This window comes from Pogonomyrmex barbatus, unplaced genomic scaffold (assembly GCF_055798465.1).
Source record: "Pogonomyrmex barbatus isolate J1 unplaced genomic scaffold, ASM5579846v1 scaffold3, whole genome shotgun sequence".
NCBI lineage: Eukaryota > Metazoa > Arthropoda > Insecta > Hymenoptera > Formicidae > Pogonomyrmex > Pogonomyrmex barbatus.
In genome coordinates, this window is record NW_028297127.1 from 12,583,355 (window position 1) to 12,648,001 (window position 64,647).

At 34.4% G+C, this 64,647-nt stretch overlaps 6 protein-coding genes and 2 long non-coding RNA genes across 14 annotated transcripts in view; 7 read left to right on the forward strand and 1 right to left on the reverse strand.

Annotated features, from left to right (window-relative positions):
- The window catches only part of LOC148936080 (uncharacterized), a 4,338-nt gene extending 2,466 nt beyond the window's left edge, over nucleotides 1-1,872 (reverse strand). Inside the window, exon 1 of the long non-coding RNA XR_016139914.1 lies at nucleotides 1,830-1,872. This is a non-coding gene — a long non-coding RNA (uncharacterized LOC148936080). The remainder of the gene's footprint in view (nucleotides 1-1,829) is intronic.
- A 13,627-nt stretch (nucleotides 1,873-15,499) lies between these two features.
- Nucleotides 15,500-18,437, forward strand: LOC105422491 (uncharacterized). The gene is made up of 2 exons (XR_967260.2): nucleotides 15,500-16,586; nucleotides 16,718-18,437. It is a non-coding gene; the product is annotated as an uncharacterized LOC105422491 (long non-coding RNA).
- Nucleotides 18,438-30,792: 12,355 nt separating this feature from the next.
- Nucleotides 30,793-33,059, forward strand: LOC105422490 (heat shock protein 83). The gene has a single exon (XM_011631872.3). The coding sequence runs from the start codon at nucleotides 30,802-30,804 to the stop codon at nucleotides 32,725-32,727; it is 1,926 nt and encodes a 641-aa protein (XP_011630174.3). The 5' UTR covers nucleotides 30,793-30,801; the 3' UTR covers nucleotides 32,728-33,059.
- Nucleotides 33,060-33,898: 839 nt separating this feature from the next.
- LOC105422489 (alpha-ketoglutarate dehydrogenase component 4) lies at nucleotides 33,899-34,804 on the forward strand. Of its 2 annotated transcripts, none has more exons than XM_011631871.2 (4): nucleotides 33,899-34,056; nucleotides 34,185-34,242; nucleotides 34,334-34,509; nucleotides 34,684-34,804. In XM_011631871.2, exons 1-4 carry the CDS (start codon nucleotides 33,901-33,903, stop codon nucleotides 34,699-34,701), a joined length of 408 nt encoding a protein of 135 aa, XP_011630173.2. In that variant the 5' UTR covers nucleotides 33,899-33,900; the 3' UTR covers nucleotides 34,702-34,804. The 2 variants fall into 2 exon arrangements, with proteins under 2 accessions (XP_011630173.2, XP_011630172.2); XM_011631870.2 differs by having other exon boundaries at nucleotides 33,900-34,056; nucleotides 34,337-34,509.
- A 627-nt stretch (nucleotides 34,805-35,431) lies between these two features.
- Nucleotides 35,432-42,618, forward strand: RIC-3 (RIC3 acetylcholine receptor chaperone). 4 transcript variants are annotated; one of them, XM_089078826.1, is made up of 8 exons: nucleotides 35,432-35,810; nucleotides 36,116-36,469; nucleotides 37,079-37,341; nucleotides 37,422-37,608; nucleotides 38,414-38,466; nucleotides 39,148-39,308; nucleotides 39,383-39,569; nucleotides 41,294-42,618. In XM_089078826.1, the coding sequence occupies exons 1-8, from the start codon at nucleotides 35,669-35,671 to the stop codon at nucleotides 41,771-41,773; spliced, it is 1,827 nt and encodes a 608-aa protein (XP_088934952.1). In that variant the 5' UTR covers nucleotides 35,432-35,668; the 3' UTR covers nucleotides 41,774-42,618. The 4 variants fall into 4 exon arrangements, with proteins under 4 accessions (XP_088934952.1, XP_088934951.1, XP_025072974.2 ...); XM_089078825.1 differs by lacking the exon at nucleotides 38,414-38,466 and adding an exon at nucleotides 37,929-38,068 and having other exon boundaries at nucleotides 35,439-35,810; XM_025217189.2 differs by having other exon boundaries at nucleotides 35,439-35,810; nucleotides 39,383-39,630; nucleotides 41,294-41,455.
- A 143-nt stretch (nucleotides 42,619-42,761) lies between these two features.
- On the forward strand, nucleotides 42,762-45,169 carry LOC105422560 (mitochondrial inner membrane protease subunit 2). 2 transcript variants are annotated; one of them, XM_089078829.1, is made up of 2 exons: nucleotides 42,762-44,862; nucleotides 44,993-45,169. In XM_089078829.1, the coding sequence occupies exons 1-2, from the start codon at nucleotides 44,536-44,538 to the stop codon at nucleotides 45,167-45,169; spliced, it is 504 nt and encodes a 167-aa protein (XP_088934955.1). In that variant the 5' UTR covers nucleotides 42,762-44,535. The 2 variants fall into 2 exon arrangements, with proteins under 2 accessions (XP_088934955.1, XP_088934956.1); XM_089078830.1 differs by having other exon boundaries at nucleotides 42,762-44,841.
- On the forward strand, nucleotides 45,074-51,150 carry LOC105422486 (KICSTOR complex protein ITFG2). Its single transcript, XM_011631865.2, has 7 exons — nucleotides 45,074-45,214; nucleotides 45,278-45,365; nucleotides 45,440-45,659; nucleotides 45,731-46,014; nucleotides 49,721-50,469; nucleotides 50,538-50,772; nucleotides 50,848-51,150. Exons 1-7 carry the CDS (start codon nucleotides 45,156-45,158, stop codon nucleotides 51,025-51,027), a joined length of 1,815 nt encoding a protein of 604 aa, XP_011630167.2. The 5' UTR covers nucleotides 45,074-45,155; the 3' UTR covers nucleotides 51,028-51,150.
- Nucleotides 51,151-51,453: 303 nt separating this feature from the next.
- LOC105422487 (sodium-coupled monocarboxylate transporter 1) lies at nucleotides 51,454-58,432 on the forward strand. Of its 2 annotated transcripts, XM_089078828.1 has the most exons (10): nucleotides 51,454-51,606; nucleotides 51,737-51,809; nucleotides 52,391-52,621; nucleotides 52,809-53,154; nucleotides 54,717-54,871; nucleotides 55,528-55,668; nucleotides 56,023-56,131; nucleotides 56,798-57,019; nucleotides 57,247-57,752; nucleotides 58,118-58,432. In XM_089078828.1, the coding sequence occupies exons 3-10, from the start codon at nucleotides 52,401-52,403 to the stop codon at nucleotides 58,209-58,211; spliced, it is 1,794 nt and encodes a 597-aa protein (XP_088934954.1). In that variant the 5' UTR covers nucleotides 51,454-51,606; nucleotides 51,737-51,809; nucleotides 52,391-52,400; the 3' UTR covers nucleotides 58,212-58,432. The 2 variants fall into 2 exon arrangements, with proteins under 2 accessions (XP_088934954.1, XP_011630170.2); XM_011631868.3 differs by having other exon boundaries at nucleotides 51,454-51,809; nucleotides 52,282-52,621.
- Nucleotides 58,433-64,647: the final 6,215 nt, after the last annotated feature.

Here is a 64,647-nt window from a genome sequence, read left to right on the forward strand (position 1 = left end):
TCTTCTCTTTTTTTTTTTTTAGCACAAACCAATTTGCCTATTATTGACATAAGTACTTTGAATATAATTTCGTCGCGAGTCACTATTCAAAGAAGTTTCGCAACTGGTCGCGGCTGGCGGATCAGCTTTCTGCTCGAGCAACGCCTAAAATTATTCCGCAAGCGTTCTGTGCATTCGAAAGGCACCATGTCGTCCACGGAATATTACGTGATTTCGGCAAGCAATTTTTGAGCGCGAGACTAGGGGCAGTTCTCTAATATGATAATACGGCAGCGTACAAACAGAATGATAACAATAACTGTTGGTTATCATAAATATTCAAAGTGTATCACGTGATATGTTGTGTACTTGATATAAAATGCCAAGAATATTCTAAACAATGATAAGACTCTTATTTTAAAAAATATTTGATTTTTCAATAATTTATAAGAAAAATAGATATGCTCTTAAATTTATTTTTTGCCACAGAATGAGTATTTTTTGTCCCATTGGTACACCTGAAATCCGATATCAATTTGTATGCTTAAGCATTTTAAGCCTTCTTGGTATTATTATCTTTTCTATATACAAAATTTCTTAAAGATAGAAATAATCTTATTCGTCCATCTATATGGATCTATAAATAATATGTCGCAATTTTAATCTTTCATGTGTCTCTTTTGAACAAATTGTATCATTAGACGATAGAAAATTTTTTAATTTTATTCTTATATATTATTTTAGTCTTGTCTGAACACCGAATTGCCTATAATTATACCAATAGAAGTAAATTAAGAATATATGAAAAATTGTATGTCGAACATTTGGTGAAGGAATATATGGACGGACGAGTGCTTCGATAAAGCGCGAGACATTGGTATGTTTTCATCCTTAGCGCGATCGATTTGGAAAACAATATTTTCGCTTGTCACTTTCGCTGGTTTTTGCGAAGACGAACTATCGTCTCGCGACTCGACGAGCGAGCCTCCCATAAGCAGGCGTGACAAACGCGGACAGCCGTGCCAATTATTTGCACAACAACTCACGTTCCCGCGGTCAACACGTGCGCCACGCGCAGACGTCATCGTCTCTTCTTTCTCATCGACGTTTGCCGTCAACGAAAATTCTCGAAGCAAGTGGCCTTCTTACGCCGGAAGGTCTTGAAAATTTTCCGAGAGTTCTTGAAAACCGATAGAAAACGCTCCAAGTGGAAAAACTAATACATTCTTCTTTTATTTTTTTAAGCGATAATGTATAGAAAGTTGCACATACGAACTTTGACTTTTACGCATCGCGATCTACATTCTCTTAAGAAGCTGATGTAACTTCTCCATAATGCGCTCCGTAATGCCTATCCTTCCCTCCTCCTCCTCCTCCTCCTCCTCCTCCTCCCCCCCCCCCCCCTCGCCCACGGCAGTGTTCGTTTAATCTCGAAATCGAGAACCGGTAGAAATCGATGATCTGGAAAGTTTCTGGTTTGCTCAAATAGTGCACGGACAACGACGATGATGTAAACGATGTAGAGTCTTCGGGCAAGAAACGAGACATGGACGCGAGACGAGACGAGACGAGACGAGACGAGAAGCCGTATGTCGTCGCGGCTCGTCGTGAGCCGGCGTATTCCTTTTCGCGGCAGTAAAATGGAAGGCAATGAATTACCCAGCGTGGCTACTAATCGAAGAATCTTAACCACGGTATTCCCGTGGCCGTAGCTATTGCGGGGCACTTACGGGTCCGTAATATTGTTACGGAGAGTCGGATGCTGCCCGCGCCCCATAGGCAGAGAGAGAGAGAGAGAGAGACACTGATTAATGCGAGCGCGCCCGAACACGGCACGGCGCTATTATTACCGGATTGCAAAAACCAGTTATCGAACGATATGCATAATTGTCCTCTCACGCGAGCGAGCAGCGATTTGTCGCAATGTCAATCTCGATGTCGCGAGCGGATCTCGATATACAACGCCGCTCTACATCTCGATCCTCTCGAGCCGTGGCGCAGATTGAAATCGATCGAATCTCGGACAGTTTGAATTTCCGCGAGAGACGTAGAGAGACGTGCGGAAATGATATCTACGTGGCATCTCTGCATGGCGACGCAAAGATACATTTTTCCGTCTCCTCGAAGACTGTAGAGCTCAGCGAAAACTTTGTGTCAAGATTGTATCTATAATATTGATTAGATTTTCGAAGAAACACTTTCCTTATCCCCATTCGCAAGGTACGTCGAACTGTGATACAAAACAGATTTTATCGCTCTTAGGAGTTAACTATCTGTCCGTCTTTATTTATTTAGAAAGAAAGATAAAGACAGATACATGTTTATCTCGCTTAAAATCAAACTTAGGTACAATCTAACTTAGGTACAATCCTTAAACGGGCAGAAACGAGAGAAAGCCTCGTTAGGAATTTTACCAAATGAATAAATTGCCGGCACTTTGACTATCGACCGATCCGACATCACGTCCGCATAAAATCATCACCCGATATGTCTGCGTGAGTCACATTGTGACTCAAATTTGATCGAGCGCGAATAACTTTTTGAATCCGACGCACCAAACTTTCGAAGTCGAGCGAAATAATTAACGAGAGACGAAAATGTTATTTTTTTCGAAAATTGCTATTTCGTCCGATTGCGAATTCTCACGAAGCGCGAAATCGAAAAGCGTCGAGATCTATGAGAGAAATGGGACAATCATGCCGATTTAACGAAGCACCGTCGAGACTCGTCGAGTGACAGTTGATGGCGGCGATTTAATCAAGACTCCGGCCGTGAGTTACGTTTCTCGAGCACGTGATCGCCAGGTTACATATCCTCTTTCTTACAAAGGGAGATACTGCGCGAACGTATCGCGAACGTAGAGCGAACGCTACCGTTAACTCGGTTGCATTGCGCCGATCGACGTGATTAAATTCGAATCGGCGAGACACGTTCCGTTCGGTGAGAGTAAATCTCCCGATTATGCTCGATTGCCGTGTCCACCTCGTCTTTAATCGTCTCGTTTTCGATCGGCGATGCCCTCCATCTGGCTCTTGGTACACTTTATTGGGCGGTTTACCTTCAATCAGGCACTCCAAAAAAATATTTCTCAAAAGGATCCGATTCGATTCATTGTATGTATCTCGAGAGCGCGATTTCGTAGGCATTATTTTTGGCAAAATAATATCCATCAGATATTTTGAAATGAATTTTATGTCTCTTATATTTATCGAGTATGGAATTAAATATAGTTTAAGTTATTTGTTTCATAGACAGATATTAAATAGAGAGATTGTGACACGTGTCGGAAGATTAAAAAAGTACAATGAAGAAGATACACGTTCTAGAAAAATAAAAAAATATCTAATAGTGCATAATTTCAAATTAAAATGAGAGCTCTAAATTACAACATTGTATAACGAGATCGCTGAGCGAGACGACAACTCGTCTTCTTCCCATTCTTCTCATTTTTTTTATCTCTTGAACCGCGGCTAGATAAAAAGTTCGCAAAAAGATGTCTCTTCTGCAAATAGCTCGGTTTTGGCTTAACCGCGTGATGAAGGAGCTCGTCTCTTAATCGTTCTAACGGCTACGAGAGACTATACGAGAAGGAAAAAGAGTCGAAAAAACAAGCAGAAGGAGGAAAAGGAGACGGCAAGAGGATGGCATGGAAAGAGAGACGAGCTCACGTACGAACATCCGGATAGCCATGCGTAAAACTAAAGCAGCCGCCGGCGATTGCCGGCTATGGAGAGCCAGAGACAGAAGTAGCCACGATGGCGACGGCGAAAAAGAAGAAGAGGAGGAAGGAAGAAAGGAGGAAAAGAAGAAGATGAAGCATGATGGAAAGAAGAAGAACAAGAAAGTCTGGAAGAAGACGAAGAGATGAGGTGCCGGAGCAGGAGAACGGCGAGAAGAAGGTGGAGGGGAGAAAGAAGAAGGCGTTCTCTCGCGGCAGGCATTGCCGAGGAGGTCCAGACTCCATCTGCTCCATCTGCATAACCGGTATATACCGGCAACGTGGATCGACGTGGAGGCAGCATCGAGCGTGTCCTCGGTACGTTATATCGCTCGACTCGTCCTCGCGCAATGGCAGAGTCTGAAGATCTCTTGAAGTAGAGAGGGAAGATGCGGGGAGAGGGAGACGGAGGAAAACGGAGGTTCGGCAGGAGGAGGCTGCGGTGCTCTCGGCTCTACGCTACGCACGTAGCGAAGAAGGAGCGCACGCGGTGCCCGAAGAAATCGGCAAGAAGAGAGAAAAGCGTAGGCGCGAATACTCGACGACCGATGACATCATCGAAGCTCTCTGCCTCTTTCGAGTCATTCTCCCGGCAGAATGTTGCTCTCTCTCTCTCTCTCTCTCTCTCTCTCTCTCTCTCTCTCTCTCTCTCTCTCTCTCTCTCTCTCTCTCTCTCTCTCTCTCTCTCTCACTCTTTCTATCTTTCATTATATTTTCTTATCTTTTTTTGCGAGTTTGCGAGATTTTTTCCGCTAGATCAGTCTTACGTGGAATCCAAGATTCAGGAAAACCGGATGTTTGATCGAATATATAGATACAACATTCTTCAATTAGAGGATCACCACTCGATCGTGATCTTGTAGCCAAAACGCAGAAACGTTTATTCAGGAACTGCCCTGGCGATTCGCGGGAATGAGAGCGAGAGAGACAGAGCGACGTTTCGGAGCCGATAAAATCGCCTATTTTGGATTTCATGATAAACATCAGATAAAAGTCGAGAACTCGTTTGAAGATATTGCTTCAGAAATAGTAAAGCTAACTCATGATCTTTCAAGTGGGTAAAAAAAAGTAGTAAAAAAAAATGATCCTATAAGTAGCAAACAGTATACATCGTTACCTGGGAGATATTCTGCTGCGGGCGACAGCTAGCTTGAAAGATCAATCTTTATCTTTTTGCGTTTACCACGTTTGTATGATATATTAACGGACAGCGTCCTACTTTTGTGATAAAAATTGAATAGAGTGAGATTGAAATGTTTTATTTATTATTATTATTATTATTATTATTATTATTATTATTATTATTATTATTATTATTATTACAAACCTCTTTTCTATTTCAAAATTCTAAAAATTATTAATGTTGTTTTATCTTAATTTATGTCTCACTAAGTAAATAGAGTGATCACGGAATCAAATCAGAATTGTTTCTCGCGAATTTAATTGTTTGTTGATTAAGCTATTGTTCTCGCGAGCATAGTAGGAATATTATAGCAAGAATCTATCAGACTTCATCTCGATGTTACAGGACTAACCAAGCGTAAATGCGTTGGCGAAACCGCATTGTGATCGCGTTCGAGCAACGTCCTCGCTGCTGGTCATCGTTACTTATCTATTCGCGCGGAGATTTCAATGCCCGCGCGACCGCAGCCGCAATGTCGCATTCTCGGTGAATCCGTACAACATCGTCGATATCGCTAACCACTGCGATAAATCATAGCAACTAGTGAATTACGAAAAGAAACGCGAGAACAAGGATTTCAAGGAACATTTCATTTTCATGTTTGTTTAACCACATAAAAATTTTATGTAAAAAATACATGTTATTATGCAATAAGAAAAATTAATACTTTATAACTTGAAAGTAAAAAAAATATATTAAATGAATCTCGGCATATATAGTAGAAAAAAACGTATGAAAGAATAAATTTAATCATTGTATTCATAACAATAAACAAAATATCGTGAAGAAATATTATATTTTCCTTTTTTAAGTATTAATTAATCTCTCTCATCCTTTATAGAAATCTAATTTAATATTAACAAATATAATACTAGAAATGATTTATTTTGAATATTAAAAGTATTGTTGTTCAGTGCTTTAATACTCAAAATTAATAATTAATCATTGTCTTCTTAAATTTCTATAAGAAATTCCAAATTATTAAAGACTTATTAAAAGATAATAATAAAATAAGATTGTTTAATTCATTGAAATCTTTTAGATGTTTACCAGCCAATCGTTAAATACATCTTAAACACGTAGGCAGTAATCGTCATACATTTGGATTCTTTGGACCATCGAGGTAACCAACATATATAATTTCCGAAACATTTTCAGCGAGATATATAATCACAATCGCTTAAAACGGGACGGATTTCATTGGAAATAATTTTTCGTTCTTTATTTTTCTTTTTCTTTCTTTTTTCTCTTATGCGACAAAAAATTGCAGATAAGGTAAAATGTATTTATATTATGATCAGATAATTATTTGTCTGCAATTGATGGAACCATATCATCCACTGATCTAGATTTCTTAATGCGAGTTATCACATCTAGTAATGTTTTAAGATGTTTTAAAATTCTCTCGGTTCTCTCGTGGCGCAACATGTTATGTGATGTTAGAGGCGAGAAATGACATATAAAATGTTTCTTGCGTCGTGTAGCTTTATTTTGTACTTTCCTTTGATATTTTTGTATTCTTAAAAAATATCAGAAAGTAAGATATCTGTCTAATACATCACGTAAAAGTGTAAAATAATTCTTGAAATAATGGTCACTGCTCAGCTATCAGAAACAACTAGATCTAGTGATCTAGTGATTTCTGTCAGGTTGGGGAGGGGGGGGTGGATGGATGTGGATGGGGTAGGATGGAGTGAGAGGGTGAGTATGTAAAAGTACGTATAAAATCTAAAAAAAAATAGTCGGCAAGGGAAAAATTGACTGGCGTTAGTCATCAGCATTTTCCGTTTTTCCGTTCTATGTTTCCTATCTTTTCTTTTACTTATCTTAAATATAAAAGTGACCAAAGAACGATAGATATATTTTTGGATAATAAGCGGCTAATAAAGTTCTTCTCGGGCCATTGAATGATTCGGAGTGGAGTCTTTTGTCTCCACATAAATTTTTTGTATTGCGTATCACGCTTTTTCTTCGATTTTTGCTCACACATTTGTCATTCTCTCAAATTATATTTTTCGAATTGAATTATGACCTGTATTGGCACCATATGGCAACTTCGGCCAAAAATAGGAATAAGAAGAAGAAGAAGAAGAGGCAGCTAATACAAGTGGCAGAAGAAAAATTTGTCAGGAATCACGTAGGTCAAGTTTTGTCTTATATCTCTAGTTTTATTTTTGTTCACTTATACTCTGTTCATATATACATGTATATCAAGTAGTTTGTTTATAATAATTATTATATTTTTTCATGTGGATTAAATAAATGTATGTGTCCTGTATGAGCATCAAACGATATAAAATTACCAACAATACAAAAATATTAAGTAGTATTGTTTATAAAATAATTTAAAAGCGCTAATCGCTTTTGAATAGAAATTCGAAGAATTTTTATGTTTTTTTTATAAGAATTATGTAATACTTTCAATAAATTTGCAGATATGCATTCAAAATTGCGAAACAAATTTGATTTAGAATGCTACTTTTTTATTTTTCTTTTTTTCTAAAACACAATTAAAAAATGTTTAAAGAATACAAAAGAGCAGAGACCTGTTCGAAATACATTATGATGTATAGATCTACAAAAGATCTACAAAATATCAAAAGATTTAAAGATAATAAAAAAGATTTTAAATATGTTAAGATATGACTTTGAAACATGTTTGAATAGATTCTTTCAGGTAAAATGTTACCTGTTGGAATACTACAAAATATTAAATTCAATATATAAAACTCTTCTTCCTTTTTCTGTACATTCTATTAACTATACATGTATATATGTGCATTTATTTATAATAAAAATGATGATTTTCAGATATATAAAAGTACGAGGATAATCAAGAGAGAGGTCAGATCAATTTTGGAAAACTTTTTTGAAAATAGGGAAATGTACAAGAACTAGGCGTACCGCAGCAGGCACACAAAGCACACAAAATGGGAGAATTTTCTGTTGAAGACATACAAAAAGAAAAAGGTATATGACCTTTAAGGGCCAAAACCCTATAGTTAATATGAACAACGATGTCACAAAGGAAAAATTTTCTTCTTACCTGGTTCAGCAGGTGCGAATTCTATAGTCTCCACGCGGTGAACTATCATCCAGATATTCGTAACTGTTAACGGGTGCTCTTCTATATTTACAGGAGTAGATCGCATCACTCGCGAGACAAAGAGAAATCCATATCGAAACGCATAATTAATACGTCAGATCGATTGATGATCGCGGAGAGAAGTGATATGCTGATAATTCTATCAAGATTAATGATCGCTCTAACATCTTATTATCGAACAGTTAGTAAGTATAGTACACTTTTTTGTTGTACAATAAACTTTCGCGATAATCATAATTTCGCCACTTATTTATCTAAATTCATATCAGCATGATTATAATACACAATAATTACATAATTACGTATGTGCATGATAATTACAAATGCGTTATAAATATAAAAGTATTTTAATCTTAATCAGCATTCATACAAATATAATATTACATCTATGTTGTAGAATATTTCAAATTGTCAACTAAGTAGAAAAAAGTAATATTTGTCACATATACTTTATCTTAAATATATTTAAAATAATCTTAAATTTCCAAATGCAACCTCAGAAATGAATTTCTTAAGTACAGCTAAACGATTAGTTAATGGTTGACTAACGTTTGATTAATCAAAAACTCGAATAATTATTAAGTATATATACTGTTATGTAAACACTTACATAAAAAAAAGTAATATTAAACGAACAATAAGACAAAACTAAAATATTAATTAATTGTTAATAAAAGAAAATTTATTCCGCAATTTAATTTTCTTTTGTAAGAATAATTATTCTTTGCCCGTGAACCACAATTTTCAATTATTTTTCGTTCATTTTGTATAGGATATCTATATAAGAATGTTGAGTGTTATATAACAATATATTTTTTGAGTTCATTCGTATATTTTCCGCTAAGATATTCATAGAATATTACACTTATGCATGTATTATATCTCGGTTCTATAATTAGAACTATTTTGAATATCCTACAGTTATTATGATACTCCAAAATATTCTAGGTTATTCTTCAGATAAAGTGTGGTATTTAGATTTCTTCGAGATTTATTTCTTGAATATATTGAGGAAAATAATCTACAATTTGTAAATCAGAAATTATTATTACTCTTACATCAGCAAACTACGCTTAATCAATTCACATTGCCGCATCCACGTGCGAGCGAATCACTTTCTTCCGCATTGCGCAAACCATGGTATCGCCTTCCACGCAATTGGAACGAATAAAAATGAAAATTTCGATTTCACGGTTTATAAACTACGATTTACCTAGCGATATTGTATATAGAAGATAAGTATCACTTAAATGATTAATTACAGGCTTGTGTGTCTCGATTTTTGCACTTATAATACGTTTAATGTCCAATATAATAATTTAGATATTAGATGTGCGTTCCAATCTTTATTAATTTATTTAATTTTATGTCAATATAGATTATTTTTTTATTTTTCATCTTCATTTTCATCTCATTTTCATTTTTATATCTTCAATATTACAAGGATTTAGGGGAATCAAGAGATATAGATAAATGAAGATTCAATTAAAAAAAAAACTATCACAAATATTATTTTGATCACTAAATACGTATATGTAAATCATAAATATTATAATAAATAAATATATAATAAAATAATACAATGTATAATAACTATTTTTTTATATTTTTAAGAACAACATAGGTTTCGCAGCATCCGATTTGATTTTCAATAAAATTTTCCTCAAGTGCTCTTGAAATAAAAAATAGAACAAGGTGTTTCGCGCGCGTCATCATTTAATCATATATTTATTATATTGTATAAACGTAAGATATAAGATACAAGCTGGACTATTGGTCAAACAGAAGAAATGCATGAAATAATAAAAAGTCAAGTGCGTACAAGGAAAACGGGATGAACGTCGAAGCAAGGACGATGCACATCCGCCGGAAGTTGAAGGGCATTGGCTTACGCCGTATAGTAAATCTCCACGCGGTAGACGAAGGTAAATCTAAAATGAATTAGATTCAGCAAGAATTAGGACAAGAAGCAAAACTATGAAAAAATGTAAAATCTACGATTATCATTCTGAAAGAGGATTTATGGGGATCTATAGATATATTCATGGGGATCTATAGACATTTTAGGAGATCTATTGATGAAAAATTTTGATATAATCTTTCTGGAGAACTTCTGAAAAACCGACAACCTTTCAAACGTTAATATTTGTGACAGTTTTTTAGAAAATATATTAGTATTGACAGTTCTTTTCTTCGAAAAAGGATAAAGAAAATACATATAAAGAAAATATCACAAAGATTCATAAAACGTGAAATGGAATATCCGATTCAACGAAGTCGAGCAACTCGCTCGATAATCTACGTTAAATTAATCTTACCCAGTTATTAGCGTAATCTCGCGCACCGCATTACGCGGACGCACGTAATTGGCAATTCGGAGGAATTAGTGGAATAAGGTACAGTACAGGTTCACGAACGTGAAATTAATAACACGGGCTTTTTGCTCTCGACACGCCACAGACGATCCTGACATTCATCGATCCTCACAGGAGATGTTCGGGCGGAATTAAATCGCTAATTACGAATTGAGAAGATTTTTAACGCCGCCGATTCGGAGATCGAAAATCAATTAATTTAATTAAGGCACCTCGCGCCTTTCCTCGAGACTTTTTAGATTGTCTTCGTTATTCGATACGTCGTAACGCCGCTCAAACTTGTCGGAGCTCGCGTTTTACCTCATAAAAGACGTACTCCTCGCGCACACGATTGCCGTCATCGTGCGAAAAGCGAATGAAGAAAAAGAGAAGAAATGAGAGAAAGAAGAAGGTGGAACGACGACGCCGCAAAGCAAATTTTTCGCGTGACTCATGAAGGCAGCGACGTTGACTGCGACCTTCGACGTCCTGCTTTGTTCTCCCGCCAGAAAGCCCGATACGCATGTGAAATTTCATTCACGTAAGTGTCACGTACCGTCTGAACGTTAGCAATAACATTCCGGGAATGGGTCGCGATCGAGACTTCGTTTCGCAAGGCTTGGTCGGTGGCACGGTCGCATCCGTGATTTCTCGTTCGGCTTGAAAGTTTAAAAACACTGAAATATTAAAATAAAGAACAAGAACTGGAAGCTACTCCGGAATTCCCCGCTTAGTTTCCTTGACTAATCCGAATTCTCTTTCTTCTTAATTAAAATGTCGAGGCGCTAGTAATTTTTAAATTACAATTTACAAGAAATGAAGTTGCATGAAAACTTATATAATTAAATAACAAGATTTAAGAGCTCATTTAAATGTGTGTAAATATTATATTTAAATAAATATTATATTTAAAAAATGTCAAAAGAAAAAGAAGAAAATGATTTATTTATTTTATCTCTTGATTACATATGCCTCCTAATTGATTATTTTGCACGATTAATAATATCAAATTTGGTATTGATAGCATTATGTTTTATTTTTCACTTGTTACGTTTTATTTTTACGTTTAATGATGTCGCGGCCCTAATCGGGCGAGCTCTCGGCAAAATCCGTCTTCTATTCACATCGGCAAGACGAAGGCGGATTACACGCCGCGTAAGGCGAATCGTCGATACTTAATCATCGTTTACGACCATTGAGTCGGACAACGGAAGAGCGAAATTACTCTACGTATCGAAGACGTAATCTTGCGCAAACAGCGCCAAACTTGGATCCCACCGATTCTCTCGAAGAGCAATCGAATCGAATTAGAGACCGCGCCTGCGAATAGATCGAAGTTGCGATCGCGATTTTATTTCTCACGTTCCTATTTCTTCTCTAGGCGTGCAATTCGTAACTTTGCCGATTACATCTGTGATTCATTACGTTCGCGCTTGTCGTAAAGCGACTAGGTTTATCATTCCGCGAAGGATTCTTCTATGCGGCGATTATGTTTGATAGCGAATGATAAATAATAATATAATTTTTATTCGGGGATTTTCAGAGACAGAAGAAACCGAATAGCATGCTTGCAAGGTCACGATACGTATCCTACAGGCTCGACGACGTATAAGATTACCAGATGGGTATAATCTTAAATCGTTAAAATTAATTATCGTGTGCAGAAAGGAAATCGGATACTGTGAAGAAGACCAGGCAATACCTCGAAATACACAACACAGTTGTGTATCTTCACACTTCGCAGCTCGCTACTTAAAAAACATTTTCATATTTCTAGTGAATATATCAAACGTCATCTACAGTATAAAAGCAAGTGAGTCTCATTTCATTTTTCAATTTTTTATGCTTTTTAAAAATTTTGTTCTATTGAACATTTTCATAGTTTTTTAATGGAAAATTTCTAAATATGTAATATACAATTTTTTAAATATAGGGAATATTAAGAAATTGCTGAGTATTTTTGTTTGTTTGTTAATACGCTAATGTTGAAAAACGCTTCCTTTTCGCATTACATTTCGAAAAAGTTTATCTTCCGATGTAGAAAAAATTAAAATCTTGTACTTTTTTACTGACTTTTAATTTACCTTTCTTTGTTCTTTGTTATCTTTTTTTATGTACTATTTTTTGACAAGATTTTTTGTTTAAGGTGATTTACTTATATAATCTAATTATATGTTGAACTCTTTCGAAAAATTCTCAATATTTCTTGATTTCAGTAATTGTTAAAAAAGAAAACAAAAGAGATATTAAAATTCTTTTATTTAATGTCGAACTCAATTTCCATCATTTTTAGCGTCAATTGTCCAATAATTTATGCATTGGTGATGATTATTTCGAGCTTTTTCAATGTTTTAAGTAATTGCCATGCATAGTTTGGAGCATTTCAAATTTTTCCTTTTAAATTTGTAAAAGAACTTAATATTTTGCTCCGATTTTAATATCTTTGACATATGACGTTCCGTTATATACAAAAGAAACGATAATATACAACAAATTATGATGAATCTTGATGAAATATTATACACTAAAGAAATGTTTAAGCTACGTATCGCATACGTGATGCAACAATATTATCAGCTCAGCGCAATGTTGCCAGTTTAGAACTTTTTTTTGGAACTTTTTTGTCTGGTTATGTAAATGAAAATTTATTTTTGCTCTAGAGTTAAATTTGCAAGTTGTTATCGATTGAAGAACGAGTTCGAGAGTTCGTCACACACAAGAGATGTCTCACTGTTGATATTTCAGAATATTAAAAATTTGTTCCGAACAATCCAACTCAAATCGTTCGGCGAGAGCTCGTGCACGTCGATCGTCGCGTGCAAATTACACTTTCATCATGAACTCTACCCACGTTGAAATTATGCTTGTGCACTCGTCGACCGTGCGGCATACCTTCCGTCACGGCGTCGCCTTTCCCACAAAATGAAAAACGTCTGAATGACACGTCAAAGTGAATAATACGTTAATGTAATTGCTGCATGTGTCGACGAGAAAATTTTCCAAAACTTCCCTAAGAGTCCTAGAATAATTATCTTTTCCGGAAAAAAAAATAAAATTTTCTAGAGAATCTGTGAAATTCTAGAAAATCTTCTTTCTAGAGAAAAATTTCTTTTTCTAGATCGTTACTGGAGATCCAAAAAAAGGATCGACGTCAGATTAACTAGAATTTACTAGAATTAATAATATTGATCAAATGCAAGCTAATACTACCATTTCTGTATTTCTGACCAAACTACCGACTTATTTCTGGTTTATCTTCTACATGGGTAAGAGATTTCCGTTCGAATCGACCCCGCCGAAGGAAAGCGGTCGGACAAGCGTTATTACGGCGTCGCTTTGTTCGTTAAACCATTTGTATTCAAAGCAACTCAGTCGTCAATTTCCATGCTGCCAGCGTATGCGCAGCGCTCGCGCGGAGGTGTCTCGCCATGAAATTAACGAAGCCCGCAGAAGCCATTCGGCGGAATTTACGTTAAACGTCGAAAGGCCACGGCGGATGCTTATTTTTTGCGCGAACGGTAATATAGTGGCTACCGCGATATATCCGCGGTATATGTAATCGTCGAAGAACGCCGGTTGTAATGGAAGATACGATACGGCTTTTACATTCGTACGCCGCGCTCTCGGCGCGAAAGCGCTCGCGCGCGCGCGATGGAGAATGAGCATTCCTGATGGACCCTCATGGAGGAGTAGTCCGGAAAGTCAAGTACGAGACCCCGCGGTTTCAACAAGCCGTTCCGAGTTTAGTAACGCGGATTGCTTTCCGCGTCACGCACAGCCCGCCGATTAATGAGCGAGAAGCGTGCGGACGTGGAGAGTCGCGTGTCGCAATTTTTCTCTTTTTCTCTCTCTCTCTCTCTCTTTCTCTCCTCTTCCTCTTTCTCTGCGGTCAGAGCGATGCATCCGGGTCAAAGTATCGCGCGCTCGCCGAGCCGCAATTACATTCCGCAACATATTGCGCCGGCTGATTATTATCCGCGGCTCCGCGGCACCGCGAGCGAATTCATTTCGCGTTCCGAATTCCGCGCGTCGAGCAGAGGAGAAATCAATGTACGGGCGCGATACAATCGCGCGGAATTCGTTCGCCGAAGAGCGTAAAAGTCTTGGCGGTTGAATAAACGCCAGAAGTTCCCACGCACGCAGGGTACGGCGGGACGGTTGAACGGCTTGATGCATTTGGCAAGGGTCGCGGAGATAAAGGGGAACGCGTGAAGATCCGACCCTTCGCTGCAACGATGTTCTTTTCGAGAGAGGAACCAAAGCTGCAACGGTGCGTGCGTGCGCGCGCGCGCGCGCGCGCGCGTATCCAGACGCTCGTCTGGATTATTCAGCATAGAGAAATTTACATTTCTTAACACGCGTGTATACATACGCTTCTTGTATGCTTCGATCATGACGAGAGCCGTGTCGAAAATTCATTCACCTCGGGATTCCCCATCGAGAGATTCATCTCGTGTGGTATCGACAGCGCTTGAGAGAGAACGCCAAGTCCCGCCGACGGGATCGTGACGTCGGTAGATCTTCGTCGAAAGATCCTCCTCGCGAGAGTCGTGTCTATCTAGGTACATACGAGGTCGAGCCTTCACCTCGATCACCCAGTATATACATATGAGACTCGCGTGCGAGAGCGAGACGGGGCGCGAGAGGGAGAGACGGCGAACGCGCGCGAAGAGAAGGCAGAGAGAGGCTGAAGCCCGTGTGCTTGGAGCCTGTGTAAGACCTGTAAGAGCAAGCACGACGAGAGAGCCGGGGAAAGATTCGGAAGAGAGCGAGAGCGCGACGTGAGGAGAAAGGGGAGTGAAACGAGGGAGAGAGCGAAGGCGCGAGAGATCGGTAAGAGGGGTCATTGGTTGTTCGTTGCACGCTCAACGTATGGGAATCGTTATGGACCAACTACAGCCGTTGGAATGTGTCCTTTTTTTCCTTTTTGTGTCTCCCTCGTATACCTGGCGAACGAACCGTTCTCCCTCCGTGTAGCGGCGGTGGCGATGGCGGCAGCGACGGCGGCGGCGGCGGCGGCGGCGGCGGCGGCGGTGGCGGCGGCGAACCTCTTGTGGGTCTACCGGCGACCAGCAGAGCAGACTGCGATGAGAAGGAGCGTGCCCAAGATAGAGAAGAGTCGAGTTCGATCTGAGGAGAAAGGAAGATAGGGCATGTAAGCAAACGAGAAAAAGAGAATGAATATGGACGGTGCGCTAGTCGGAGAGAAAGACTCGAATCGACCGCCGCGGCACTGTACAGAGGAGAAAGGAATAGGTACCAGAGAAGAGATTGGGCCAAGAGTGGCGAGGATGACGAGGAAACCAAGAGAAACCAGGAGAACCAGGAGAGACAGCCGAGGGACGAAATAATGAGACTGTAAGATAAAAAAGATGATCTCAGAAGATAAGTCGATGATCATCAACGGACAAACAATAGATCGAGAGGAAAAGAATCGACTACGGCCGTTGTAAAAAAATTATGAAAGGGAAGACGAGGAAGAGATGCGAGACGAGAACCAGTAGGCAAGAGTGAAGAGGAAAGATGAAAGGAGAAAAATGCTACTGACAATTCAAGAGGTAGAGAAAGTAGTGAATGAGAAGCACGTATATAAAAACGACATATCGTTCGAAAAGAAGCTTTCATATAAAACAATGCATTTCCGTATATCCGCCTATATACAACAATATCATCGAAAAATTATCACTAACATCAGGATATCTTATGTACGAGTAATGTATTCTAACTAGAATTTATCGTCAAATAATATTGTGTAAGGACGAGGTAAATATGAAGTATTCCAAAGTATAGTATGTTAAGATAAGTGAAAATTGTAAGGCCTTTATAATATTATAATGTATTAAGTTCATATTAGGATTGTAATATATTAATACATTACATTTCACAATATTTTATTAATCAAGGCCTTTTGTTCATTCTTTCTGTTTTAATCTTTTTATTAACCAGAAGCCATTAATCTTTTTTTTTTAAACGAGTTAAACTATATTTAAGCTGTTTTATATATTATATATACGTATTATATATTATAGAGATATTATATATTATATAGATACATACATTATATATTTAATACGTTATATTATTAATACATATTATTTTAAAACTGAAAGTTTTAACATTTGTAAATTTTAATAAAATTTTATAGGGATTTTTAGGATATTGCTGCCCTAAATGAGGAGAAAAATCATGGATCAAATTTTGAACAAAATATGAATCGATGAACTAAGAGTCTAATTTAATTTAATTGTAAGTACATCTAATGAGAAATTTTAATAAGAATCTGATTATCGCGATTACATTAAAATCCAACCAGATTATCTTAAAAGAAACTAATAAAAAGTTGGAACTCAACCTTATCATGAGATAAATTTCTTTAGTTGGATAAAGATAAACGTTTGCGGAACTAGATCGCAGAAATGCCGTGCTCCAAACGTCGGGGTAGCCATACATGATGAACGCGGAGGAGGCAAACGGTGTCCGCAAGAACAAGTTTGAGAACAAGAAGAAGGGTCGCGAAGGCGCACGGCTGCGAGGACATTCGTCGACGTCGCCGTCCATCGTGGATCCGCCGTGGATGAACCTGCGATCGCGGCCCAATTAAAAGAAAAAAAAAGAAGGAAGATCGGACCGATTACCCTCAAAGAGGGACGCAAGAATAAAGCGAAGGACGCCAAAGAGCGGGACCGGGAGACCGGCACGGAACCGGCGAGGAGTTGTAACGCGAGAACGAGAGATCGGCACGGGCGGGAAAAAGAGGGAGAAGAAGAGAAAAAAAGGAGAGTGAGGAAGGAGAGACTTCCGACGCTTCGCTTACGGATCTGCTGGATGGTGGTAGGGAAACCCACACCGGCGAGATACCCAAGGTAGACTCGAATGGAACCGAGACGGACCGAACAACGAACGAACGACCAGTAGAAGATGTAGGTAGAAGAATAAAGTATGAGACGTGGTTTATCAAGGTAGATGAAGATGGAGAACTAGTCCTCTCTCTTTCTCTCTCTCTCTCTCTCTCTCTCTCTCTCTCTTTCTTTCGCTCTCCTTCCCCCTTCTTCTCTCTCTCTCATTTCTCTCAGTATGACGCTGCGACGGTTTGACTCACAACGTCACAATGTGGATTTGAACGGGCCAATCGCATTCGCAGGCATCTTGTTCGCCGGTTACACACATGGAGGGGTCGCAGAGGCTGGCGATGTAGGGGAATCAAAATGATGGAGGGGCACGAAAGGTGCGTTTGCTGATCTGTCCTCTATACAGCAGTTGTACAGTGAGTGCGGTGGTGGTCTCATCTGGTACCGGGCCAGGTGTTCCTGCCTTTTTCGCTTGATCTCTGTGTGTCCTTGGTACGATAGAGATAGTGATGGACTAAACATGAGAAACTTTCTGATGTGAACTATCAGGTATGTTCCTCCTGAGTCAAGTATGGTTCTTCAATCACGCGATATAACAGATTTATAATAATGCGCAGTTTAAAGAACGGGCGGACATTTCGAGAGATTTTATATAGCTAGCTTGAAAATAATCTATTCCATCTCGTACTCGAGTAAAGTCCGCTTGAATCGAGAGCGAGAGTAATAGGGTACGAATTCAAATTACGATCTCTTTTTTATTGGAGTCCCTTTTTTCTATAAAAGAGAATTTTGAAATCTAGAAATTACGAAATAAAATAATAAATTTTCAAAATTGAGGAAATATTGTACGTGTATAAATCGTAGAAAAAATCGTAGAAAAAAATCGATACGCGAGCGGTAAGATAATAAATATAATCCTAAAAACTTTTTTGAAGTAATAAGAATATAGAAGAGATATATTAAATTTTGGATACGTGGATGAATAGAGAATCTTTAAAAGATCATTAAGAGATAAATCTTACTAATTAGAAAATCAATACTCTTCGCCTACGTCTAATGACTGCACACATTAAGACAGAATCGAGAAAAAGGAAAATAATAATTAACTTGGAATCGAAAAATCGGAAGACAATAAATTAAAAAACTTTTCGCGGTAAAATTATACTAAATCTAAATCTGCAACAAATATAAAAATTGATTCATCAAAAATAATCATGATTTAACATCGAAAAAAAGAAAAAAATAATAACCCTAAAGAATAAAATAAATTACCCTAAAGCGATTTTCACAAATTAAAATTTTTTTTTAGTGAAACTTTTGTACAAAGTCCATTGATGGTACAATATAACCAAGTACATTTTGGGATTTGCAATCTGAAACGTTGTTGACGATATATTCGTCCGCAGATAAGAATTCTCTGATTATTTATTTCAATGACTTGAGATAAATAAAAAATACTTGGTAAATCAAGAAATCTTTTTAAAAAATTATAAAATGAAAGATTTAGTCTTACTAGCTTAGTCTAGTACTAGCTTTAGTCTTTATGTTATTTTAGTCTTATTTAGTCTTACTAGCTTTTAGTCTTTTATGTTATTTTTTTAACGAGCCATTTATCTTGAGAATGATACGAAGTTAATGTTTTTCTAATCTTTGTGCTACCTAAAAGTTGATAATAGGTACACGCGTTTTTCCACCCGCATTGTTTTACGGACATTCATAGCATTTCAGAATTGGGCTTACATCATTCCCGATGTAAGCGGCTTATGCTATACCGGTCGACACGAGGTACATTAGTTGAAATAAACAGTTTGAGAGTACCGAAGCGTGGAATACCTTGATTTCGTGTGTAATAGCTAACTTCTTGCTAAAAACTTTATTTAAGATTTAGCTGAACAAATGACATATTGAATATAATATTCTTATCACGCTTATTGCGAAGAGAAAAATCAATTTATCTTTGTAAAACTAAATTCGGTTTCTTCAAATCACAAATTTATATAATTTATATTACATTAATATTAATATCGAGATGATTCTTAAAATTGTTAAAATAAAGAAATAGATAATATAAAAATCTTTGAAAAATCTTTAAATATTTGGTTTTTGAAAATCAACAAATTGTATGGATGTTTTAATATTAAAGAGTGTGATTATTTTCGTTATTATATATATATATTACTTTGTCAGTTATTTCGTACAAGTTATTGTTATTGTTTCAATATTCTTTAAAATTGTCTTCTGTTGCTAATATTTTTTCACGAATATGTATTCTCCATATTCGTTCAGGATCATCCATGGCATACATTGAGTTTATCTTTTATTTATATCCTTTCATGAGATAAAAATTTTGCAGTATTTGCATTAAAAATTAATATTCTTATGTAAGAGGATATATTAAATAATGATTCACAAACATAATTAAACGGAAATGTGATAAGAAATGAAGAAGCATGGGGCCCATGAGGGTATAATTCGCATATAGATGCCACGAGATATTGGAGAACTTCTTCAAGGTTGAAACATCAGGATCGTCAGATACTTTAGTCGGTTCATTATCTCTTTGAATTCATTTATATTTACATTATCTCCTTGAATTCATTTATATTTACATGGCAAGGTCAAGGCAATTCGTTTTGACCCTAAATGAGATATTCGAATAGGAGTTACTAACCTTCGAATCATTTTTCTAATCACTTTCCATAGATTTTAGTAAAGAAATCTTATTTTATATATTTCACGAAAACGAAAAAATATATATTTTAATGCGTCAATTAGAACTATTAATTGATAACTTATTTTAAGTAATTATAAGTAATTTAAGTATTACTTAATATTTAATATAAATTACAAAAAAATTCCAAATGCAAACAGTATTATAAAAAAAATTAATTTTATTGGAACAATTATCAATTATCAAAATAGCTTTATACATTGTTTTAAGAAAGAAGCAAGAAAAACTTTTCTCCGAAGATAAAAGATAACGCGAACTGCGTAATATACAATTGAAATCATTAGTTTCTGATGATGTAATTAATCATGCGAAAGTCAGCGGCTACTTCCAGCGTTATTAATCAAGTTACATTCTAACATTTATTAATAAGAAATTGGTATTGCTAGAAATCTACTCACATTATCTTGATCAAATATGTCAATGAGCAAACACGTATGAACGTCAAAAAGTATCAAAGAATAATTATTGCTCAAAATCTCTTTAAAAAGATTTATCTATTTGTTAGTAATAATGTTAATAAACATCTGTCGGCTGAAACCAGAAGCCTTTATGATAAAGTATCGTAAAGTATTTTTATTTAGCAGACTAGAGTTTCATTCGCTATCAAAATTAACTAAATAAATCGTCCTACCAACTAAAACCGGTTATGCATCATCACCCACCGAATGAAGAAAGCCATCAATCTGTTTTTGCTATTTTAACTGTTTTGCCGTTTTTCACCATCATTAATATTTTTGTCTGTGAATTTTATTATCGACGCAACGTGCAATAACGTTAATTTGCCACTATTTCCACTTCTTCTCCCTTTGGCGACGCACTCCTCGATTTTCCTCAGTACGTGTTTTTCTTTTTTTATTTTCTCAAAGACCGATCGTTGGTTCCGCATTCGCGCCGCTCGTGCGCACATCCTCATCGTCGGCGATTCGCACCGTTTCGCGTGCGAATTTCCGCGGGCCTCTTAGCAACAAGTTACGCACACACACACACGCATACACACACACACACACACACACACACACACACACACACACACACACCTGCCGTGGAAAAGCGGAGCCGCGCGAGCGTTCGTTCTCGTTGTGGTGCAACTCAAGCAAGTCTCCTCCTTGTCGCTCGACGATCTCCGTCGCATTACTTTCGTCTGCCTGCCGGCTCGTAATCGAGCGTAGCCATTTCGCACGAAGATCGTTGATATTTCGCTTAAACGGATCTCTTTTTCCACGCGGGAATGTGAATCCTTGAGAAAAGTTACAAAAGTTGCAAAAATGTCAGAATTTGCCAGACTTTGGATTTAACAAGATTTCTTTCTCGATCGCTCGTATTATCTTTCATGAAAATGATGTTTCGAGATTCGATACAGAGACCAAAATATGATTTCGTGATGTGTAATAGTGTCTACAAGTCAATTCGCCGATTAAATTCATATCTCTCTTTCTCTCTCGATAAAATTGATTTCTTATTTTATTTCGTAACTAGTACAACGTTAACTTTAGTTTTTAAGCCATTATAAATTAATATTTGACTGTTGGCTTGATTTTAAAATTGTATCGTTTAAATCTATGCAACTTACTCATTTCACACCCAATAAAATAAAAAAAAAAAAATATCGCTCATTTCATTAAATCTCCTAAACTATTTACGAACGTATGGTCAATTAAAGCATTATTTTAATGTAAATTGCATATAAATTGCACATATTGTATTATTTATAATTTATCTAAATCATTTGATAAAATATAGTAGATATCTTCTGCAAATAATCATTTGGATGCAATTTTTCAAATATCTCTAAATAATCTTTAATTTAAGAATGTGCGTATTTTGTAACATCAAATATCAAATATCACAAACAAAATAGATTTTGTAAAATCTTTTGAATGTACAGAGATTGTTCTTTCACTAATTTAGGAGTGACTTTTTTTTAATATATAAGATAAATATCTCTCTCTCTCTCTCTCTCTCTTTTTTACAAATTCTTAACGTACAATTCCAAAATATTTTATATGAAACCTTGCATTTTATCTGAAAGTAAGTACAACACGTTCGCTCGCATTGATAAGACACAAGAGTGATGATAATTCGCGACGTCGTATCTCACGTTGGCGCGTTAGAAAAACTTCAGCATCATCGATTATCCGTTTACATTGTGTAACGTGTATCATCCGTCCGTGTTGAAATGTACGTGCGTATTATGTACAAATTTGCACGCAATGTCAACAATGGACCGTCCTCTACCGCGGTATCAGTAAAAGAATCGTCAGATCGAATTTCCCCCTTAAATCATCTTTAATTATTAATTTTTTAAAGATACACGTCGTTTCCTTCTCTCTCTCTCTCTCTCTCTCTCTCTCTCTCTCTCTCTCTCTCTCTCTCTCTCTCTACAGATATAATTTGTCTTATATATTTATCGCGCGCCTCATACATTTGTTTTACATTTGTCTCCTTTATTCCTCCACTTCTGAAATGAATTCTTTTGACCCTCTTGGCCGATAATAGTCAATCCGGTATTCGTTTCTACGAGGCGCGCACGTTCGCCGAACACCGCAACCGGTATTATTGCCGCGCGGAAGCCTATATCGCGTGCGATCTTCATTGCGTCGGCGAACACACGTCCGAGATCGGCACGGTAGAGCGAGCGTCCGAAGAGCAAAATGCAAACACGCCGCATCTGCCCGTTCTGCATACGTACGTACACGTTCCGCAAATTTTCATTTCAAAGATCGAGGCGCGCCGGAAACGGATCTAGCGGATCTAAAGCTAATTAAAATTATCTTGCGAATGCTCCCCGCAAAGTTCATAAAATCTCCTCAATGTCTCGATATTTCAGATATTTTAGAATGGAAAAATAAAAAATTTTAAATAGAATATTTCTCTAATTGTATCTAAGTCGTATTTGATATATAATATTTATTTTAACGTGATGATATTTTTTTACTTGATAAATTTTTTGCAAATTCTCGCGATAGTCTCGCTTAAATTGATATATTTATTGTCGCATAATTGATGTATATTTCATTCCGTTATAAAACGATTTTATTTCGTGCAGTTCGAAATATAAAAATATCGCAGCATCCACTGATAATCCACATTAAGAACGTCTTGTTGATTTTCTTATCATCTTTACAAAAAAACATTACAGTAAGAATTACGAACTTATCGCTATTATCGCCCTCGTCTCTGCTTGATCGATGACGTGTAAATATTTATGCATCGAAAGATCATTTTTTAATCAGTTTCGAGACTCTTCGCAAAAGGCACGAGTCGTCAACGATAAGAACGATGAATCTAATTTTAATGTGTCCAAATTTCAGAATTTTATGTTTAATTAATGATTAAATAACTGAAAAATAATTTGCCAACTACAAACCAATCGCAAACACAACTTGGAATTCTTGGAGTTTTATGGAGCTTTAAATTTAAGAATTGAATGTTTCGAGGGAAAGTGTTTATTTTAATTAATTTAAATTATATTCCGTTATAATACTTACCCTTAAGTATAACTTACTTAATCTTATTTAAACGGTATAATTAATCGGATGCCATTTCTATAACAGAAACTAGATGTAATTTTCACGGTAAGCCCACCTTCCTTACCCTCCACCGCGTTTCTCGCTTTTCCTTTTTGCATTTTATATATCGCGCAAACGAGTCCGGCCGAGGGGTGAGGAAATTAAATTGAGAGTCCGATAAGCGTAGTCGCGCGCAGTGATAATGATAGTCCCTAGCAGCAGCCTATCTCAAGCCTATTCGCGCAGCTGTGTTTGCGTTAAACGATTGGAAATCGCGGCTGAAAACCCTCGCTCGTTAGAATACGAAATTATCAGCCGTCACCGTGAAACCGCGAGTACCGGATTCTCGGAACCTCGATCGGGGAGAGTTGCGATTTTTCGTCTACTCTACGTGTCGCGCGAAACGACTCGGTTATTATGAAACGCTTACGCGAATTCAACGAGATAACAGGTACGGTCAACAGGCCGTATCGCCTGGAGACTTTGAAACTGCTGAACCGAACGGCGAAGCCGTTAATTAGATCGACAAAGCGACGTCACCGAGCGAAGACTTTACGTCTCGAATTGCAAAGGAGATTGTAGAGGAGATGAAATCACGTATCGAAATCAAATTATAGAAACACCTACGGACTAAAATGGACTAAATTAGATATCCAGATTTATTCTATTCACTTATTTTCCTATACTCGTGATTTTTACGTCACGTTAAAACTAAGTGGTAAAACTAAAGCTTTTGATGATAAAAAGTTGTTGCTTACAACTTCTGATCGATATTGATATTGATTCGTGTGTAAAATTTATATAAATAATTTATAATGTAAAATATATAAATATCTGTAAAAATGACTTAGAATTATTTTATATTCTTAATAATAATTAATCTATTATCATTTACGCTTATTTTTTTAATACATGATTTACATAAATAATACTATTTCTTGTCGTAATTTAAAAAATATTTAATTTAACACACTTCGAAATTTTCTGATTGCGATCTCGGAAAAATATTTTGCCTTTATCATAATCTTCGATACGTTCGCGTATATACCGTGAATGTTTTTTTATTTAATTCGGCCACGATATCGTCGATATCAAAGATTAAAGCTTCAGCTTAAAAAAAAATTACACTTTGGTGGGATTGCAACGAAACTTGAAGGGAAATTATGAGATCCTTATCTACTGGTACCCAAAAATTTGTCCTTGAATCACTCGGATCGACACGCTTCGATCGCATATCAAATTAGCGATCGCTCGGCCGTTCATTGATCTCGCAAACAACACTTTGTCGTCTTATCAGCGAACGCGCGTGTCTTCGTCCCGGCCGTGCGCGCCACTACCGGATGTCGGTGTCGGCGAATAGTCGAGTTGTAACAACGCTCTCGAAAGGTGCGATAATAGGCGGCAAATAGTCGAGTTGTAACAACGGTGGCGGACAAGCGCGGAGGAATCGAAGGCCGGCCCGTCCGCGGCCGGCTTATCACAGTCAGATATGTCACTTACGCATGTTTACCATGGCTGTACGCCGACATCCGATTTCACCAGTTTCGGATAAGAGGAGACCCGCGATAGAATCGGAAATCGGGCTGTTCGGCCCACGAAAGGAGAGGAAGGCCGGAGAAATGCCGAATTTATTCGCATCTGAAACCCGGCGAGTGAGTGTCATTTTCGCCGCGACCGTCGGAAATCGTCATCCTTGACATTTTGCGCGTTGTGATTGCGTGGTAATGAAATTAAGCTGTTCTCAATCGAGTGCGAAGTGCCGCCGTCTGCTCGAACCGAGGGACCGGGCGAATCTCGTCGCGGACACTTCGCGAGCGAAATGTCACTGAACCTGGTCTGACACGTGTACAGTTTCCGAGACTGTTGCGAGCAACATTCCATGGTGTCACCATGATTTTTTTTCCAAATCAATTCTCGCGACTGTCTTTCCTCGCGATATCAACGTTACGTCGTTACGTCGTTACGTCGTTACGTTGCAATTGTGAACGCAAAAGTCTATCGCGTTCGCGTTCGCGGCTTTCACATTTTCACCCACTTCTGTCGCCAAGCACGTCGAGATTATACGTAATATCGCGGTGATAAGCACGCTTGTTAACGATAACCGGCCCGTCTCTTCTTGGCGCGGTGCGACGTTATAATTTATAAAAAAAAAAGCCACGCGAAACGGGACGCGAAACCTCCCGTGATAAAGCGCGACGACCGGCTCCGGTTTCTTTTTGAAAGCAGAGATTTATTTTAAGAGCAGAAAGTTCTGCCGTCCGGCCGAGGGGGACGGCGCGAGATAAAGATCGAGGAAAAGAGAATCGAGGGAGGGAGAGGTGAGGGAGCGGTTCGAAAATAAAATCGAATCCAGACACACGCGGGCGATATGGCAAGATCATAACTTTCTCCGAACGCGGTTCTACGAGACTCTTACGAAACTTTGTACCGGTCAGCACACACTGCCGGCTCGGCTCGCCGTTGAAAAGTGTGCGAGCCTTTAATATCGGCAACGGAAAGAGCATGCGGATAATAATCTCCGTGCCAGAGAGAATAAAGAGCCGATATATCGCGACAGTTCGAGAACGGCGATATTATTACGCGCGCGCGCGTAATAATATCGCATATAAATCGCGCCGCTGTTCCTAATCGCGCCTCGTAACACACGTGGTTGCAAATCGTTCGTTTAAACGATAATCGTCGAAAAGTGCAAATGCAGATCGAATCGCCGTTTTATTGTATGCGCGATCTCGCGCCCATATAAAATAGAGTAGAGCGGAAAAATAAGTTGCAAGTCTTACTCATGTTGTTCCGCGAATCGAATTAATCGCCGACGAGGATACTAATTAAATCGAAATCCGCGTGGTTTCGAGTGACGTGTCAGCACGGCCAAGTGAGCTTCGCTTATGACGTAACGAGACGCGTAACGCGGCTCGGTTCACATGGCGCAATAATGACATCCTCATTAATGTTAAATAAATAAACGCGTTAAAGGCGATTTAATTGAATGGCTTTGGAATTATTTAAAGAAGATCGAGATCGAAAATAATTGCAACAGTTGCGCGAGTCGTTATGCTGATACGTTTCCATCGGGCAGACATCGAATCGAGCTTCAACGAGTCGCTTTCATCGCACGTAACATTTTTTCTTTTCTTTTTTTTTTTTTTTTTTATCAGAAGTCTCGCGCCGAGAAAAGGCCGGTTCTCTCAGCACGAGTGACTTTTACAAGAGTTTTCAGGTGTATGTGTTTAGTCATCGGGACATTATATATGTATCCGCGGGCCCAAGTTACACGACTTTCACTCTGAAATGTCAACTGCTGTTTCACTTTTCAGCTCCCCACCGTGCGCGTATCGATCAATCTGATTACGCACAACAAAGGGACGACTGTTGTAAAGCGATTTACGATTTCTCTCTGTATCTGTTTCAGATGGCAGATACGATGGCCGCGTGCGTATGACGACGTGATCACGAGCGACCGGGACGTCGTAAGAAAAGTGGAGGGACTAACGTGATCTTCTCCGATTGGAAAGGAGAAACTCTCGTTTCGGCTTGCATCTTATTTCCAATTTATATCGATATTCTTATTCTGTAATTTATTTAAAAATTATTGGAAAAAGAAATATTTTTTTGAAGAATCATTCATTTTACAGTAATTTTTCTATTATATAAGGATAAAATATTGCCAATTATATTTATATTTTTTAATCTATTGTATTAATTTGAACATCGCTGAAAATAATGTGGATCATCTTATAAAAGAGCATGGCGTAATATTTTAAAGCTGTTTTAATAATCACGCAAACTTATATTTTGCTGACTCTGTAATCGAAGAGACTCGAATCGTCGCAATCGAGGAAAAATTTCATACTGCGATCAAGAGGATCTTGGCGTGGACATTCTCTTTGGTTATCTAGCTGTATGAGTTTTATCGACATCATAAAGCTAGGTTACCGGAGTTAAGCTCCTCGCCATATCAACCACCGATCTTCCCCTGCGTTTCTACGCTTCAGCGAAAATAAAGCACCTCGAGACCTCGATACTGTTACACCCGACGTGTCCTGGACGTGTCATCGCGGACGCATTGACTTATCGAAGATACAAAGACGCAGCCGGGAAGAAAAAGAAGGAAGATTCGAGTTTGCGATAAAATGCGTTAATGTCTTCAGCGGCGATGTGATTCGATGGTAATTCGGATGTCGAGATCATTGTTGCGCGGTGCCCGTTGCCCGCCGCGAAATCTCGAAATAAAACAACGTACGTCCCTCCCCCCCCCCCAATCCCGTCACGAAATCATTCCTTTCTCACGTTTTCAAACGGAAAGGATCTCTTCTATGGTATTGTCGATTTTCAGCCGTTGGATCCTCACAATGGGCCCGTGTGTGTTCGGGTATGAGGAGCCGGGGCAAACAGGGATCCATAAAGAGGTAAGCGACATCGGTCCCGGTTCCGATGTGCGGAACAGGGCGAATGCGAATACCGTCTAGCTGTTATGCGACTCTCTGTATTCCCCTCGCGCTCGTGAAACTACGAGCCGGGCATTTGTAATTGTTGTTAGTGTCGGTTGCTCGTGACCGGCCTGTCGAGAGATGAGGAAGAGAAGGACGAGGAGGAGGAAGAGGAGAACTTTTCAGAGACGCGCGCGTTATTTCGCACCTATACATCACGCGGTCATCGCGCGGCTGAAGACAATTTCTTACCGATTACGATAATCGCTTTGGAGAAAGTCCACGATATTGCGTCGGAAATCGCCGCTAATGGCACGGGATCCCCACGGAATTGGTCCCAATTTCGGATCTTTCGGAGAGATAAATTCACCATTGGCCTTCGTCGATATTTCGTCGGATAAAGAAAAGCCCGATTCTAAATTCATTGAACGATCTGCGATTGACATTCAACGTGAATGTTCTTATTCACGAAGCTGCTATTTTTGGATATTTTAATATTTTCACCACGAAAGAATTAAGTTTTATTTCCGAAATAATTTTGTAACTTTTGTAGCATTGGCTATTTTTTTTCCCGAGTGTTATTTTCATTCGTGTCATTTGACTATGTCTTATTTATTATTAATATTATTTTTTATTATAGTATCACTTGCTTATCGTATTAGTATTATTGCAGATAAGTGCGGTTTTTGTGGCAGGTATCAGCTGTAATTTATTAATAGACAGGCTGATAATTTATTTTGCGCGACACCGTTTAGTAATAATGTACAAAGATTCGCAAGTACAGCGTTAACGCAACGGAGGCACGACTCGAGAACGGAACGAGTTGTTTCATTAAACACACGCTGTGCCTATGAAACGTTACATTTTAAGTGTGTGCCGACACGGTGCGTGACGACGATGGTTCCCACAATAAAGAAGCCAGGATATGTTTACCAATTATACATATGTATATGCGACCACAGGAACGAACACGTCCGGCGTGATATTGCAGGAAAAACTACTGGCTTTGTTTAAATTGTACATAGAAATCGAAAACAGTATCGTGAAAATCTTTCGATTCTCCGTGAAGTACAAAATGTCTAAAAGCGCGAAGAATGACGAACAAATTTATCCTGTTTCTTATCACGCTTACTTTTACAGAGACGCTGATAATTATTCGTTATTCTAAAAAGTTTATTATGTTAAACGTTTAAATATATAAGCGAGAATATGTTAAACTATGGAAAGGAATTTCGGCAATATTCCGGAAGAAGATAGGATCTTAATAATCTTTTTATTTTTGAATTTAACTTATATAAATTCAAAAATAAGATAATTGCTTACGTATTGCCAACCATTGCTTTTAACTTACAATATAACAATTCAAAATTAAAAATTAAATTTTAAAATTAAATTTTTATATTAATTCTGCAACACGTTTAATCAAATACATTTTTTTTTTCTTAAAATTGAATTAACATTTTTCAAAAAGAGTTGGCAAATTAAAATAATTTATAGCAAAGATAAACATTAACAATTAAATAGCTATTTGTGCTATCTCTTCTATTTATATAGAGATTTCGTTCATATTTGTATTATTTTGAAAAATGTTTTAAAGCCAAGTTCGATAAATATCTTTGGAACTAACATAAACATTTGCATTTATAAAAATATATAATTTTTTGTTTTTTCTATTTTATTAGTCTTGAATATTGTACCAACTATAGAGGGCAGTATATTACAGATTATAAGAAAAGTTTACCGGTTGGAAAAAAAGTTTTATTTATTTATAAAAATACCGTTTATTAATATAATAAAATTTTTATCTTGTCTTTGTTTAATAAATCAATATTTATTAAAAAATTTTTTATTTGGAAACCCTCAGATGCTTTATATTTTCTTAGAATTTTTCTTTCCTTATATTTTTATTATAAATAAATGAGATAATTTAAGAAATAACAATTTGTTTTGAAATATTAACTATAGGTCACATGTCATATTTATTGGTTTCACATTACAAAAGAAAATCTTTTTATATATATGCATATTATTTTTTATATATTATGCTTTTCAATATCTTGCTTCGAAAAAATGCAAATTGATTAGAAAATACTTAGAAAATCGACAATCTTAAAAAATATACTTAATTATTCTAGTTTTTATCAACATTATTTTAAGACTTCTCAAACGTGAAATAAATAATAAATTTTATACAAATAATTTTCTTCTCTTGCTATGTCAATAATCTTTGCGATTATCAAGCTAAGAGATTTAAAATCGATTTATTTATATGTAAGTGACTCATATACTCGACATGATATCGTTTAATTATTATATACTATTATATGTATATCTAAAATTAAAAAACAAAAATGCGTCGTAAAAATGCATCTAATTATTCTAATATTTTGAAACATCAAAATTTGTAATATTATAAAGAAATCTTAAAAAAGATTAAAAGCATTCGTATTTATTAACTGAAAAGAATGATTAATAATTCATAATAATGTTAAATAGAATAAATTAACAAAAAAAGATATTTAAATTTAGATAATAATCTATTATTTGTATCTAAAAATCCTATTTTGTAAATAAATTTTGTTTTATCAAACATTGTAAACATGATTTATATTAGCATGTAAATATAAGTATAAGATAAGGTAACGGAAAAATTTGATTATTATTTGTATCTTCGTGCTTTTTCATATTTTTCCATACTGGTAATTAATAATAATAAGGTAAAACTTTATACAATGACAACTAAAGTGTCTAAAATAGTTTCTCGCTTTGTATTATTCATTGTCGAAACCTTCAATATAATATCTAACATTATCCAAAACTCTATATCATGTCCAATCACGTATTATATTATAAATTGATACATATTAGATATAATCTGATAATTTGTTAATTATAATTAATCTAATAATTTAATGTTAAAAATTAATTTTTTAGTTGTTTGGACAAATGGAGATCGAAAACAGTGACGTCGAGACTTTCACCTTCAAGGTAGACGTTACCAAGTTATTAATTTTCAATACTTTTTACCCGCATGAGGAAATCTTCTTCCGAGAATTAATTTCAAATTCCATCGATGCTTTGAATATGATTCATTATAATAGATTTTTATCAAAGCCTTTAAAATTTGACAACTCTGAAGAACTGTGCATCAAAATTATTCCAAACAAGTATAATCGTACTCTGACTATTATCGATACTGGCATTGGCATGACTAAGATCGACATGATCAAGAATCTTGGAATAATTACAAAATCTGGAATGCAAGAATCTCTCGCGCTTGATGTTGATATCTCTTTGATCGGTCAATTCGGCATAGGCTTCTACTTCGCATATCTTGTAGCTGATAAAATAACAGTTATATCCAAGCATGATGATGACGAGCAATATTTGTGGGAGTCCAATTCGAATAGATATTTCAGTGTCAGATACGACTGTAATGAACCATTGGGACGTGGTACGAAGATTATTCTTTACATTAAGCACGATCGCTTTGAATATTTAGAGGAAAGCAAGATTAGAGAACTCGTCTCGAAATATTTTCAATTAATTGACTATCCGATCAAATTGCTTGTGCAGAAAGGAAACAAAGAAGAAGATGAGAAAAAGATCAGGGAGAAATGTACAGAATACGAAATACTCAATGAAATAAAATCTGTTTTGATCGAAAATTTAAATATTCAAGAACATGAATATAAAAATTTTTATAAATTACTAAGCAAAAGTGATGAATATTTCGCTGTAAAGAATTTCTTCGTGGATCATCCATTGAAATTTCAAGGTGTACTCTATGTTCCCTGTCGCATTCCGGAAGAAGATATGACGAAAAGGAATCATATAAAATTGTACAGCAGGCGCATTTTCATGATGGACAACTGCGTACAATTAATCCCGAGTTATCTGAATTTCATACAGGGTATCGTTAATATCCAAAATCTTCCCTTAAATATATGTCGTGAAACGCTGCGACGCAGTCAAATCCTAAACATCATCCGTAAGAAAATCGTAGAAAACTGTTTCGAGCTCCTCAACAATCTTCAAAAGAACGCAATTCTCTATAAGAAATTCTACGAACAGTTTGGTAAGAATATCAAGTCAGGTGTTTACAGGGATAAAGTCAATCGAGATAAATTGATAGAGCTTTTAAGATATTACACTTCTGCATCCGGTAACGAAATACATTCGTTGAATGATTATGTAAAGAGAATGAAGAATGGACAAAAATATATTTATTATATTATTGGTGAAAATCTGCAGCAAGTAAAAAATAACGTGGTCACCGAACGCATAAAAGATCGCGATTTAGAAGTAATTTATATGACTGATATCATCGACGAATTCATAATGGCACAAATATTGTTTTCGTATGACAGAAAAAGGATGATGACTGTTGCCAAAGAGGATTGCAAGCTTCTCGAGAACGAGATTGAAAAGTTGAAGATTGCAGAGGACACTGTCAAATTCAACAGATTGTGTATAATGATGTACAGGATCTTAAAAGGTAAGGTGGACAGAGTCGTGATCTCTAACAGATTGGAAAAATCGCCCTGCTGCATCATGACCTCACGGTGCAGCTACACCGCCAACATGGAGAGGATCGTAAAGGGGCAAATGGCGCCGAAATGTGCCAAGTTCACCGAATACAAGAAGATGAGAAAGCAGTTCGAGATCAATCCCGATAACGTTATCATCCAACATCTTTGGAAAAAGACATCTCTTGGTTATAAGATCCAACAAATTAAACATTTCGTGGAACTGCTATTCGAGATCGCACATATCTTGTCCGGCTTCACTCTGCAAGATCCGCAATTGTATCTTAATAATATTTGCACCCTAATTCCATTGCAATTGAAAAAAACAGTAATAAAGAAATAAATATGACGTCTGCGGATAAAACGATCCAAAAGTTCCTACAAATAGTTGAAAAAGCTGAACATAATACATATAATTTTATTATATACATAATAATATTAAATTATATAATTAATATAATATAATATAATATAACATATTATATTACATTATTATAATATAATATTATATTATATATTATATTATATATTACATATTACAATATGTTATATATTAATATATTATAATATAATATAAAATATATTATAATTATAAATATAATATTTCCTGTATTGCAATATTAAAAAATTGACACGCATTTTTTATATGTTCGGTAATATAATAGTAATATAATAGTACAATCCACAATCATTATAATATAATAATTTAAAATTTTTTATTACATAAATAATAAATATAATTAAATAAAATTATATCAGAATTAATAGTTTTGTTAATTATTACTAATAACATTATTCTAATATAATTTCTAATAATATTATGTAGATAAAATAAAATAAATTCCAAAAAATTTGAAAGAATGAAATTCTGTTCTCTTGTATTTATTTTTTAATTATTTCTTTATTTATTTAATTCTATTTATCATTTTAACATTATAATTAGTTTATTCTATTTTCAAGTTAAATTTATCTTTTTCAGTTATATGTGTGTAGCTAGCATAGTATATCAACAATACAACAATACAAAAACTAAATAATATAAATAGAATAAAAATAAATAGAGTAATAATCTAAAGTAATAATATTATTAAATATCAAAAATATAATAATACAAAAATATTTTTATTCTTCTTGAGAATTATAATAATAATGAAAATTTCTCCTACCTGCAACATCTAACATTCATTTAGATATCTTAAAAAATGCAGAACGAAATTTAAAAATATTCAAGCATCTTCAAAATCCCTCTGAAGAAATGTTAACAATTAGAGATTCAGTCAGTGGATTCTTTTAATTTCCTGTGTTATTTTCAAGAATTTATAGAGATTTAATACTGGAAGATAATGATTATTCACTTATTTTGAGTAAAAGCACTGAACAACAGTGTTGTAAATATTCAAAATGTAATTTCCAGTATTATATTAGCTAGTATTGAATTAAATTTCTGTGAGGGAATGTAAGAGTGCCATTAACGCTTTTAACTCATTCCACTTCATTCGAAACAGTCCGTTGCTAAATGTTCATCGGAAAAGGTGTGCCAAAACGCCATCTACAAGTTGGTTACGATGTATTAAGAGAAGGCACTTCTGCTACGGACAAAATTAGTCGTGGGGTGTTCGCCCGGCTGTTCCTTAGAGAAAAAAAAATTATGATGGCAAACAAGGCTTGGAAGGTCAGTACCGTAAATTCGCAGAAGCTGTCGGATCGTTTCTGTCATATGATTACGCACAAAAATCAACGAACTATTTCCGCGATACGCGGCTCGATCGCGACAGGTATGATGCATGATTTTTTTCGCAGGTGGTTCAACCGCACGTGCCCATGATCAAGTTCCGTAAAGGTGGCCTCGATCGCGCAGGTAACAAACAAATTCGGCATAAGCGATCGTCGATCATTCGTTTCGCAAAAAGGAGTATCTGGCCGCCAAACTAATCCGTGTTGTTGGTTAGCAGTTGCGAGTGCGACGGCCGCGCCATCTGCACGGCCAGGATCGGCGCAGATGCAGCAGAGCGCGGGTGGTGCAACGGGCCCCCAAGTAATCGTTTTGCCGACAATAGAGGACATTCATTTGCCGCCACGATATCAGAGACGACCGATAGATCAAAAGGAGATCGAATATATTAATGTAAGTTTCTCGACGATTATTCAATAGATATTTTTTTTTTTAATCTGGAAGTTAACTTGCATAAATATTAGAGTATTGTAATATATGCAAAAAGTTTTTTTTTTTATATTTTATATTACATATTGCCAGTGTTTTATATTCTGCATTTATTTTGTGCTCGCTTGCATGTTTCAGCGTGGTGGACCAGAATGAGTTTTCGCAGCGTAAACATTTAGGATACTGTAAGCTCCATATTTAATTAACTTTGTTATTGACCGACTATGTGCTGTTAAAATAAATGGACGTGACAGAGAGATTCCGCGCAGCGAGTATTATTTCATATTTACCAGCCATCTATCGGACAAGGTCTCTTGTGACATTGCCAGGGCCTGCTATTTCTGGCATCACTTTTAGCTCATTCCAATAACAGCCGATGTTTGTTGATCCTGGATCTACGACAATTAGACTCTGACAAAATATGTCATATTTGTGATATGATTATCTATCTGCATTTCTTACAGCTGAAGCAAGCTGAGGAAAGATCTTGATTTTCTGCGATTACATCTTTCAAGATATAAATATTATAGGTCTAAAATAAATCACTCGCAATTCCCGATTGTCTTTGATTCATAGCTTTTAGCAAACCAGGAGCGTATATAATAATAGTCTAATAATAGCCTGTTATTTACAAGCTATCGAACATGTTTTTTTACATCTCTAAATGCAATGAACGTTTAAAATCTTTTATGTAATAAAAAGATTTATACAAAAGCTCGTCTTTCTTTCGAATATATTTCAATTATTCGAACAATTTTTTAAGAAAATTATTTCTCTGATTATCAGCGTAATTTTTGAAGAATAGACAATTCAATGCGCAAGTTCGAAATATTTTCTTTCAAGCGTACTTCAATTTCTTTAACGATTTTATACTCCGCATCTCTTGTTGCTTTTAACTTGCAGCTTTTGAGATTCGAAGAAAGGGGCGACGTTATCTTGATACGGCCCCGCTGCGACATGACAAAAATAGCAGACGACAGTGCGCTGCGACTGCGACAGCTGCCGTCCCGCCTCCTCGCGGTGCCTGTACGTGAACGTGGAGGAGGCCTGGCGATCCGTTCATAGTTTTATCGAAGTTTTCTCGAAGCGCGAAACTTTTACGAACGACGGACCCACCGCGAAAATGGCCGAGGTAACGGACTTCGGACCGAGAAAAACATTTTTTATACTCGCGATCGTATTCGGCTGCTTCACGGTGCTGTGGCCGAAAATTTTGCATCCTATGTTCATAGGACTTGTCACTCCACGTCACTCCGACGGATCGGGTAAGACATCAAGGTTCTATGTTCTAAGACCGTCCAATGGCGTTAGAAACATCACTGGAAGTCATCTCGTTGGCATACAAATTTATATTTATTTCTAAAAAACGATTTACATTTTCATGCTGTAAAATTGAATAGACAGAAATTATTGAAATGTATAATGTATGCCTTGGATAAAAGATTTTTTTTTTTTTTTAATATACAAATTATTATCAATTACTATAAATTTCTGCAAATCGTTCCACGTCAATTTGATTTTGAATCACAAAGCCCATCCAGGGAATATTTTATTGTTCGTATCTGCGCAGTGTGCTGCGAAGTGATATTTGAAAGCGATGTCACTGCAGTGGACATCATGCAAGAAATGTGTCAAAACATACTGAGGCATCATCCGGTTGATCCACGCGTAAGAGACGCGTTAAAGCTTAGCAAGCTGACCCCTCAAACCGCGAGCTTGTGTAGAGAGGAGGTCCTAGCCAGATGTAGCATAGACTTGTCATCTTTCCTCGCCGAACGGGAAAGCTTGGGGAAAACCTACAGACAAGTGTTAGAGGAAATTCGTTCGTTCAATAGCTCCCTTTGCCTTAAAGTGAATTTTGGCGTGCCACTGTCGCAATTAGGGATGCCTCATCTTATCAGATATCATATCTTGATGCCACACAGTAAGAGTCACAAAGATGTACAAAAGTTGTTAATCAAGAATTAATAAAGCGTTGCACTATTTTTATATACAATTAACTAATAATTCATTAATTCTCTATAACTGCTTTTCTGAATATTCTTGAGATGTTTTGATTCAATTTTGATAAATTTATAATTTGATATAACATTATTGTGATTCGAATTGATTTTATATTAATTTATCTTGATCGCATATGATGACCACATGGTTTGTAAATTGCTTATATAATAAGATAAATTTTGCGTCTTTAATATCACATCATCGAGTATATATGGACAACGGATTCAAGCTTTTTTGCTTTTGGCTGAATGCCAAAAAAGTAAGCATGATGGTTGGCAGACGAGAGTTGGCCTATAGTCAGTTTCAAATACACTCATACTAATGACCCTTTATATCCTCCCTTATTTAGGTTTTCAATGTAGATTCTATCCTAGATTTTATAAATTATTAATTAGCTCTGTATTTTTATAACAGTTTTTCTGATTTATGAATTAATGAAGTACTAATCTCTGATATAATACATTTTTGTGAGATGAGATAAATAAACATATATTTTACAAACTGCTTACTCTTGAATTTTTTTATACAGATACTATACCACAAGAGCGTCGTACTCCTCCTCATGCAGGCGGAATGCATCCTGCGTTGAGAGAAAGGGGAAGGGCTATACCATCTTCTCACATCGTACCAAAGATAATAGACAGGCCAGACCTTGTTAAACCAAAAATGAGACCACCTCTTGGCGGTGCTGGTCGTGTTGTTCCAGCACCCAAGGGAAACGGTACAATGGGGATTGTGATGCCGCTATATACAATAGGGATAGTTTTGTTTTTCGTATACACCATTATTAAGGTAACGCGCGCGTATGAATCTATAGAATAATTCTAACTGTGATATGGATTCAATGAGGTCTCAAAGTTTATGTGTAACAGGTTTTGAAAAAGAATTCCGATAGCGAAATTATTTCGGAATATCCGGGAGCAGCTGCAGAAAAGGAATTTCGGAAAATGGTATTCAGTCCAGAAGTTCTCGCGTCTGCAATGACTGGAGGCGCTCTACATTATCCGAGGGAGAAGTCACCACACAAAACTGCTCCAACTATCGAGGAGTTAAATGATCGTAAGTGGTTCTATGAATATCCATTATTATCAACCACATTTCATTTACATTATCATCAACGCAATGTTTTGTTTTTATGAGGAGCTATTTTCTCTTTCGGAAAAGATATATTTAGACTTAAGATACATGTTGTCTTTTGAGTATCTAAACAGATCCTTAAGTGGTGTTGCATGATGCAAGGGTTTGCACAATTAGAACACACATGTATTTATACACGCGAATATACATTGCAAGATTCTGAATACAAACTGTGCGTATTGCAAGTATTCGTATTTATATTCTGAACACGTTTGGTAATGTTCTACATGCTGGAACACAAGAAGCGGCAGGAGACATAGAGATAGATCAACTGAGACAACGATTGGTCGAGACGGAAGCAGCCATGGAAAGAATTGTTGTCCAAATGGGCAACATATCACGTTCAGTAATGCATAACTCAAGCTCACAGCCAGAAATCAAGGTTTATCAGATTAATTTTGTCGCCATTCACAAGTTTCAGTTTATTAGTCGTTAGAAATGTGCACGTCGCTGTGTTCTGATTGCGTTACAAGCTTGATCCATCCAATGTACATTAAACATGTTGTACATTTAATATAAGACTTTATCTTCAATATTTGGCTTTTTCAAATATCCGTGCTCGCGGATAACTGTTACAATATTACAAATTTATTGATTTAAATGTTTATAGTCCATATCAGATTTATATTGATGTATTAGTCGAGTGCGATATTTTCAGTACAAACATTTAAGTCAGAATATGCGTTCAGAAACAGAATTCACGTTGTGTATTTTACATTTTGAGTAGTAGATGGGTCTCCAAAGTCCAATGGTCTGGCAGGGGTCGATCGCGGTTCTAAGGTATATCCCTTGCCTCAGAAAATATTTCTAACAAGAGTAACAAAGAGTTTGTGAAACACTTTCTATTTCTAGTGCACTAGTTTCATGAATAATGTGTTTATCACGTTAAATGTTTCTTATGGGCTTATATATGATATAGTTTCGTTAATATGATTCTACAGTAACAATATTTCAGTGTTTTAAACGAATGTCCCACTATTGTCCTTTTACATAAGTAAGATACATATATTATTTCTCTCAATGCTGAATATTGTTGAAATATAAGTTAGCAATTCAATAGTTACTCTACCTATAGCTTCTTAAATACAAATACTAATTGTATGCCTTGCATGATGTTTTATTTTACATCTGCTTATTTTACATTTTATTGATATATTATAAAATGTATAATATACATAAGTGATATGGATTTATATAACATCTTTGATTTCATATATATAATTATAACTATATATGCTATATTTTTTAAATAGACATAGAATCTTTAATATAACATTTTTTTTTTTAATTGAATGGTTTTACTTTTCTTATATATATTGATTGTATATATAAAATAGCTCTAATCAAATCAGCAAAGTTGCTTTGATATTAAATGTATTATATATATTTTTATTTAAAAATGTAAAAACCATATGAGAAGCATGTAATAAGAGAACAGCATATTAAGAATATAATTTACAGGAGGACACTGCAGACCGGGAATCACATAGTAGGGAAAGTGAAGAGTTAGATGCAGCAGAACAATCGCCGACAGTTAAAGTTATGGGTATGGAAATGACAGCTAGTTGTGAAAGTGGACAGAAATGTAGTAGACCTACCACTCCTATTATTCCTATACCAAGGTACTCGTTATATCTTTTTTTTTTATTCTTATTGTTAATAATTTCTGAATAATTTGAATATTGTTATTTTTCAGTAATGTTGAAAGAGAAAAAACGCCGCCAAAACCCATATATTTAGAGGGTGCACTTCCGCCACAATGTGAATTACTAGTGACTGATTCAGAAACTCAAGCTGAAAAGTCAGAAGACGACGACGACGCGCCAGTTGTTCTCTCAGGCAAGATGACTCTCTCCCTCATCAGCCTCGACCAGATTCCAGCTGTAAGGAAATATTAGAATTACCAACAGAATCAAATGAATCTGCGGAGCCTTGTTTTATTTGGTGATTCTTTCATTCATTTAATTGTTTGCCTAACTTCTGTATAGGTTACTTAATATAGAGATCACAAATCACAGGAACTAAATGCAAGAACTAAGTGCAAAGAATGGTTTCTTGGCTATTACATGTATGGGTATGAGTAATGCGCTGATTTTAACGTTTATTATTTCTGTTCCTATTATTCTCTGTGATTTGTTCGAAGTATTAATGACTAGTGCCTTGTATCTTTTATGTTTCACTAATATTTTAATTTTAATACAAAAAACACTGGCTTATTTATAATACAAACTTAAATCTTGTCAAGAATTACATTGAGTGTTTCTGAAATAGATTGCTAAACTGGAAGAGCATACTTTGCAGATTTTCAATCTGTTTCAGAGATTTATATTTTGTTTAAGAAAACGGGCAACTTATATTTATTTAATATATTGTTTTTGTCCGCGTGTATACAAATTATATATGACTAAACAGAGAGTGATTTGTTTTTAATTTTATTTCTATAATTTCGATAAGTTTATAAATTTTTATGCATAATGCTAATGACATAATACGTTATGCAAATTGTCTTTTGCAAGAAACAATACTATAGCATTAATTATCTACAATTTACATTAACATATTAATCATTATAATTATACAAATAATATATATTATTTTCTATACAGTATTTTATTACATTTAAGGTATTATGTGCTATTTTTATGGCACTTAATATTGATGTTAAACTTTTCGTGATTACATAAAATGAGTCATGTAATTTAATCGGATTATATTTTTTTATAGAAAAAGAATTGATAGAAAATATTGATCCAATGAAACTTAACTTTTATGACACTTTTTAGATTTTGATTAGATACAAGATTGTAAATACATTTAATCGTTAAATACATTTAACGATCTAAAATACGGATTTCTTAAATATAAAATTAAATGTTTGCTTTACATTAATTATTTTTTTATTTTATTATATTCTATACATAAAAAATATTAAAGATAAAATTATTAAACAATAAATATTGTAAATTCTACAAAGTATTTTATTTAAGAAATACTTAGATATTTATCTTATATAATTAGATATTTACTAATCAAGAGACACGGTCGTGGCTCGTCGCCAAGTGTACGCGCTTGCGTTTTATGATAAACTGGATACTGTGTTTGTAAATATTTGAAAATCTATGTGTACTTTATATCCTCTAAGAGTGATATATGTTGACTAGTTAACAATAATAATCTGAAAGTTTGAAAGTATAAAAGCAAATTTTATAATGAGCAATTCGAATAATCTAAGACAATTAAAACGTATTAGAATGGTATGACATTTTATAAATAATGAAGAGGTGACTTATTTTATATCATTATTTCGAGTGATAAAAGCTTCTCATAGTTAATTTACGGCATCATTATTTTATGTTTTATTAAAATGGAAGTGGATTTTAATTATCTTGTCATTTGCATATGTCTACACTTGAATATTTTTATATTATTCAGAAATAATCTTAAAAGTTATATTTATATTTTAATTAAATTAAAAATTTAAAGATTCAACATGATTAGATAATGTGACTCATTCTTTATTTTATTTAATAAATAATTGCCAATGAATTATTTTGATTCATAATTTATAAAATACAATTCTATAAAATGATATATATTTAACATATAGGATTCGGAGACTGAAGTTCCAGATGCAAAGAGAACAAATGTCATGAGTATCGAAGCAGAAAGTAAAAATGAATTAGATAAGTCAAATATAATATTACAAGACATAGAAAAAGAAGAGGAAGAAGATGAAGCAGAGGATGAAGAAAATGAATTGGAAGAAGAAGAGGAAGAGGAAGAGGAAGAAGAAGAGGAAGAGGAAGAGGAAGAAGAAGAAGAAGAAGAAGAAGAGGAAGAGGAAGAGGAAGAAGAAGAGGAAGAGGAAGAAGATGTAAAAGAAGAAAAGAAAGCAGAAAAGGAGAAAAAAGAAAAAGAGCAAAATATGGAAGAAAAAGAGGAGGAAGAGGAGGAGGAGGAGGAGGGAGAGGGAGAGGACGAGGAAGAGGAGGAAGATGAAGAAGATGAAGAAGATGAGGAAGATGAGGAAGATGAGGAGGAGGAGGAAGAAGAAGAGGAATATGATCACTCTGAATCTGAAAAATAAAATGTTTATTGAGAAGATGAAAAAGAAGATGATGATAATAGTGATGATAATTGTGACAGCAAAGAATAGAATTACAAACTTAGAAAAAATAAAAAGAAATCAATTAAAAGTGAAAAGACTTAAAAGCAATTCTGTTTTTTTCAAGTGAATCAGTGTTTACCAATCTTTAAAGTCTCATTATAATGAAAATAATTATAATTATTATATATAATATTATTATATATGTTATTATATATAATATTATTATATATATATTATTATATATATTATTATATATAATTATTATATATAATATTTATAAAAAGTTATAATACTCTTATAATATGAAAAAAGATATGTAAATTTATTAGTTAGCACTGCCAAATACCTAAAATATATGCATCACATTTTTGTTTTCTTTTTAATCAATATATTTAACATTTTATAGAATTGTAAATTTGTTAATATTGCGGGGGCCAAAAAAGAAAAAGAGAGAGGCAGTGCTGTTTGTGCCACATTACAATGATACTTCGATCTATAATGCATTATTATTCTGTATAGTTAGAAAATCATTTATACAAATGTATCTTAGGATTTACGAATGCCCGATAAACATAATAGAAAGAATCATAAATTTATCCAAATATACGACATACACGTCACACAGTGATTGGCAAGCACTGATACAACTTTCATGTGAAAGACAAAGATCTTTTCTTTTTTATACTATGTAGGCAGGATTCACTCATAAATCTTTTGCTTTATATATTAATCATCTGTGAATGTTCTATGAATATTTAGTTTTATATCATAATATAGTATTTTTAAATCTCATGTTTTTGTCTTATTAAATTCTGTACTGAACACTTTTCGATTTCTGTATTTATTGTAAACCTTAGAATGCCTTATTATTTCTATTTTTCTGACTTCAGTTTGTAAATGTAAATTAAAATATATTTATTTAAAGTATATAGAAAATTTATTATAAACAAAATCTTATAATTAATAGATGATTATTTTATATCATATAAAATTATTCATAATTTATAAAAAATAATTTTGAAAAATATAGAAATATGTATAAATTTTTCTCTATTTTAGAGTAATATCAATCAAATAAATCAAATAAATTTCTAATTTTATTATCTTTAATTGCTTTTACATAAAAATCAATGGCAACAGCATAATGAAAAAACGAGATAAATGATTGAGCAAATAATACAAAGATTTTCATATATATATAAAGATGTAGTTGATCAATATTACAAGTATAATATTACAAGTATATCAGCATTCTTGATATAGTTATATTTTATATTGCATGAAGATGTCCATGAAATAATATTACATATTAAGAGTATAAACAAAGTTAAAACACGACATTAACAAAGTATGGAATGTCCTTTAATATTATTCTAGTATACATAAATCTATGACATTTGGTTTTAAATTCAATATTACTCATACATTTATACTTAATTAGATCTCTTCAGTTTATATCGAAATAAGTTCTTTTATTGTAAGGAAGTATTTATGCGAGGTAATGAAATTGATAATATTCGTAATTATTAAATACGCTATGTAGATAAATTTTAGTGACAAAGCAATCTATATGATAGATAAGCTGTTTTAAATGCATAAATAAGATATTATATAACTTGTTAAATAATTAGTACTGATTTTTATTAAAAATTAGCGTTACTTGTTGCATAATAAAGACAACTGTTTCACAATACAAGTGCTATTAATCATCTTAATATAGGTTCGATATTATTATAAAAAAATAAATATGTAATCTTAATATACAATTAAAAATCATACTTATTGTATTATTGCTATTTGCGCATGTTTAGAAAAGTGCAATCTTTTATTACATATACAATTAAGTTTTCTATATTTTTTATCTCATTAATTTTACTTTACAACAAATAATATTTGTTACTTGTTAGGAATATTTACATAAAGTATTAAAATAATTTTCTTTAAGAACTGTTTAGGTGCAGAAGTTCTATACACTGACTGTACTACGTATTTTATTTTCATATATTTATTTTCATATTATATATGCAATATTTCTTATCACAAAAGACTACATATATCTTTATTTTCTAAATCGTATATTCGCTCTTAAAGTGAGTTTTTGTCAAAATATAGTTCTCTTCTCGCTACACATGAGATTTGTTCTTTTTAACTGGACTGATTGCACTAGTTCAGAATGTATCTTTCTTCTTTCAGTATAAATAGAGAAAAATAAACTGTAAATTAATACAACCAGTTTAGTCAAAAAGAACAAATCTTTGATTTGAGTCCGCACCTGCAGTCAGCGATCCGCGCAAGCTCGTAACTATTCACAGCTGTTCACACGCAGGTGCATGTAGTAACACAGACAAAAATACATACCTTCAAATATCTCACGTAGTTTCATCACGCTTTTCTTTTTTCTCTCCTTGTTTCCTTGTTTAATAGAAAAAAATTAATTGCATATACAACATTTCACTTTACAAATTTCTTAATATCCCTTTTGACAAAATGTGATGTGATGTGATGTCAGCTGCATTACACTTTCAAAATTTCAAAAGTATAACCTATGTTGACAGATTTCTTTATACATTATCTTTATGCTAAATATTATGTGATATCCGTGCTGACACGTAAGATATTTAAAACCAGATTAGTTGCACAAACAACGTGAGTGATGATTTATCCTTCACGCTGCCAGCGTGACGAAGCACGTCGAGAACAGAGGAGCGCCTCGCACGTTCTTTCCTCTGGAGATTTAATAGATGAAAATCCCACGTTTCTTTCGTAACGTTTTAATCGGCATCCCGATCGGGATTGCTTTTTGCGACACAATCGGATATGTTGCGAGGGTGGATGGTATCTCTATGCAGCCCGCGCTGAATCCAGATCTGCGGTATCCCGATTACGTATTCCTAAATCGCTGGGCCATTCGAAATCATAAGATACAGCGTGGCGACATAGTGTGCGTCGTGTCTCCGAAGGTGCCAAACCAAACCCTGATCAAGAGAGTCATCGGACTTGCCGGGGATATTATAGGCACGCATGGATACAAAATCAGTGCTCTTCAAGTATGGATTTCATATATAGAAGTAATTAGTAATTTGGATGTGTAATATGCTTGTGTAGGCTGTAAACAAACTAATATCGCGGCTTAGTATTATTCCTTCATATCTATATATGTCTTTATTCATACATAATTCTGATCTTTTTGGAATATAGATACCAGAAGGTCATTGCTGGTTGGAAGGAGATCACATTGGGCATTCTATGGATTCTAATACCTTTGGGCCAATATCTCTGGGTCTGGTAACAGCGAAAGCTACTCATATAGTTTGGCCACCGAGTCGGTGGCAACAGTTACATCCTATAACCAAACCCAGTCATGAGGGCTGTTAGCTTTGTAAAGAGATTACAATGGGAACTACCTGGTACTGTATGCAGGTAAGCTCAATTGTTATTGTTTTAACTTACTAATTGGTTTATAATAAAAATTATTATGTACAGGCATGGCTTAACCATAGGAGATGTCGATAACGATGGTGATAATGAATTAGTTGTTGGCACTGCTGAAGGAGAACTTTATATTTTTAAAGTAAATATAAACTACAAATTTATAATTAGAATTGCCTTTCAAAACTAGAGATAATATTTGGTCTTATGTAATAGGGATCAGAGTTGTGGCAGAAAATCATTGGCCTTGGGCTTATAACTAGTGTAGCAATTGGAGATATTTTTAATTATGGTCGCAATGCACTTGTTGTCATTTGTGGTGATGGTTGGACGCATATATTTTACAGTCCTAGATCTGTTAATCCTAATAACACAAGCATACCTGTAGGCCAACATGTTGGTAATACGAATGAACAAGATTTCAAGACAACTACTGGTATTTGTGTTTTAAAAGATTTTGATATAATTTTAACAAAAATTTAGATAATTTATAAGATATTTTTGCAGATATAGGAAATTCTCAAAATATAGAACACATTGACAATACTAATGAAATTAGTGAACTCTCTGGAAAAATGGAATGTGTACATATACAAAGAATTCCAACTAATACAAAGACAGTGCTGATAGCTGATGTCGATAAAGATGGTGCTAATGAAATGATTCTTGGTCTGACGGATCGTGTTGTAAGATCTTACAGATGGTCAAGTAATGCTGATGTGGGGACAGGAAAATTAGTTGGCCTAAATAAATGGGAATGTACTAATCAAATAGGAACAGTTACACTGCAAGTATGTCAAGTTGAAATATGAAATTCATTATATATCGCTGCGTCAAGCATTTTTATCATTCGTTGCATACGAAAAAAACTCAAGTACAAAATAACTTGAGCTTTATTGAGTAAAGTTATTTATAATTATATAAAAAAAAATCTCACTAGGGACCCTGTATTTTTATCGTCAAAATTTGGAAATCATAGTTATGCTTCGGTCGGATATTAGAATGGGAGAGATGCAACAGTATGATATATTAATATCATTATTATACAATTATATTTCGCGCCTCCTTCTCTAGATTACAACATATAGTACTTCCTTCGTGTCACCAAATGTCACATCGGTTTAAGAAATTTCAAAATGAAACGGGCCCGCATGGCCCCTACGACCTGCCATCTTATCCTCAATTTCTTTCGATGTGCGCTGGAAGTCAGATCAGAAAGTTGGTGAATAAAAAGATTATAATCATGGTCAAAAAAAAGAGAGAAAGGGTAAAAATTTTGGAAATGAAGAAAAGACTTAAAGAAATGACAGAACAAATTAGGTTCTTAGAAGACGAAGAAAGAGAAATAAACTTGTCTGATAATTCAAGAGAGAGTGAGCAAGAAGAGGATGTTAGGAGGTAACGAATGCTTCTTTTAGGCGCAAAATAAAGATATCTTTATATAAAAAATTTTTACATTAAAAAACAAAAGGAATCAAGTCAGGTTAAGTTTTCCAAATAGCATAGTGGCAAGACAAAGACCAGGCATAAGGAAGTGCTTGCACGAGCGGCAAGACAAACAATAGCATTGATAAATTTTTTCTCTCGAAGCGTTTGCACAGGTGGCAAGACAAAGAATAGTATTGATAAATTTTAGAAGTATGAATTTTAGAAGCTTGTATGAGCGACAAGACAACAAGGATTATAATCTGCTTCATGTATGAAAAAATGTGGAAGTTTCCAATACTTGTACGAGTGGCAAGACAGTGAAACCTTAGATGACTGTTTGATGCGGTAAAATTACTATCTGAACTGCATTATAATCAGACAAGATGTAGAAAGTCAGTTCGTCATCGTACCAAAACTATCGCGAGAAGTTAAAAATGTCCTACTAGAAGTTAAAAATATCCTAAAGACAACGCCTGACAGTTTATTATTTGATGAAGGTCTAGGAGAAAAAATAAAGGAGGTTAAAACATTTGAAAAAATGAGCCAAAAAAATGAAGTTAAAAATTCAGCCACAGAATCTCCTAAATCAACCATACACGTCGAAGTAGCCTTTAAACTTAAAAAGCCCATATAGAAAGCCATATCCCAGAAATATGGGCAATTCATATGTATCAAAACAGGTCAGAACAAGATTGTTCTTCAGAGGAAGGAAACCAACAAACAATCTGAGGACAGATTTTGCACCAAGAAACCAAGGAAGCCTTCAGACTGAGAGGATAAAACAAGTACAAGTAAAAGTTAGTATAGCTGGTAGATTAAAAAACTTTATTGGCAGGTGGCAACAGATTATAAATAATAAAGACATTCGGGATCTTCTAATTAATGGATATAAGATTAAATTTAGTAAAAGAGTTCATCAGGAGAAAGCACCTAAAGTTAGAATTGATTCAACTAAAGTATTAAACGATATCAGAAAAGTTATTAAAATTTTGTTAGAAAAAGGAGCTATTAAAAAATGCAAAAACACAAAAAAAAATAATTCTTATCGTCTTATTTTCTAGTGCAGAAACCAAATGGTACATATAAATTCATTCTAAATTTAAAAAGATTAGATGGATTTATTCGTATTACTCATTTAAAGTTGGAAGATATAAAAACGATAACAAGATTAATATTTCCTAGAGATTTTATGGCGAAGATAAACTTAGAGAATGCATATTTCTCAATTCCGATTCATAAGAGGAGTAGAAAATACTTAAGATTCAAATTTTCTGGTACAATTTATCAGTTTACTGTTGTTTACCGTTTGGTTTATGCACTAGTTCTAGAGTGTTTACCAAAGTTTTAAAACCAGTTATTAACCATTTAAGAATTAGAGGATGGAAATCTGTGAAATCTTTATTTGAACAACATCTTATGCATAGCCGATAGTTTTGAAAAGTGTAGACAAAATATTTCAGAGACACATAAATTTAATGGTAGAAAGATTATCGGACAGGCATTTATAGATAAAATCGTACTAAGGCAAACCATAAAGAGTTTACTTGCATTACTATCTGAGGCAACACTTAAGCAATATCAATCGGTCTTGAAGTTATGTTGGATATTTTATAGAGGCTCAAGAGAAGAATTCTTTAATCCATCGGTGAATAAAATACTACGGTTTTTAACGGAAAGATTCAGACTGAAAACGTCATATAGTACTATCAATACAGTCAGAAGTGCGATTTCTTTAATTTCAAAAAATAAAATAGGAGAAAATAAGATAATAAGCAAGTTTCTTAAAAGGGGTTTTTAATTTGAAACCGATGAGATCAAAATATATCTTCACATGGGATGTTTCTATCGTATTGAAATACCTAGAAAAATTGTATCCATTATAAACCTTCTCCTTAATTCAGTTGACAGAGAAAATGGTCACCTTATTAGCCTTATGTACAGCTTATACAAGTATAAGGATATCAAATATTTTTGAAACAAGCAATAACAGATTGCATATTGATAATAGAATTAAGACTTCAGGACCAGGAAAATTTTAGCCATTAATTTTGCCTAAATTTAAAAAGAAATTTATGCCGAGTTTATGTGTAGCAACAGTGCTCACTAGATATTTACATGTAACAGAAAATTTAAGAGGAGAAGAAAGCAACTTATTTATAGCTACAAAGAAGCCGTATAGGCGTGTTGGATCACAGAGATTAGATGGATCAAAAAATCATTACAAAAAAATAAAATAGACACATCGATTTTCAAAGCGTATTCGGTATGGCATGCATCTACATCAGCAGCATTTAAGAAGGGTATAGATCTTGGAACTATCAGAAGAACAGCTGAGTGAGGCATCACAAATCTTTGCAAAATTTTATAATAGATTATAATAGATTATAATAGATAATAGTTAAAAAACCAGACACATTTGCGAATGCTGTTTTAAGTTATGAAAAGTAAATTAGCATATATAGGGTTTATTTTCTTTGATTTAAAAAATTTTTGGTCTAAAATCCAGAGTAATATAGACATTAAATGATATCAAATGTTAAATTTTCTTTTGTTTACTGGTTACAAATTCTGAATAAAGATATACCTATGAGGATAAAAATTAAAATACTATAAAATATTAAAATAAAATTGCTGCTCTTCTAAATAACTACATGTTGTAATCTAAAGAAGGAGGCGCGAAATATAATTGAAAAGTGGAGCGAACTTACCTATAAGTGAAGTTCGACTACAATTATATGAAGGACCTCCTTCGAAGAGATTACAATCCTTCCCAAAAATAAACTCTTAAAAAAACCTTAGTCAGATTTTCTCCCTCCCTATGTGAACAAGTTTACAGCAATTTTAATTACTCTCTAAAAATTGAGGATAAGATGGCAGGTCGTGATGGGGACCAGGCGGGCCTGTTTCATTTTGAAATTTTTCTAAACCGATGTGACATCTGACGACACGAAGGAAGTATTACATGTTGTAATCTTCGAAGAGGCCCTTCATATAATTGCAATTGAACTTCACTTACAAGTAAGTTTGCTCGACTTTTCAATTAGACATTAAACGATACAACAATTTTAGCATACTGGTGATGGTACGCCGACTCTACTTGTTGCACAACCTGGTGGTACATTCATGCGAATCAAGTGCAACCGTGAAGATAGTCAATCAAAGAATAATTCCTGTGAGGCTGTAGATTATCAAACATTAGGGATATCTAGGATGCGCAATCAAAATATTTCAACAGAGATTATTGGAGATTTAGAGCCAGGAATAACGCCGTTTATTTCGACGCTTGAGCCTAAATTGTCTAGTTACGTGCCTAAAGATAAATTGCCGAAACAAAGTTTCACGGATGATAGCCAACTGGACTTGAAAACCTTCAAACCTACATCACTCGAGTTCAAAAGAAATTACTCGCAACCGCTGATTCGGAAAAATAGTCTGGATATGGCCGGCGAATTTCAGAGAGATTTTACAGTGGGAAATCAAGGACCAGTTAGATTTTATAGTCCCATCGAATCTTCAAGCACTGATGAGATGGACGGCAACTTTATCGGTGGCAAGGTTATTCTTGGAAAATTCGAAAATATGAAAACTATGAAAGATACCTTGTTATCATCTTTTTCACATTTTTCCCACAATAATAATAAAATCGATAGTAGTAATCAGAATAATAATAATAACAGCAACAATGTGAATCAAGATGTAAAAAATGATACAGATTCAGACGATGTAGTTGATCATGAAAACGCTCCGAAAGGTAAACCTTATGCCTTAGCAACGCTTGATGGAACTATCATGTTAGTACAGGATGAAGTCATTTTATGGTAAGTAATCATGAGTAGCGATATTTAAATTTGTATATTTACAAATATACCGCAATGTTCTTTTATAGGGCTATGCAAGTAGATCATCAGATATTCGCTCTTTGTCGATTGGACGTCACAGGCGATGGTTCCGACGAGATAATCGCTTGTGCGTGGGACGGTCAGACTTATATCTTGGATCAACAACGGCACAGCGTACGCTTTCAATTTGAGGAACCGGTCAGAGCTTTTTGCACAGGAAATTACAATGTAATCCCGGGAACGTCTAGTCCTAGTCTAGTGTACAATACCTTCAACAACAAGGTTTTTATTTATATACAAATGAATAACATAGTTCATGATTATGAAAATACTAACTATATTTTTTCTATCTTCTAGATTTTTCTTTACTACGACGTTACTTTACCGAGCATGATGATCACTCCTCTGAATCCCATGAAGGACTTTGAATCTGATGAAATGCAAGCCTTAGAGAAAATATTGGGCAAATGTAATACAAATGAGAAACAACAAAAAATGCAACAATTAACTGAATGGTTACTGTATGGTGTACAATAATCATGTGGCAGATGTTATAATTAAATACATATAACAGTATAATTATTAAAATATGTATATTTTAAGAATTATCCTATTCTGGCAGAGATGTATAATAAAATATGCGTATTCTGGTACATTAAATCACTATTCTTGTTCTTAAATTTCTCTGTTAACATAAAGATGGAGCAATAAAAAACCACGTGCATCTAACGTGCATGTGTAAGCGCCTGACAACGACTTAAAGTGATATTACTTTCAATAAAAAATATTTGATCATAAAACGATAACATATTTCTATTTTGATATCTCTCATATTCGACAGGAATTGCTTATGAGATCGTTCTAAGGAATACGTCACTGTGTTATCGCGAAGGATATACGACCGAGAGTCCGTGCAAATTTTTGGCAAACAAGCAACCAACGATATCGGCAATGAAATTAATTTTGGCATGGAGTGCAGTGTAAAGATGCCTATTTAAGGATTCTCATCTATTTGCGAATCGCACCGTTTTATCTATATACCGTAAATCAGACTGACATCACGCTAAATGTTGGCCTAACATATAGGATCGCATTGCACGTCATCATTGTCAGTGGGTATGCAGATTTCGTTCGGTACTTTTCCAAATTCCAGCGAGGCTGTTCTATTATTAGATATATACATGATTAGATCGCCGACGTATAAACGACAATTTTCCGAAATTCAATTGCCTTATCTCCGGTGCAGTGTATTGGATACCCATCTCCACATACGAATGCGGAACTTAAGTCGTGCAATAAGAAGAACGTAACCGAAACATGTATGTATAATTGACATTCGCAACAAATTTGAACATGTATAATATTTGAAGGATAGGATGAGTCTAAGTTTACTTCTATTTGAATACAAAATAATTTATTTGAGCAATTAAAAGGCAAATTTTTTTAAAGAGAAGTAATTAAAAATAAAGCAATTAAAAGAAACCAATCCGAATCCAGCGTAGTAAAGAATGTAATATTAAAAAAAAATCAATAGTTATTTAATCATAAATGCAGTTTAATTTATGTGTGATTCATTGCATACTATTTAGCATGCAGCAGGATTTTGATCAATTTCTTTTGAATTGATTTCATTTTAAATTTCAAATGTTTTTATTACTTTTTATTAGTATAAAATATAACATGACGTGGAATACATTATTGCAAATATTTTTTTTCTTATTAATTCATTTTAATCAGCATTTATGTATATATTAGACCAATAATCTCTACTTTCTAACAAATTCTCTATAGAATGTAAAATGCGAGATAATCTAGCGATTACATCTTGTGTGCGTACTCTAAAACGCGTCGCGGATATTTGAATTCCTGAAAATCCATTAACGGAGATCCTTTGAGCTAGTGAATTCAGAATGACCGTCAATGGCACGGAACCATTTTTCGCGGGCCACGAGCTAAAGGAACTCACTTTCGGATGGACCGATTATACCCTATTCGGCGGTTTGCTGGGCGTCAGCGTCCTCATCGGTATCTACTTTGGTTTCTTCAGCACAAAGCAAGACAATACTACGGAATACCTACTCGGTGGCAAAACCATGTCCTTTTTTCCAATAGCAATGAGCCTAATAGCAAGGTGATTTAATATGATTCGTCCATTCCTATATATTATTCATATTATTTTCGATAATACTTCATTAAGGATAAAATAAGTAGGAAAAAAAAATGTAATCGAAAAGACAATCTCTGATTGGTTAAATTGTTTATTTAATAATATGTCAAAAGAAAAGAATTATTTCTAATGAGGATAAAATTGATTTCAGTCACATATCGGGAGTATCTTTGCTCGGCGTGCCTTCCGAAGTGTATCAATACGGGACTCAATACGCGGCGTGCATTTTCACGTCTTTCATCAGTTGCACCATAATCATATGCGTATACCTGCCGGTGTTTTATAAACTGCAACTGACAAGCACCTTTGAATATCTGGAAATTAGATTCGCCAGGCCGGTTCGGCAATTAGCATCCTTTCTCTACACTCTTGCGCTTGTAATCTACGTGCCATTAATAATTTATGTGCCGGCGTTAGCCTTCTCGCAAGCGACTGGGATGAATCTGCATTACGTCGCGCCGGTGATATGCATGGTTTGCATTTTCTACACGACTATCGTAAGTGATATACGTTATACATTTTCAAATAATTGCACAAGTTTACAAAGAAAAGTTTTTCTTCTAACTCTGGAACGGGGGACTCCGGACTAAATGTTTCATGTAGATTTTATTTTTTAAAAGTAAGAAGCATTGGGAATCAAATTTTCGGAATACTTGTTCATAGTTCTTATTTGGACGTAATTGAAGTTATGTACTCTTTTGTATGCAATAAAATATGCATTAAATATTTTTTATATATAGTTTATAGAATTTTTTATGCTTTTCATAAACTTTATAATTCTTTATCTTTAACCTTGAGTTTTTGGAGATGATATATAAATTTAGTGATAAAATTTGCCTTTAGCAAATTTAAAAATCAATATTTAGTCTTGTTTCATGCTCAGAACAAAAACTTTTTTTATAGATTTATTTTATAATTTAAGTGCTTGATTTTCATAATGAATATCAAACGAAGGATTGCACAGAAATTACAAAATTTGCAATATACCTTAAATTCTTTAAGAAAAAGAGTAGTTCAATATTTTTGCAAGTTTGCATTTCTTTTCTTATGACAGATTCGTATAGACATTATATTCCTCAAGGTTCGCCGTCTGAATGAGATATATTAGATATCGTCATTAGACATTGTTTATTAATATTTGCATATTGAAACAAAGATTTCTCTGAGGTCGTAAAAATTATGGGATCATGTTTGAAGACTACGAAACTTTTGAATAACGTGTGTTTCGCGCACTTCAACTTAAAGCCGTAACATTATCAGAGAATATCATAGTTATTTAATTAAATAAAACATACAACTGTGCGACAGCTACCGAATAAATGATTATTTAGAGTGGAATTATCTGAGGATTTGATGAACATAATTTTATCAGTTTTGCAAGTTGCTAGATTATTTACGATGCGGTATCGCGCCCATAAAGTAATGACTGCATTGCCGCACACCGTTCGAATAAAATACACAAAAAACGAAATGACGAAATCGACCATTATTTGCCTTTGTCTTACGCTTGTTTGAATAATAGTACGCTAGATAGTAATATATGTATATACGAAATGTGCATTGCTTACTCTCGCAGAGATAACTTCAATGTCTCTGGAGACTGACGAGAAAGAACAAACGCTCCTTGAAATTTTAACATATACAACGATAATATTGATATTTGCTGAGGATTACTTTCCCCCCCCCCTTTTTTTTTTTTAGAATACACAAACTTAGATAACCTGATGCATTACGTGATGTTTATACAATTTACGAACAATGTGATTACTGTGATTAAATCAACTTATTATTATTAAAATATTATTAATTATGCTAAAATGTGCTAGATCTCTTGATATACAACGAAATTCATGCTGGTAATGATTTATAAAATACACGTATCATAGCTTTCCATTGTAACATCATTACGCAATTGTATTATGATTTCTCCCCCCGGGCTTACGTTTCACTGCCTCCCCAACCGTTTGATTCTGTGCACGTCGCACCGTGACTGACACTGATACCTTTATTGTGTACGAGTAATCTCTCTTTGAAAAAAAAAAAAAAAAATCTTTCACAGGGAGGTCTGAAGGCTGTCGTATGGGCGGATACGGTTCAGATGATGGTGACTGTCGGAAGTCTCGTTGCCGTTTTGATACTAGGAACGATCGCCGTGGGCGGCGTCGGTGAGACTTGGAGAATAGCCGAGAAGGGTGGTAGAATTGTATTTTGGAAGTAAGAACAGGTGTATTTCTATGTTACAATTTATTAATAAAAAAGAGAAAGGGGAAAGAGAGTCAGTGAATGAGAGAGAGAGAGAGAGAGAGAGAGAGAGAGAGAGAGATTGTTCATTACGTTAAAATGGAGTAAATAGAAAATATAAAAGCATTGTATGAACTCATGTGTATTGCATCATTTCATCAAGACTTGCACGCTATCTAATTGAAATGCATCGATTTCAAATTAATCACACGCAATTTGATAACGCGTTTTGACAATGTGCTTTTTCGCTTTTCTAAATATTAAATTGCATTGCATTTTATTATCTTTTAAATGTCAACATTTTTAAATATTATACATCATTGTCTACGAGTGTCGGATTTAATGCATATTAATTCTTTTCATAGGGTTGCTGTACGTTAGTGTAAGATTTTTGATGCAGTGATGCATTGATATATAGTAATATATAGTATGCTTATTTATCTAATATAATAAAATGTATTAAAGATTAATTGCAATTATTTGGAACTCAATTATTTAATATTTTAATGTTAACATTGAGAGATACTACCTTGTAATTACCATCGATCTAATATCATTTTTCTAAAATCTACAGATCCATATCTTATTATCTGCAAATTGACTAATATTCTTAATCCTTTTTCACACAGTATGGACCCCAGTCCTTTCACTAGAAATTCATTTTGGGGTATGTCAGTGGGGATGGTAATGACGTGGCTAGCAGGTCTGGGCATTAGTCAGGTTTCTATGCAACGGTTTCTGGCAGTGCCGAATATTAAGGAAGCACAAAAGTAAGTGTGAAATATTTGTGAAAATATTTGTTTTCTAAAATTACTTATAATAGAAATGGCATTAATCATTAAAATATTATATAATGGTAGAACAATCGCCTGTCAATTAAAGAATTGAAAAAAAATTTTGTCATCTTGCGTATAACATAATAAATTCTTAGTAAAAGAACATGTAATTTAACTTTGTGATAGAAGTAAGACACACAAGTTAATTCCATAATAGAATTGAGTAATCAAAGATAAAAGTTAATCTCAAAGTATATAAGTAAATATACATCATTTTTAGAGGATGGAAATTCGTGAATCATAATAAATGGTGTAGTTTTTATACACGCAATAGTTTCATCTTTATAGGTCGATATGGTTCCTGGCTGTAGGCCTGGTGGTCGTAAAATTGATTTCCGTTTTCACCGGCCTTACGATGTATGCCAGATATCACAAATGCGATCCCATAACCGCACACGTAAGTCTCGGCTTTATCATCTAATAGTTTTTTATCGCAATCTAATGCTGCATACGTAAATAATACTCGCATCTTAAAACTACAGAACATAAAATTAAAAAATTTTATGTCCATGAGATATAATAGATAGAATATATTAGATTGAAGTTAAAAAATGCAAAACAGAGAACTGAGTCATCGAAGAACTATACAATTTTATTATAAGTTCAATTCGAGTTTACAAAGTATCTTAACTCAAGCATCGCGCGTATCTCCGCTACTTTTGATAACAGCAAGAAAATGTTTAAAGAAGAAATCTCTTGTTTCAAAAAGGACAGACGCTTTGATTAACGACATATATTTTTCAAAATCACTCTTCCAGGGATTTTAATGTTATTGACCGTCATTTTTTAATTCTTGAATAACGCAAGAGATTAAACCCGCGGTAAAATTCCTTCCAGATTTATTTAAAAGCAAACTTTCTTTAATTAGATTTATTCTTTAATTAGATTTATCGTATCTCTAAACTTTTTTCTCTTAAATTAAAAATCTCTTTTACGACGATACTCACGTCAGAAAAATGCAGTAAATCGTGTAATTAAAGTAAGATTAAAAAGTCGAGCAATTAAGGATTAAATGAATTGCCTCTCGCGAAAATTCCAGTGAAGGGAATTACCTTGTTTTTAGGTAGTAGCAAGAAGCGACAAGATACTGCCATATTACGTTCTGGACGTAGCCGAGAATGTTCCAGGACTTCCTGGCCTCTTTCTCGCTGGTCTGGTGAGCGCCGGTCTTTCGACGATGAGCGCCGGACTGAACACAGTTACCGGCACGATTTACGAGGATTTCATCGATCGTTGGATGCCAGAAAGCAACGACAAAGAGACTAGAGCTGCCAACATTATGAAGGTAATAAAAGCGGGAATATATTATGGAAACCGCCAGGAAGATAAAAGACACTCAGTCTTTCCTTCTTCTTCATTTTACACACTGCAATCTCGTTAAGCGAAGTTCACTAAATAAATAAGAATAGAAACAATTCGGAGATGTATTTCCTTTATAGTTAAATTCCGAAATTATAAACACATGCCGTGATGCAGGATGCGTTTCAAAATCATGGTTCATGTCACCCTTAGATTACGGTGGTACTCATAGGCATCCTGTGCGTGGGCATGGTGTTCCTCGTAGACCGTCTCGGCGACATCTTTCAGTTGTCCCTGACTGTGACCGGTATCACCGCCGGTGCTATGTTAGGTCTGTTCTCGCTGGGGATGTTGGTGCCCTGGGCGACAACCAAGGGGGCGGTGATCGGCGGGCTGGTCTCAATGGTAACGATGATCTGGATCATCGTCGGCGCGCAATGGCACATGGCCAATCATCATTTCTACTACGAATCACTTCCCTCCACGACGGAGGGTTGCCTGAATGTGCCCGGTTTATTCAATCATACGACAACCACACAGAATCCGATACAAGTTGAGTCTGTGAACGAGCCTTTCTTCATGTACAGAATATCCTTCATGTATTATACGCTCTTGGGAGCCCTAATCGTGATGGTGATCGGCACGATAGTTAGCTTCATCTGCGGTGCTCCTGATTTACGAGACATTAACCCAGATCACTTCCCACCATTCATAACTAGGTACGTATTGGAGTGCTCCATAATAAGATATAAACTTTCATTTGAAATGTTTTGCAGTTTTAAAGAAACAAAGATATTTCCTCTTAATCTCTTGATAACGATATATAATTAAATATGTTATATTTGTGTCATATGTATAATGCATTCAAAAATTAACGGAAAAAAAAATATAGATATATTCGTTCAAAAAATTCATCCTTTCTAAGTCTAGGCAATCCATTTCTTGATTAAAGTATACTTTGCATCATTGCATCAAATATTTTAGTTCGATTATTAAGATCAATTTATTTTGCGTACTTTTATCGCGTTTATATATTTATTTTCGGTGTTATATATTCTTATAAATATAGTTTTATCATTTTCAGGTTTATGCCACCTAAAAAATACATGGAAGTGTCATTGCATACAGTGCCGACAGCATTGATAACTAATCCAGAAAAAGAAGAAATAAAAGCTTGAAACGTGTATATTTTACGCCAACTATATCTCTATGACTTTATAAGACTTTATTAGTAAAACATATACATACACACACATACACATGCACGTACGCACACACGATATACATATATTTAAATTTTGGAAAGTCGTTTAATTACGAGTTTTGTGATCTCTGTAATAATATTATATGTTCTATATATGTTAAATATGTTAGTATGTTAAAAGATATCATAACAAAATTTTCCAAACAAAACCTTGAAAACCTTCTTGAAGGTTAATCCAAATTTTTATTATATCAAAGTTTATGTAAAGGGATGTTTACGAAAAGATTTTCGTAAACTGTCTAAGGAAGAAAGTTTCAATCAATAAATCCTTAACATCATAAACTATTTGGGGACAGCGATCGACAGACAAGCAGACGCATTTGCTAGGAGATAACTGCATCTAACTGGCTCGTCCGGAGTTGAAAGCACCCATTAGAACGTCGATGAGGGTGTCAAATTGACTAGATTATATATCTGCTCCACGCATCTCAATACAAACAAGTCCCTGCCATCTGAAACATCTGGAGGAACGATGCCTATCGGATTAGGGGCCGAATGTAAATGCCGCGGGAGTTTTTCGTCGAGTCATTCGTCGAGTCTCTCTCTCTTTAAAATCCGCGATGGATCGATCGTCCAGAGCGTGCCGTCGCGCGCGATGGAATCATGACAAATTTCGAAGTCCTTTCTCGTTTTTCGAGACCACCGACTTGACTCACGGGTTGGACTTATCGTTTCGAATCCGAGACGACGAAAGGGAGGACCCTTATCAGCATCCGAGATGCGATCGTCGACTCGCACAGGCAAAGGAAACCCCGATCAACTATTCCGCGGGGACATTCCACGTCTCCAGAAATGACGCTTCTGTGTCTCGAAGCAGCGACCACATTCCACCGCGGAGCGTTTTATTTTATTGGACTGAAAGGTGTCAAATATAGGTGGCAGGGGCCCATCTTACTTACATACCGACGCGCGAGTTTCGGGCGATCCTCCGTCTGCCCCCTCGCCATTCCCCTTTCTATCCGGTCTGATTTCAACGTGTGGTAAAATCCCAAAGTGAGAACCCGGCTCGCATTGTGGACCGGTTGACAGATTTTTGACAGATTCTGTCTGATTTGGTGTCGAGTGACAGACCTGAGAAGCTCGATCGTGCAGCCTCCTCGTGGTTGACGTCGTCGTATTGCCCCTCTTTATACCAAGTATCTCTCGAAAGTGACGCTTGATTATGCTCCGCCCCAATATAATCCTCTATATCAATTATTATTTTTATATTTATAAATTCAGAATAGAGTGAGTAAGAGAAAAAAATGGAGCTTATATCGAAAGCACAAGGTAACACGTCAAATTTAAAATTAAGTTAAAAGTTGCGCAATAAATTAATTATGAAAATTAAAAGTAATAAAAAATATTAGAAAAATAAATATAATAAAAAAAGTATTTCAATATCATTGCAATTATTTTCTGCATATAATATAATCTCCATTATTTTATACTTTCGTTATTTAGAAAATATAATTTATTTTAATTTTTCTTTTTCTACTTATGCATACGCGCGCGCGTGTGTGTGTGTTTATACTTTAGTTGCCGTATTTTAAAGTCAGATATGATTTGTATATAGTTTCTAAAGAAATATTATATTATTATATGACTTTCATGATTTTTTATTTTATAATTTTTTTAAATATTTTTATGACTTTGGAGGATCTCTCTCGTCATTAAAAAACGCTTCTGGTCGTTTCACTATCACAAACGACTATCGCATGGATCTAGACATAGGTCGAAGACAAATTTCCAGTTTTGGGACTACTATACGGTCAAGGTTGCCATATTTCTGGGAGCCGCTGTATATACGCGAAATACGATCATAAAAGATCAGGGAGCTGTCATGTGGGATACGGCTTATTTCGATGACAATGCACACGGTCAGGCGCTAGCATAAAGACGCATAATGCACCCCGCTAACGTGAAAATTATTCTGTCAAACATTCGGGCATCGGATTTATATAGAACATGCTTTCTCGGAAAGGGCACGCCAATCGCGGCCCCTCTTTGCCAGATGCCGAAAGGATTTCTCGATCAATGAGATACACGCTGATATTATTAGGCGAAATAACGCATATGACGTTTAATTCTTCACTAAATAATCTATTTAGTGTTTTTCTATAAATATAATTTTTTTTAAGTCTAAAATAATAACAATTGTTACACACACATGCGCGCGCGCAAATGGGAATTAAAATTTAAAATTGAAAAGAAATACTTGAGACGATATTACACACAGCTCTGCTTTTTAAATTTTTAAATTCTTTTTATTTATTTTTAATTTTCTTACCTTTCAAATGGCTTCCTACACTCTTAACATATATCGCGTACTTAACATATATTTTTAGATTCGAAGTATTAATTTCTAAATGGAAATGACATTTCGAGTTTACACGTTCATAAAAAGTATTTTCCTGTTATATTAGCATGAGATATGAAATATACGAGATAAAAATAAATGGTTGCTTTTGCATCATTAGATGACTCGCATTTAAAAAAAAAAGTTCTATTTATATCTTTCTTACGATATACATATATATATATATATATATTTTTTTTTTTTTTATTGATATTATTGGTAACGACGTTGCATAGTTGTTGCATATAACATAACTGTTATGTCTTTTATGCTGAATATCATTATAAATAAACTCACTTTATAAATAAACCCTTTGTCATATAAATGTATCTCCAGTACATTTGCACTGTATAATGTATCTCCTCATTACTATGAAACTCTTCACTTCTGAATTCGAGATATATCTTCATTTATGTTTCTTGTAATTACGCATTAGTTTTTATTACAACATGTACGATTTTTGGCGATACACGTTTAAAAATGTATTTCTATCTCTTATGCTCCTGTCAATATATCCCTACTTTTCTACCTTAATCAATAATCTCTGCATCAAAAACCTAATAAACTTATTTAGTCAGAATAATTACATGAATTAATTAGTTTCGCCATAACATAATTCAAATATTAACTGGCGCGATCATTGAATATTTCATCGTGAGTTGTGTGTAACAATACCCTCGATCGTGGGTTGGTAAAATAAAATTGAAAAGTTCGATCGACTTATCTGAAAGAATCTCAAACGTCTTCGATCGCTATTACTGTTTTCGTTGTAAAAACTGTCGCGTGACGAAGCGTGCACAATAGCTTCGAGAAGCGAAATGGAAAACGAGACGAGAAGCTACAAAACAGCTCCCGCCAGCAGACACGCGGAATATTGTGACGTTTCTTTTCCAAGTGACATTCAATTTCCAGGCTGGTACCATCTCGTGCCCCCAACCACACGCACTATATATATATATATATATATATATATATATATATACACACACACATCGTAGAATAGAGAATACGATATGCCCGTGCATCCCTAGCCGCCCCCTTTTCATAGCGTCGATGCAGCTCCTCTAAGCGCAGCCGGGGTGCTCTCTCATAGTAAATACAAACAAACAACAATTGGCCTCCGTTTCTGCCCACGAGACTGACGGGCGAACAGAAGGTATATCGTATGTACTACAGGAAAGATCTCAACCGGTAGTTCCAATATGATCCTTTGGGTTCACACTGTCAGAAATTTGTGTCGAGAAGTCAGTCTTTTATTGCCGCAGAGATTCAGCATCGGAAATCTTATCGTCCCAATTTTTTTCAAGTAAAATGCAGATAGTTTTATAACAAAACAGATAAAAATGTTACTATTGGATAAAAAGTATTTCAGAGAACCTTGATTACATCAATAATTCTCAATTAAGGAACCATGGATTTTCAAGTTAATTATAAAACAGAAATTTCTCCTCTGTAAAATTTATCTATTCTACGAAAGAAAAAAAAATGCAGATTTTTTTCTTCTCGTATGGCATTTTATTTTTTACTAATTTACAGGAAAAATAATTTACTAAGATCGTAATATGGATTCTAAAAGAAGAGTAACTATTCCTCTCAGTACAATCCTAATGATTTATAAACGATGTATTAGCGAAATACAGAATATTCAAACATTTCTTTAAGAAAAGAGGATGTAAATATGAATTTAGACTAAAATAAATCATACAAAAAAATCATAGAAACCAAAAATTTGCCACAGAGATAATAAAAAAAAAAATATCAATACTCTCAAAATTTCTAATACGTTCCGTATTTTTGTTCCTCATTATCTAAATTCGCAATTCCTCGAATTTCAATTAAAATATAAATTAAATTTCAATTAAGCTTGAATTGTTTAAATTCGTGTAAGTTTAAAAGTTAAATTTAAAAGTCTTCTATTAGTCTTTTAATTTGTTATTAAAATTTTCTTTTTAAACAGCATGTTTAATATCAATTATTTTATAGCGTTTTCAACTAGTAAATTTAATCAATCTGAAATCGATTGAAGTGGCTCTACTACGAATTCAGATTTCATTAAAAGTATATAAAGAACAAAAGTGAAAAAAAATTAAATTAATAAAGTTACTGTAACTTTTTTTCAATATATGTTTCTAAAGTTTCTATTAAACATCTAATCATTTGAATATGATTATAATCAATTTGATCATAACTTTAGTAACCTAAAATAGATCGTATTACGTCATTAATCTCTCTCGGAGCGATCAAAGTTTACTGCAATCGAAAACGCTATTAGTGTTCAAGTGCTTACATATATTCCTTTAAACAGAAAGTTAAGGATTGAAATTTGTCATTATATATTTATATAAGACACTTGTGACATAATCAACATATTTTTTCAACAGACTTACACACATCATCTTGAAATAAAAGATTTTTTGTGCTATTCTTATTTCTCTTTAAATTATGATAAAAATAAAACAGAATAAAGCTTAATATTTTATGTGTTTGATAAATTTGTTTTTACGAGTAAAAATAAAATAAAAAATTGCATATATAATATAATAATTGCATATATAATATATTATAAAATAAATAAATCTGTTTTAAGTACATTGTAATAGCAAACAATATTATTTTTTTAATACAACTTAATAAAGAATAGAAACAAAAATATATTTGAGACATCAATGTATAGAGAAAAAATTTTTATCAATATATTTTCATTTATCTATTATTATTATGTATTTTTTAATTAAACATACGACGAAGGAAATATAATATCAGACAAGATGAGAAATAAACTCTCTCTCTCTCTCTCTCTCTCTCTCTCTATATATATATATATATATATATATATATATATATATGATTTCTTGCCGTCATAATACTATATTTGGTGAAAAATACACACGTATTTCAGTAGCAAAATAAATCGTGCAAAAAAAGAAAGTTAGGGCCTGGCTCCGGACAGTCGCATAAAAGTCACGTATTTATTTTCGTGCAAAACTTTCTCATAATTTCAAACAGAATAAACTTCTTCGCCATGCTGCTATTACAAAAAATAAGAAAAATAAGAAAAATAAAATTATTTCCAATGTTGGCACATGAATCGTCTTCTCACAAACAATAGAAAATTGAATTCTCGAGATGTAAGTGGAGGATAAAACATTACGACTCAATCAATTTTAAATGAGTTTCAATTGGACAAAAAAACAATTTAGAACTTACATTTATAATATTGAATTAAAAATGACAAAAAAATTGATTTTACTATTAAATTTTTATGACGATATCTTTTATTCCACATTTATCAAATTATTTACGTGCGAAGAAATGGAAAAACGTTTACAATGAATGTTTTGTATGTTATTAAAAAAGATATATGTCACAAGTATGACATATAGATTTTTCAGAGATATTTCTTCATAAAGATGTCTATTTGACAAGAACATGAAAAGAAATAAATTAGTAGAAAAAAAAGATTTATTAGAGAATCAATATCCTCTAGATCGTTGAAAAATGGAACGCTTGACTTATCGCAGATTGCATAAAATAAACGAATGAAATTTGATAAAGTAAGACAGATCACGTTACTTTTTACCATAGTTGCAACATTAGAAAATTAGATGATTTAAAATATATGGAAATATAAAAATAAGAGAAAAAAAGATAAAGAAATTTCAATTTAATTAACTTCTCAAGATATAAATAATGCCGATAAAAGAAGAAGAATTAATTAAACATCATAATTCATTTCCTCATTTTTATAATTTATTTTCTCGAAGGTGCTAATATAATAATTGTCTCGGAACACATTTTTGACAAGCCAGTTTGTATTCTTCCTCGCGGTACGAGCTCCAACTATTCTACTTCTATCCATCGATGTCAATAGCGGATGCGCAAATCAAGTGTTCGCGAGATTTGGAATTTCCGGGACTTCCGCCAAACATAGTCGTCTCGCGCGCGCGCGCGCGCGCACATCGGGAGGCAGAGAGCGGAACAAAAACACACGAAGTCCCTGGACGCGGCGCGC

What these genes read in the sequence shown, in the direction of transcription:
- LOC105422486 (XM_011631865.2), top strand. Translation starts at nt 45,156, where the DNA reads ATGAGGGCTGTTAGCTTTGTAAAGAGATTACAATGGGAACTACCTGGT. An exon ending in CTACCTGGTACTGTATGCAG is followed by an intron (nt 45,215 to 45,277) that starts GTAAGCTCAATT and finishes TATTATGTACAG; the next exon opens with GCATGGCTTAACCATAGGAG. An exon ending in TAGGAACAGTTACACTGCAA is followed by an intron (nt 46,015 to 49,720) that starts GTATGTCAAGTT and finishes CAACAATTTTAG; the next exon opens with CATACTGGTGATGGTACGCC.
- RIC-3 (XM_089078825.1), top strand. Translation starts at nt 35,669, where the DNA reads ATGGCCGAGGTAACGGACTTCGGACCGAGAAAAACATTTTTTATACTC. An exon ending in TCGTATACACCATTATTAAG is followed by an intron (nt 37,342 to 37,421) that starts GTAACGCGCGCG and finishes TATGTGTAACAG; the next exon opens with GTTTTGAAAAAGAATTCCGA. An exon ending in CCTATTATTCCTATACCAAG is followed by an intron (nt 39,309 to 39,382) that starts GTACTCGTTATA and finishes GTTATTTTTCAG; the next exon opens with TAATGTTGAAAGAGAAAAAA.
- LOC105422489 (XM_011631871.2), top strand. Translation starts at nt 33,901, where the DNA reads ATGTTCATCGGAAAAGGTGTGCCAAAACGCCATCTACAAGTTGGTTAC. An exon ending in TGGCAAACAAGGCTTGGAAG is followed by an intron (nt 34,057 to 34,184) that starts GTCAGTACCGTA and finishes TTTTTTTCGCAG; the next exon opens with GTGGTTCAACCGCACGTGCC. An exon ending in AGGTGGCCTCGATCGCGCAG is followed by an intron (nt 34,243 to 34,333) that starts GTAACAAACAAA and finishes GTTGTTGGTTAG; the next exon opens with CAGTTGCGAGTGCGACGGCC.
- LOC105422487 (XM_011631868.3), top strand. Translation starts at nt 52,401, where the DNA reads ATGACCGTCAATGGCACGGAACCATTTTTCGCGGGCCACGAGCTAAAG. An exon ending in GCATTTTCTACACGACTATC is followed by an intron (nt 53,155 to 54,716) that starts GTAAGTGATATA and finishes AATCTTTCACAG; the next exon opens with GGAGGTCTGAAGGCTGTCGT. An exon ending in GGTAGAATTGTATTTTGGAA is followed by an intron (nt 54,872 to 55,527) that starts GTAAGAACAGGT and finishes TTTTTCACACAG; the next exon opens with TATGGACCCCAGTCCTTTCA.
- LOC105422560 (XM_089078829.1), top strand. Translation starts at nt 44,536, where the DNA reads ATGAAAATCCCACGTTTCTTTCGTAACGTTTTAATCGGCATCCCGATC. An exon ending in TATGGATTTCATATATAGAA is followed by an intron (nt 44,863 to 44,992) that starts GTAATTAGTAAT and finishes TTTGGAATATAG; the next exon opens with ATACCAGAAGGTCATTGCTG.
- LOC105422490 (XM_011631872.3), top strand. Translation starts at nt 30,802, where the DNA reads ATGGAGATCGAAAACAGTGACGTCGAGACTTTCACCTTCAAGGTAGAC.